The sequence below is a fragment of the Aethalodelphis obliquidens genome, unplaced genomic scaffold (assembly GCF_003676395.1).
Source record: "Aethalodelphis obliquidens isolate GAN/ISIS:26980383/991018 unplaced genomic scaffold, ASM367639v1 scaffold64, whole genome shotgun sequence".
Classification (NCBI taxonomy): domain Eukaryota; kingdom Metazoa; phylum Chordata; class Mammalia; order Artiodactyla; family Delphinidae; genus Aethalodelphis; species Aethalodelphis obliquidens.
Genome location: NW_020838008.1, coordinates 10,982,505 through 11,054,593, shown reverse-complemented (window position 1 = coordinate 11,054,593; position 72,089 = coordinate 10,982,505).

Genomic DNA, 72,089 nt, shown 5'->3' with positions numbered 1-72,089 from the left:
CTGCTATAAAGATGTTAGTAGGGAGAACAAAGCTTTATGACTATATAACAAAGGTATTTACCCCTTATGTAGTGACTGGAAGATTCTGATTATAATCAATTAACTTAAAGAGTCAGCAGACACTGAACCTACATGTAGTTAACTGATGGAGCAGTTAAAAGGAGCACAGTCCAGTCCCAAGTTGACACTCTCCTCATTTTAAAATGATGAGAAGTTGTTTTGGATGATGATTCATTTACTAATTTGCTGAATGACAGATATTTGAGCTGTGCATTGGTCACTGATGCTGGAGGAAATATATTCTTCCATGTTATTTTCTTTAATCTCAGAAATGTATCATGATTTTAATAATCCCGAGTATTTCTTTATGATACTAACAATAAGCCCCATTTTCCATCTCATCAGAAGCATCCAGGTTCACTGTAAACCCTTCAATCTCTCTGAGCTTCAGTTTTCTCATCTATAAATAGGAATAATTCTTAACTTGCAGAGATATTGTGAGCATTAGAAATAATGTGTACAAGACACCTCATACACTGCCTGTCACACAGTAAGTGCTCAGTTAAAGGTGTCCATCCAATTACTCCTGCTTTACTTTCTATATAAGCAGATGGCTATAATTTTGCACAAGTAGACACATGCTCTTTCATTATAACATCTTTCAAACTATTTAGTTCCTTTATCATAATAAACGAAGAGACTTATAAACGTCTAATGGAAAAAGCTCAAGACACTATCTTCATGCTAAGATGTTGTGACTTGTAAGTCTTTTGTGATGCGAACCCTATATAACACTTTTTTCAGCCCTCTCACCAGTTCCCTATCTGCAGCTAAACTTAGCTACTCGTACCTCTTCTACACATGATGTTTCCTCACGATACTGAAATGACATTTTCGTATTTTTCTGCCTGGCTAATTCCTCTGCAAGCATTATAGCCTCCATAAAGTCTTCTACTCTCCATTCCCACCCCATTCCCCTGGCTGAGTTTGGTACTTTTCTCCTGGGTTTCCACAACATTCCATGCTTACTTTGGCATGCTGAGTAACACACTGAATTGTTACAGATGGTTTTCTTAATTATTTCTCCCACTAGACAAGAAATCCTTAGTACTGGGATATGTGTTTCTAATCTAAATATTTTCAGAGTCCTATACAGTCCCTGGCTCATGGTTGGTGCTCCACTAATGTTAATTGTTGAATGAGCATGAGGTGGGGTAACAAATGTCAATCATTTCCTCTCTAGGGACTAGTGCTATCAACATGGTACCCACATTCTTAAGGATTCTTATCCTTAAGAATGTAACGATAAAAAACATACCCTTTGCTAGTAAAGGCTTTTGGTTCTGATATTGACAACATGATATACATTTTGGAATAAACAGAAGTCCCTCATAATGGTAAGTCTAAGTATCTCTAATAACTGATAAAAAATGATACTTATTAAGGGATTTATCTAAAATTTTCCCAAAACCATATATTCAACAAGTAACTAAAAGTCAAGCTAACAAAAAGTCAAACATAATAATATTTAATTTGGAGGCCCCAAACCATCTTCATTCAAGTTTTAAGGGACTACCTCCTGATTTAATATAAGGATTTTATTACCAAGTGAGTTAGTTCATAGCTACCCTATTTCTTTTCTTTTCTGATTTGTTAAACTTTAATCTTAGCTCCTTTGCTAAAATCTTTCTAGCCTAAGGAATTGTAATTTTTTATCTTGTTTTTTTTCCTTTGAAATCTGAAGAATTTTCAACATTTTGATTGTAATCATCTATAATGGAACCAAAATAAAGTCTTTACCAGTTAATAGGCCAAGAAAGGCATTTTGGGAACTTGAATTATGATAAAATATAAGCTGAAAATATTCAAAGTTGTAAACATAATGTGAATGTATAGTTAGGAAAATCCACTTGGTGATCTCAGGCTTGTAAATAACTCAGAATGATCTTTTCTTGGTTAAAAGCCAGTTTGCTAAATTCTATGACTATTTTTGGGAAAGTATGTATTTTAAAGGCCATGAAAAAAATCTAATCTTTTTCCTCTCTCTTTACTGAGATCTTTTCCCTTTTATAAAGCCTGTCCTGTTTCACCCACAAGAGATTTTTTTAGAAGCGATTTTCTGAAAGAAAGAGAAATTTTCTTCATGCATATCAAAGAACGTGCTCTTATTGTGATGATACCATGGTATATCATGGCAAAAGCAAAAACTTTCTGATTTTAATCTACAGTTTTACCATCCCTGTGATGTGACTCCTTTTCAGTGTATCTATTTACTTTGCTTACAGTGTATCTATTTACTTCCCCCTTTCTGGCTACAGCAAGTTCTAGTTGAGATCATTTAGATGTAGGTGGTGTTGGAATCACCAAGGATAAGCTGCAGTGCTTTCTGCATGATAAGCTGCAGTGCTTTCCGCATGACTTGTCCTCCTTTCCACATTGATTCTAGACACAGAAGTTAAGTGTCTCATGGTGGAAAGCATACTAGTCCAAGAGTCAAAACCACATGTTTCTGGTACTTCTTAGTTGTTCTTACCTTGTAAGTCTGTAAGGCTTCTACTGATTGTAGCACCATTATAAGGCAGAGGCCCCTTTTGTCTGAAGAGTTTTAAAAGGATTATAGTGGTCATGGTAGTTGATTTCCCCACAACATTCCTTCTCCAGATGATTAATCTAAGACAGTGGTTTTCAAATTTGGCTGTACATTAGAGTCACCTGGGAAATTTTTTAAACTCTGGGTGCCCTGGCTACACCCCAGACCAATTAAATCACAAACTCTAGGAGTTGGGTCCAGATACTCAATTTTTTTTTACATTTTCCCAGTGATTCCAGTGTGCAGTCAAGGCTGAGAACCTTTGATCTTGGGAATGCCATGACCTTTGTTAGTAACCAGTTTATGAATGAGCATGTGATCCAATTCTGGCCAACAAAGTGCAAAGCAAAGGCTGCAGGATAGCTTTGGGAAAAGATTTCCTTCCCCCAAATGAGACAAGAAATATAAAGCAACTTGTTAAAAGCATGACGTTGAAAACACCTCTCAGAGGCAGACAGAGCTGCCAAATCAGACAAAAGTGCAACTAAAACATGGAGCATGCCCAACCTCTAAGCTTCCAGTTACCCAAGATTATAAATTTTCTTATTGTATAAATAAAATTCACAGTTTTTCTGTTATTAGCAATTGAAACATTCTAAGCAACTTGCTCCAAATAGGAAATATTGATTTTACTCCTGGCTGCTATAACTCTAGGTCTGTGATTCTCAAGCCTGGCTACATGTTAGGATGAGTATCACTTTCAAAAAAAATGCAAAATCTTGAACCACACCCCAGACTTACTGAATCAGAATCTTTGGGGCAAAACTTAAGACTATATTTTTACAAAACTCACCAGAAGATTTAAACACGGCCAGGGCTATGTGAGAATAACTACTTTTATAATAAGGAGAGAAAATAAAAGAAAATAGAGTTATTACGTCATGCAAATTAGGATGATTAGAAAGAATTTAAAACATTATATAGTATGACTTTATCACCTCACAGGTGCAAATATTGAGGTCCAGAGAAGTGAAATTATTTGCTTCTAGAAAAACATCTGTTCCTTAATACAAGTACAAAAGTTATGTCTATATTTGCATTTTGGTCTTTCTGCAACTGAATGCTTCTTTTGTTCTGAATCACTGGATTGGGATGTGGGCTTATAGATTGTGGACATACTTCTTTAAACAAACCAGCTTGGAAACTACCTGAACTAAATACTAAAAGATATATCAATATATTGTTCAGCTAACATGTAACTTATACCAGAGACTTGTTTCATGCATTCTTGTGCTCGGAAATATTATGAGTTAATTCCATTGGCATTTCCTTGCCCTTTGCTCTGCTGAAGTTGAATGTGGTTGGAAACCAGAGGTCTAGGGGGAAAATTGCCAATAGTTGAAATAATATCTCCTGTCAGGTTTGTTTGATCTCTTTGTGTTTATTACCCTTTAGATTTGTCCTTGGATACTTTTCCCCTACATTAGGATTCTTTAGCTTTCTACTGAGACCATTTTAGATAATTGACGCCATATGAAAATTGGTGTTTAGGGTGAGGATTCTTATCTCACATACCAACTTCCATAGAAAGTCTTGTACGTTGTATCACCAGTGAGAAAAATCTGCCTCTATCTAGCCCAATACTGATATAATAATTATTATATTATAATAATGAATACAGTACCCCATTCTGAAGGGAGCTGGAAACAGAATGTCTTCATCAATTAGGTTCACATTTATAGGTAACTTGTACGTGGCTACTATAGTGTAAGTGGCAAAGTTCAGCATGTTGTTTCTGAGATGCAGTAATATATGCCTTCTCCACAGTCCATATAAAATTTGATGTTATCAGGGTGAAATTGTGGATCTCTGGACAGCCCTACTATTTATGGATTCTGTATCAGCTCAGAATCTGAAGGATGAGTATGTAGGGGTCTATGCTCTTCACACTTGGGTTATCTTGGAGTATGATGGATAGTGGTTTGGAGCTGTGGTCATGGAGGATTCATGCTCCTAATAAATATAATAATGTTTTTAAATATACAAATTTTAAAATATTAGTACTTTGTTTCTGTTCTCCTGTTTCCAAGATTTTATCTTTTTGCCCCCTCAGAGCTAATCTCAAGGAGATTTGAGATACTAAAAGTCAACACATTGGCCATAAAGTAGGAAAATAGAAACCAGAAAAGGAAGCCCATTCTGTTCCATCCCTTTAGGCACCTTGGAAACTTTATGTAAGAAGTGTTAGGGAAACTGAGAATGTTTGGAAAATACTCAAATGAATACAAATTTAAGGTATTTGTTAAAATACTATATTGGTACAGCAATATCTTTGCATTAGAGACAATATAACCTCTGTGATAGCAAGAGTTAAGCCTAAATTAGTGTTTTCCGAAGTATAGTCTGCAGAACAATAATTATGCACAATACAAAATAAAGTTACATGAAAAATTTTAAGTGAGTAGTCTGGGGAAATTGAGTTAAACAACACCTTTCAAAGTCTTTAATACTTACTATAGAGTGTGATCATCCAAAAATGAGGCTCTAATCTGCCACCTTTTCCAAACATATTTGAGCATGTGATCTTTTTTTTAATGAAGCATTTTGCAGGAGTAAAGCTGATCTGTATCCTTCTGTGGTATCTCAAGGACCACAATAAAGACTTCTCTGAGGTGAAGTGGAGTGGATTTCTGAAAACAGGAGAGAAGAACCAGAGGCTAAAGGCTGGAACTGCACAGTGTGACTATACCTGCAGATAAGGAGCATTACAATGGCTCACCTCACAGACTGGATACATGTGTACACCAGTAGCATGGGGCTGCTGCTCTACCATCCCTTGAGATTTATGGGTGCCACTCAGTTACAGAAAACGTTATCTACAAATTATTTTCAGAATTTGACTTAATTTTTTATTAAAATGCCTACTTTTGTTTAAACACACAACACCCTCCTCCCCACAAACACACAACACCCTCCTCCCCACAAACACACACTACTTAACACCTTCCCAACAGTAGTAATACTTCCAACTGGTATCCAACAATTGAGCTCATTTTGTTGCTGTTGTTGATGTCATGAATTCGTGAGCCAACTTTCCTATGAAGATCTGGCTCTCAACCACATTAACTACCGAATGCATAAGAGGATCAAAGTGAGGCACCTCTTTCTGACTCTGGCCTTCTCTTCCAGCATTAAATTGATAACCATCATTTATTGAGCTTTCAACTGTAAAGCACCTCTGCATTACCTCTTCTATTTTTTTAAACATCTTTATTGGAGTATAATTGCATTAAAATGGTATGTTACTTTCTGCTTTAAAACAAAGTGAATCAGCTATACATACACATATATACCCATATCTCCTCCCTCTTGCGTTTCCTTCCCGCCCTCCCTATCCGACCCCTTTAGGTGGTCACAAAGCACCAGCTGATCTCCCTGTACTATGCAGCTGCTTCCCCCTAGCTATCTATTTCACATTTGGTAGTGTATATTAGTACATGCCACTCTCTCACTTCATCCCAGCTTACCCTTCCCTCTCCCCACCTCCTCAAGTCCATTCTCTACAACTGTGTCATTATTCCTGTCCTGCCCCTAGGTTCTTCATAACCTTTTTTTTTTTTTTAGATTCCATATATATGTGTTAGCATATGGTATTTGTTTTTCTCTTTCTGACTTACTTTACTCTGTATGACAGACTCTAGGTCCATCCACCTCACTACAAATAACTCAATTTCGTTTCTCTTTATGGCTGAGTAATACCCCATTGTATATATGTGCCACATCTTCTTTATCCATTCATCTGCTGATGGACACTTAGGTTGCTTCCATGCCCTGGCTATTGTAATAGAGCTGCAATGAACATTGTGGTACATGACTCTTTTTGAATTAGGTTTTTTCAGGGTATATGCCCAGTAGTGGGATTGCTGGGTCATATGGTAGTTCTATTTTTAGTTTAAGGAACCTCCATACTATTCTCCATAGTGACTGTATCAATTTACATTCACATCAACACTGCAAGAGGGTTCCCTTTTCTCCACACCCTCTCCAACATTTATTGTTTGTAGATTTTTTGATGATGGCCATTTGGACTGGTGTGAGGTGATACCTCATTGCAGTCTTGATTTGCATTTCTCTAATGATTAGTGATGTTGAGCACTCTTTCATGTGTTTGTTGGCAATCTGTATATCTTCTTTGGAGAAAGGTCTATTTGGGTCTTCTGCCCATTTTTGGATGGGGTTGTTTTTTTTTCATATTGAGCTGCATGAGGGGCTTGTATATTTTGGAGATTAATCCTTTGTCAGTTGCTTCATTTGCAAATATTTTCTCCCATTCTGAGGGTTGTCTTTTCGTCTTCTTTATGGTTTCCTCTGCTGTGCAAAAGCTTTTAAGTTTCATTAGGTCCCATTTGTTTCTTTCTGTTTTTATTTCCATTACTCTGGGAGGTGAGTCAAAAAAGGATCTTGCTGTGATTTATGTCATAGAATGTTCTTACTATGTTTTCCTCTAAGAGCTTTATACTGTCTGGCCTTATATTTAGGTCTTTAATCCATTTTGAGTTTATTTTTCTGTATGGTGTTAGGAAGTGTTCTAATTTCATTCTTTTACATGTAGCTGTCCAGTTCCCCCAGCACCACTTATTGAAGAGGCTGTCTTTTCTCCACTCTATATTCTTGCCTCCTTTATCAAAAATAAGGTGACCATATGTGCATGGGTTTAATATCTGGGCTTTCTATCCTGTTCCATTGATCTATATTTCTGTTTTTGTGCCAATACCATACTGTCTTGATTACTGTAGCTTTGTAGTATAGTCTGAAGTCAGGGAGCCTGATTCCTCCAGCTCCGTTTTTCTTTCTCAAGATTGCTTTGGCTATTCGGGGTCTTTTGTGTCTCCAAACAAATTGTGAAATTTTTTGTTCTAGTTCTGTGAAAAATGCCATTGGTGGTTTGCTAGGGATTGCATTGAATCTGTAGATTGCTTTGGGTAGTATAGTTATTTTCACAATGTTGATTCTTCCAATCCAAGAACATGGTATATCTTTCCATATGTTTGTATCATCTTTAATTTCCTTCATCAGTGTCTTATTGTTTTCTGCATACAGGTCTTTTGTCTCCTTAGGCAGGTTTATTCCTAGGTATTTTATTCTTTTCGTTGCAATGGTAAATGGAGTGTTTCCTAAATTTCTCTTTCAGATTTTTCATCATTGGTGTATAGGAATGCAAGAGATTTCTGTGCATTAAATTTGTAACCTGCTACTTTACCAAATTCATTGATTAGCTCTAGTAGTTTTTTGGTAGTGCCTTTAGGATTCTCTATGTATAGTATCATGTCATCTGCAAACAGTGACAGCTTTACTTCTTCTTTTCTGATTTGGATTCCTCTTCTTTCTTTTTCTTCTCTGATTGCTGTGGCAAAAGCTTCCAAAACTATGTTGAATAAGAGTGGTGAGAGCGGGCAACCTTGTCTTGTTCCTGATCTTAGTGGAAATGGTTTCACTTTTTCACCATTGAGAATGATGTTGGCTGTGGGTTTCTCATATATGGCTTTTTTATGTTGAGGTACGCTCCCTCTATGCCTACGTTCTGGAGGGTTTTTATCACAAATTTTGTCAAAAGCTTTTTCTGTATCTATTGAGATTATCATATGGTTTTTCTCCTTCAATTTGTTAATATGGTGTATCACATTGATTGATTTGCATATATTGAAGAATCCTTGCATTCCTGGAATAAACCTCACTTGAGCATGGTGTATGATCCTTTTCATGTGCTGTTGGACTGTTTGCTAGTATTTTGTTGAGGATTTTTGCATCTATGTTCATCAGTGATATTGGCCTGTAGTTTTCTTTCTTTGTGACATTTTGTCTGGTTTTGGTATCAGGGTGATGGTGGCCTCGTAGAATGAATTTGGGAGCGTTCCTCCCTCTGCTATATTTTGGAAGAGTTTGAGAAGGATAGGTGTTAGTTCTTCTCTAAATGTTTGATAGAATTAGCCTGTGAAGCCATCTGGTCCTGGGCTTTTGTTTGTTGGAAGATTTTTTAATCACAGTCTCAATTTCAGTTCTTGTGACTGGTCTATTTCTATTTTCCTGGTTTGGTCTCAGAAGGTTGTACTTTTCTAAGAATTTGTCCATTTCTTCCAGGTTGTCCGTTTTATTGGCATATAGCTGCTTGTAGTAATCACTCATGATCCTTTGTATTTCTGCAGTGTCAGTTGTTACTTCTCCTTTTTCATTTCTATTTCTTTTGAGTCTTCTCCCTTTTTTTCTTGATGAGTCTGACTAATGGTTTATCAATTTTGTTTATCTTCTCAAAAAACCATCTTTTAGTTTTATTGATCTTTGCTATTGTTTTCTTCATTTCTCTTTCATTTATTTCTGATCTGATCTTTATGATTTCTTTCCTTCTGCTAACTTTGGGGGTTTTTTGTTCTTCTTTCTCTAGTTGCTTTAGGTGTAAGGTTAGGTTGTTTATTTGAGATGTTTCTTGTTTCTTGAGATAGTATTGTATTGCTATAAACTTCCCTCTTAGAACTGCTTTTGCTGCATCCCATTACCTCTTTTCTTTAAAACAACCTGTGGAAGTAGTCATTATTATCTTCATTTACAAGTGAGGAAACTGAATCTTGGACGGTTTAAGAAACTTGCTGAGATAACACAGCTACCTCCCAGTAAGTCTGTACTTCAATAAAGTTGAAGAAAGCGTATTGATGGCTTCAAAAGCTCAATAATAAGAAACAGTTACTCCCGATAATGTATTAATTTGTAAGTATCTAAGAAGTCAAAAATGGCAGCTATTTCTCCTTCTTTCTCTTTAGGTTTGGTAAAAATCCTTTGAAATCCTCTATTCTTTGCAACGGCCAATTACACCAAACTATCAAAATGATCAAATCCAAAGTGTGTGCGTGTGTCTGTGTGTGTGTGTCTGTGTGTGTGTGTGTATGTGTGTTAGGATGGATAAATGACAAAATATCTAAATTATTTTGGAATCAAAACCTTGCACTTATAAGCTGGTAAGCCAACCATGGGAAAAAATATATATAAAATTAATGCAATAATGGTGTTTATGTTTTTATTACCCCATAATTATAACATTCCTGTGATTGTTTTTCTTTTCCTGCTGGCCTATAAAATGTTGCTGCCTCAACTTGTTTTAAACATCTACATTTGTAGGATTAGGACCAGTGATGTTTTGCCAGTTTCCGTGAAAGAGAAGCCAGCTGTACCGAACCCACCTTCTTTGATAAAGTCTTTCATTAATTTGACACCCGGCACTCTCATCTGTATTCTTTTCAGTGGAATTGTCGTGGTCTTTGACTAACAATACACTCTCTGTCATGGGAAATATGTCATAAAATTGGTTATTGTGCTGATTATTATACTTTGCTGTTATAACTTACGTTAGTTATCCTCTTATTGTAAATAGTGATTTACTGCAAATTTAAGGTTCCTTATTTTTAGGCTTACATATTAAAATAAAACTTTCCACATGATCTTTTTCATTGCTATCACATTATTTATTCCAAAGGTACTTTTTATTTGTCCTTATTCATTTTGCACTATTTCAAATGCTACCAAAATTCACATTAAAGTATAGAGACATAATTAAGTCTAGGTTTGCCAAGGAGGATTAGTGGGTGGTTACTTTTCTTCTTTCCCACAGAAGGATTGATTATAGAATTCCTGTAAATGCCAATTTTTCAATGTGATCACATTTCTAGAAGTCCATTTTCTAGCAAGTTTTCAGGAATCACTCTCTTACATTAAGAGAGGTATGTATGCCTGCATAAGTAAAAAGTGTCCTACCTAAAAATTTTGGGTTCACATCTAGGAACAAGAAATTGTTACTAAAAACTGTATTACCTTGAACCACCCACTTCTGTTATCAAGTAAAACACTTTTAGAATAAATAAATATTTAACAGTATATCTATTTTTTTTCTGGCATGACCCCAATATTACTCATTATTTTAAATTAAATTATCTATTAAAACACTTTTAGCCTTTGCCTCAGAATTATTTTAATTATTTAAAAAATATGAAACATTAAAATTGTTAGTAGATATAGCCTGTTAAAGTTGGCCTCTGGGTTTGTCTGTTCTGCTTGGAAATGTTCCAGACCATTCTGACTTTGACCTTGTAATCCAGTATTTGCCAGTCAAAGCAGCATTGTATAAAGCATCCCATGTGTCTTCCTTGACCTACATCTCACCAGCTTTCCTATTCTCCCCTCAGTCTTCCCCTACCCGCAGGAGTGAAGGGCAATGACGGCAGTTCCATGATTTCTCCTTCGATTTTATAATAAAATGATTCTGGGGGAACAGGGCCAATGGACTAAATGTGGAGATGAGCACTGCTCTAGATCTGTACTGCTTATTTTTTGTCTATCTCAATGCATAGTCCACAGACAATTTATAGCTGAAAACACATGTCTGATGCTTGTTTAAAATGTGGATCCCTGGATCCCAACACAGACCTACTGAACTCAGGGAAATTCTCTGGAGTCTGCAATTTTAACAGGCTCCCCAGCTGTTTCTCATGCACAGTGAAGTTCAAGAACGGCTGTTCTAGATGGCCAGACACACTTCACTGCACATGCTGCAAAAAAAAGAGGTACACTGGAGACTTCTCTGAAGATGACAAAATGAGGAGTCCCTTGAATCTCTTCTAGAGAAATTTCCCTGAAATAGTTTTAAAGCTAACAAAAACCAAAAATATCCTGGGCAAGAGCAATAAACGCCAAAAGTAAGCACATACTAAGCTGTGACATTTTAATAAGTATTTTAACCTCAAAAAACATTTTTTACCTCTAAAATGGAATTACGATCACCTCCAGAAAGCACATAAAGAAGCTAGCATAGCACCTACTATATAGGCAGCACTTAAAAATTGTCCACACTTCTTCACTCTTTCCACTAAGATTTTTGTCAGCTTCTGCTCACCCGAAGCTAGGAGTGCAAGCTGAACATTTGCTGACATTATACCACTGAGGTCTGAGCCCCCTCCTTATGAGTCAATAGGGTTTGATATTGGTCCTAAACCCACAATTTTTGGGGCATTAGTTTCAGAGAACTTACACTTTTGTACTGATTGCTGGTGTTAACACAAATCTACTCTGCCTCCCATCTTTTTTTTTTTTTTTTTCTTTTTTCCCTTTTGCGGTACGCGGGCCTCTCACTGCTGTGGCCCCTCCCGTTGCAGAGCACAGGCTCCGGACGCACAGGCTCAGCGGCCATGGCTCACGGGCCCAGCCACCCCGTGGCATGTGGGATCCTCCCGGACCGGGGCACGAACCCGTGTCCCCTGCATCGGCAGGCGGACTCTCAACCACTGCGCCACCAGCGAAGCCCCCATCTATTTTTTATATCCACCCAGACCTCCCAGGAACTATGATTCAGGTACTCTTCGGATACCAACTATTACTGAGGCCTAGAAGCCCCTGCTGAGGCCTCTTGATCCCTTACATGTCAATGTCCACTAGCCTAAGACTCACACTCACTCCTCCACTGAGGCTCCATCCTGCTGACTCCTGTCTATAGAGAGATTCTCCTGTGGGTCCCAGTTCCCAGTTATTTCCCTGCTGGCCACAGGAACTCTCCCTCTCATCCCAGCATATGTCATAGCTTGGAAAGTACACCACCACTTTCTACAAGCCTCCATACGAAATGGTAAACAGTGAATATACACTATCCCTTGCCCTTTGGCCCCTCTCCCCAAGCTTGCTCCTCTACTTATGCACTGTCTTGCCTCCAGCTTTGATTCAGGTTCCTTTCATATTTATTTACATCACAGGCTAATCAAATGAAAATTAACACACACAAAAAAAGTGACAGCACAGAATGACAAAAGTTTAAACTGTGTGAAATCAACAAGCATCTAAAACAGGGGGAAAAAAATACCTATTACAACTTACTGTCGAAAGAGTTAAAGTCAGGTAATTTTCAGATTTCTTTTATGTAAACACCAATGCTGACAGAGTTGTCACAGAGTGATAATTATATCTCTCTCAAGGAAAAAATAAAAGTAAGACCCAGGAGTTTTATACCAAACCAAGCTGGGTATAAAGGGAAATAGGATATTATCTGATTTCTAACATTTCAGAAATATACCACTTGAGTGTTTTGTTTTGTTTTACTAAAAAGGTAAGCATAAAAAGAAATTCTGAATATTGAATAATATTTTCCCATTTCTAATAGATAGTCAGGGATATGTTCCCATAGGTAGCTAGAAAGGAGAAACAACAGCCACTTGAAAAGAAGTTTCTGCTTTTTGTTAGTCTTGGTGTCTTTTATTTCCCACATGTATGTTTCAGAAAAAGGTGATAAGTATGTCATCTAGTCGTATTTTGAATAAATGTTCAAATGATAACAGAGTTAAATGCTATTTCTTAGAGGAGTCTCATTGACTCCATGGTAGCTGAATATATTGGGTTGGCCAAAAAGTTCATTCGGGTTTTTTCCATAACATCTCATGGGAAAAATCCAACGAACTTGGCCAACCCATATAAAGCCAATCAATACACAGAAGTAGTTTTATTGCCAATTTCCTCATTAGAATTCACAGTCTGGAAGAGTCAGCTAAGAAATTTTCAGGTAAGAATTCTACTTTATAAATTAAGAAACTGAGCTTAGAGAAGTTATTAGTCTTTTTAAAAAATTTTTATTAGAGTATAGTTGATTTAAAATGTTGTGTTAATTTCTGCTGACAAGCAAAGTGAATCAGTTATACATATACATATATCTACTCTTTTTTAGATTCTTTTCCCATACACGTCATTACAGAGTGTTGAGAAGAATTCCCTGTGCCATACAGTAGCCCCTTATTAGTTACCTGTTTTATATATAGTAGTGTGTAGACGTCAATCCCAATCTCCCAGTTTATCCCTCCCCGTCCTTTCCCCTATGGTAACCATAAGTTTGTTTTCTACATCTGTGACTATATTTCTGTTTTGTAAATAAGTTCATTTGTACTCTTTTTTTTAGATTACACACATGATATCATATATTTGTCTTTCTCTGGCTGACTTACTTTGCTCAGTATGACAATCTCTAGGTCCATCCATGTTGTTGCAAATGACATTATTTCATTCTTTTTTATGGCTGAGTAATATTCCATTGTATATATGTACCACATTAAGAAGTTACTAGTCTTAAGTCACAATAATAGTGATGGAAGAAATGGGTTCAAACCCTGCCTTTATGACACCAGAGTTGGTGGCTTTGACTCCTTTGTTGTCACCCCCATATTGAATGGGGAACACAAATATGCCCTATGTCATGTGCACAAAATGAAATTAATTTGTGTGCAGAATCTTCTCGTGGAGCTCTTTTGCTACCCAACATGATCTTAATTGATGTTTGTTCTGATGATGTGGTGGATTCAAGGGTCTATTTTCATTTGAGCTGCTGAGAAGCATAAGGAGAAGGTGGGGATTTATAGCCCTTTACACACTGTATTGAAAGCATATGCTTATAAATTACAGACCTTCCCTGTTAGCCTGTGACCATTTAGAAGGCATGATCTTCCTTATTTCTTCATTAATGGAACCTTTAACTATGTATAACAAAGAATGGCTGATTTTGTAATAAACCTTAAGATAAGAGAGGCAAACCTGCCCATAGTATTTGTGAAGCCCCGGGGCAAAAATATAAATGAAAATTTCTAGTTCATGGCCTGCCCCCTTTTTTTCCCTCATGCTCCGCTCAGTCCTATACTAAGTTTCAAGGGCCCTCAAAACTTGTATGTGGACACTTTAACCTGTATGTCAAAGGTCTCTCTACATACACCCCATGAAAATAGACCTCAATTGGCTACTTCTCAGGCCTGGGATGTGTCCAATGACATCACGGTGCCCCTTTAGGAGGACCAGGTAGCATGCTCATGCAGCCCTAGAATAGGGTTTGTGTCCACACGGGACAGAGAACTTTGAAGACCTGTGTATCAGACCATGTCTAGAAGAGGGATTCATAGTGTCTGGTTGGGCCTAGCTTCCTTGATCCCCTTAACTCTTAGGACTCCGTGGGAAGGGACACACCACAGGAAGGCTTTAAAGTGTAGGATCTAAACATGCTACTGGATCTTGCTATGACCTACTTTACAGAATGAGGAAATGAAAACTCAGATACTTTATGTGCCTCATTCAGGCTTTAAAAACTAGTGAGAAGATCTGAAGCAATGACTTCTAATGTCAAATCCAAGACATTTTCCACTACACCAGCTGTACCATTGTGTTCCTATAGGGAACAGTAACAAATTATCCAGAATATTTAAAAGCAACAGATTCTCTCTTAGCTTTTCTCTGCAAGCAAGGCTGCGTTCTCCCTCTGGACATCATCAAAAGGTTCACATCAACTTTATAACCTCTGGGCCTCTGACCTCTAAAGCAGAGAATGGGGCTGATTGAGCGATAGTAAATTTGTAAGGGCTTCTGTCTCTTGTGGAGCAGGACTGTCAAAAGTGATGCTTGTTGTGTTGAAAGAAAATTGAAGTTTTGTAAGAGCTGTAACCAGAGACTTCTTCTTATCATAATATGTCACTCATCCCAGTTGGTTTCCAGTCAGGACGGGATTGTGGGAAATGAGCATTTTCTTTCTCAGCAATTGCAAAGACCAAACTGAACATCAAAGAGTTCTTACGACTAGCATCTCTGGGTTCTAATTAATTTCCCATTTAAAGATTAGCTTCATTTAGTTAGGTTCTATTGTAAACACAGAGAAGAATATGTTAAAATGTTAGGAAAGACTAATACTAGTACCAAGACTAGGTTTTCATGTTTTAATTCTCTTTGTGACAGAAACCTCTAAATTGAAGAGAATTACTTACTAATCTTTTATTATTATTACTATTTATTGAGTATGTACCAAAGTCAGCACTATATCAAGTACTTTACATTTTCTCCTTTAATCTGCACACAAATGGGAGATAATTTTTTTTATTTTTTAATAAGTGAAGAAAATGAGGCTCAAAAATTTTAAGTAAACTCATCCAAGGCTACTTAGCTAAGAGTGGTTAAATTGGGATTCAAAGCTAGGCCTGCTTTCCCTCCCTTAGTTGTTTGCCTTTTATTTTAAAAATCCATCTAATGGAGATAAAATTTTTGCTTTTACTTTATTCACCAATCTATTCCAGATTCTAGTTGATGGTTTCAATGCAAGGAAGAATGGATAATATTTACATTATTAACCCTATGAGAGAGATGGTATTTCTCATGTAATTTTATACTCCCACATGTGTATTCATGATGCTTTGGGAAGACAATGATTTTCTTTGATATCTGTCTTGACTATCCAAAAGAGAATAAGGATGCTAAAAGAATAAAGACAGAGTACTGGGCTTATATTTGAGAAATATGGGTTTAGACTTGTGAGCCTAATATATATGTTATATGTTGCTAAACACCATGTGATAAGTAAGCAACAACTCTTCAGGTGTATGTGTGGGTTGGTGCAGAACCTGGGCAGGTTTCTAGGTTTCCTTCTAAATATTCCTGGCTGTGTTATAAATCCCAGGAAGGTGACCTACATTTCTTGGTCATTTCTCATTCTGTTTTCAGCTCAGCCTGGTGGCTAGTTGGAAGCTCTCACAGAGACTGCTGGTCATTGGGGCTTCCCTGCCACGCAGACCCTCTGCCCTTCTGGAAGCAACCTCTCCCACTGGCTAAAGTAAGTCATTTTTCCCTTAGGGAACCAAATCCAAACACTAGACCTTCTCTCGAAGCCCGTAATTAAATCAGGCGGGCAGGTCAGCAGTGCCACTGGGTCAGGAAACAGAAGAAAAAGGAAGTGGAAGAAGTGGCATTTGTTTCTTGGCTGGCGCTGGTTCTTCTCAGAGGGAGGCTCTGGCAGCCACACAGTGGTGTCCCTGTGCCCAGAATATTCATGCTTGCTTGGGGGCTGCCAGCTGGCTCCGAAATGGTGCTTCCCAATCAAGGGCTTTCGTGCTCACTCAGCACTTAAGGCTGAAGCCCTTTCTGGTGGTCTGCTGCTGCCTGAAGATCTTTTTCTGAATTCACCACCTCAGATTATAACACAGTAGAGCTTCTCATACTCTAATGTGCATCACACTTGCTCGAGGGGCTTGTTAAACAAAGACTCCAGGACTCCCGCCCAAGGATTCTGGTTTAGTGGGGCCTGAGAATTTGTGTTTTTAACAAGTTCCCAGGTGATGCAGATGCTGCTTGTTTATGGCTACAAAAGGCTACAGGTGGTCAAGGGAGGAGAAATGAGTTGAGGTCAAGTGTCTAGAGACTATGAAAACAAGGTGTCTTAGAGAAGATGCAAAAGAACTCTGTGGTGCCTTAGACATAAAATCTGCCCCATAATTTGCTTTCAAAACATAGTTGAGGGCATTGTTTATATCAACAATTGAGTAACTAAGGAAAAACTGTCCCTTTTCTAATTACATAGCATGAAATGCATGAATATCAAGTGTACAGTTTGATGAATTTTGACGAATGCACACACCCATGTGATCTATAACCTTATAAGATATAGAACACTTCCATCTCCCCAGAAATTCCCCTCATGCCCCTTCCTAGTAAATCTCCTCCTACTCCTCCCCTCCAGGAAACCACTATTTTTATTTAGTTTAAAAAAGTAGTTTTCTTGTTCTAGAACTTCATATAAATAGAAGAATACAGTATATACTCTTTTGTGTCTTGTGTCTTTCGCTTTGCTCGGCATGTATTTGAGAGTCTTCATGCTACTGCATGTTTAACAGGTGCTCCTTTTCGTTACTGAGTAGTGTTCCAGTGTATTAATATCATACAATTTGTTTATTCAATTCTCCTATTGATGAATGTTTTGATTGATTGTAGTTTTGGGCTATTTGAGTAAAACTGATATGAATATTCTTGTCTAAGTTTTTCTGTAGATTAGAGGGTAGGTATATTTAATGAAAGTGGTTGTGTCATTTCACACACATAGAGAACTTCTAATCCTCTCCAACATTTCAAGTTGTCAGGTTTTAAAATTTCGGCCATTCTGCTGGGTATGTAATGGTATTTTTACCAAGTCCAAGCTCATACTGCTCACCACACAACAAGCCAAGAAATCGAGAGACGAGTTGTTGGGAGCATGGAATAGGGACTTTATTTGGAAAGCCAGCAGACAAAGAAGATGATGGACTAGTGTCCCAAAGAACCATCTTTCCTCAGTTAGAATTTAGGCTTCTTTTATCCTAAAAGGGGAGGGGGTAAAGTCCTGGTTCTGGCAGGACTCCAGAGGGGATGTGTTAATTTCTTCCTTCCTGCAGCCATTCACAGGTGGGCCTGGTCAGGATGTTTCCTGTGAGCTAAACAAAGGTTTTTAGCTTAACAGTCATTACCTGGGAGGCAGGGTTCCCAGAGATGGACCATTATGTATAATTTAAGCTTATAGGCAATATCCCTTTAGTGATTAACTTGTAATAGAATACAAAGGTTCTTCCCAATTACAGTATCCCATTGTGACTTATTTTTATTTATTTATTTATTTTTAACATCTTTATTGGAGTATAATTGCTTTACAATGGTGTGTTAGTTTCTGATATATAACAAAGTGAATCAGCTATACATATACATATATCCCCATATCTCCTCCCTCTTGCATCTCCCTCCCACCCTCCCCATCCCACCCCTCTAGGTGGTCACAAAGCACTGAGATGATCTCCCTGTGCTATGCGGCTGCTTCCTACTAGCTATCTATTTTACATTTGGTAGTGTATCTATGTCCATGCCACTCTCTCACTTTGTCCCAGCTTACCCTTCCCCCTCCCCATCTCCTCAAGTCCATTCTCTACGTGTGCACCTTTATTCCTGTCCTGCCCTTAGAACCTTTTTTTTTTTTTTTAGATTCCACATACATGTGTTAGCATAGGGTATTTGTTTTTCTCTTTCTGACTGACTTCACTCTGTATGACAGACTCTAGGACCATCCACCTCACTACAAATAACTCAATTTCGTTTCTTTTTATGGCTGAGTAATATTCCACTGTATATATGTGCCACATCTTCTTTATCCATTCATCTGTCGATGGACACTTAGGTTGTTTCCATGTCCTGGCTATTGTAAATAGTGCTGCAATGAACATTGTGGTACATGACTCTTTCTGAACTATGGTTTACTCAGGGTATATGCCCAGTAGTGAGATTGCTGGGTCATATGGTAGTTTCCCATTGTGATTTAAACTTACGTTTCCCTGATGACTAATGATGTTGAGCACTTTTTCTCGTATTTCATGGCCATTCGTATACTTTTCTCTTTCTTCAAGTTTTCTGCCCACTTTAAATATTTTCGACTGTTTCGCTTTTTATTATTGAGTTCATTATGTATTATGATTATAAATCTTCTGTTAGATATACATAATGCAAACATCTCTGCAACTGTGTGCTTTTCATCTTCTTAATGATGTCTTTTGATGAGCAGTTTATAATTTTGATAAACTCTATTTAATTTTTTTATAGGTAGTATTTTCTGTGTCCCTTGTAAGAAATCTTTAAGTCACAAAGATATTCCCAGATATTTTCTCTTTCTATAAGCTTTGTAGTTTTAGCTTATTTGATATCTTGCAAATGAATTTCAGTGTATGGTGCAACTTTGTAATTTTTAAATGATTTCCTTTTTGTCTTAGTTACCAGGGATATCAGAGTCTAATTTTAAAGTTATGGCCATTATGTTAACTTTTATGGCTATCACATTTGCATTCTTCTTTTCCTTACTGCTTGTTTTCTATTTTTATTTTTTCTTCTTATTGTATATTACTTTTATTTAAGAGGGGAAATATTTATCCTTATTATTAAATAAGTAGGATTTCCTTATTTATCCTAGTAGATAATTAGACTTAAAATTTGCTACTTCGAATTATCTTCTGTTGTAGAATATGAAGAACAGGTGGGACCCCAGGTGAAGGCATTAGAGCTCATCTCTGGATAATAACCACCCAACTGAATAAGAAAAATTTAATTTAATGAAATATCAGATTAATGCCTCCTGTAATCAGTGGGGGGTCCAAATGCAGTTCCTGATCCCTGTCAAAGAATTTCCCTGATTCTGTCTCACCTATGTTTGTTTTTTGTCCAAGTGCCTAGAATTCCACCTCAATATGCCACCAGTTGGGCTTCTACCTGTTCTTTTTGCTCAGGAAGATAAAGAAAGTTAAAAGGATGTGTTTTGTCTCACCATGCCTTATCTCAATATTAACACACCTGTGTTTGCAGTACAGTATGAGGAAGAATGAGAATATGAGTCAGATGACCTGACAATATATTTCCTCCTAGCAAACAAGATGTGTGTGCTGGCCCACCTGTCTTTACACTAGCCCTACCTTACTACAAATAATCAAACTCCATCACACAGAGCCTTGTATTTATATATTCATTTATTTACAACAATGTTTAGTATATCAATAAGATTTCTCACAGGCTTCAACATTATTAAGGCAGGCTATTTACTGTGCCAGATACCAATCCTGATAGCTTTATTGTCCAGCCAGCCTATCTCTCTTCCAAATAAAATTTAGTAGAATGCAACTGAGTAGAAGTGATGGTGTTAGAAAGATAATCTTAAATCTTTTATAATTTATAAGAAATTTAAAATAAGGAGAGAGACCTTCAAGATGGGTGCAGAGTAAAATGCACCTTCCTTCCCACAAATACATCAAAAATACATCTACATGTGGAACAACTCCTACAGAACATCTACTGAATGCTGGCAGAAGACCTCAGACTTCCCAAAAGGCAAGAAACTCCCCACGTACCTGGGTAGGGCAAAAGAAAAAACAGAGACAAAAGAATAGGGATGGGACATGCACCTCTGGGAGGGAGCTGTGAAGTAGGAAAAGTTTCCACACACTAGGAAGCCCCATCACTGGCAGAGATGGGGTGTGGGTGGAGGGGAAGCTTTGGAGCCATGGAGGAGAGCGCAGCAACAGGGGTGCAGAGGGCAAAGCAGAGAGATTCTTGCACAGAGGATCAGTGCTGACCAGCACTCACCAGCCCGAGAGGCTTGTCTGCTCACCCACCGGGGCAGGTGGGGGCTGGGAGCTGAGACTCGGGCTTCAGAGGTCAGATCCCAGGGAGAGGACAGGGGTTGGCTGCGTGAACACAGCCTGAAGGGGGCTAGTGCACCACAGCTAGCTGGAAGGGAGTCCGGGAAAAAGTCTGGACCTGCCCAAGAGGCAAGAGACCATTGTTTTGGGGTGCACAAGGAGAGGAGATTCCTTCCCCATCTGCCGACAGAAGGCAGAGCACTGCCTAAGTGAGCTCCAGAGATGGGTGCAAGCCACAGCTATCAGCTCAGACCACAGAGATGGTCTTGAAATGCTAAGGCTGCTGCCGCTGCCACCAAGAATACTGTGTGCAAGCACAGGTCACTAACCACAACCCCACCCACACCTCTGCCCCGCTGGGAGCCTGTGCATCCTGCCACTGCCAGGGTCCCGTGATCCAGGGACAACTTCCCCGGGAGAACACAGTGTTCCTCAGGCTGTTGCAACATCATGGTGGCCTATGCTGCTGCAGGCTCGCCCTGCATTCCAGTTATGACTACTGTACCCCTCCCTCCCCCCGGCCTGAGTGAGCAAGAGTGCCCTAATCAGCCGTGGCTTTAACCCCCTCCTGTCTGGGAAGGGAACAGATGCCAGAGGGTGACCTACACACAGAGGTGAGGCCAAAACCAAAGCTGAACCCCAGGGGCTGTGCGAACAAAGAAGAGAAGGGAAATTTCTCCATGCAGCCTCAGGAGCAGTGGATTAAATCCGCACAAGCAACTTGATGTACCCTGCATCTGTGGAATACCTGAATAGACAATGAACCATCCCAAAATTGAGGTGGTAGACTTTGGGAGCAAATGTAGCCTTGGGGTTTGCTGTCTGCCACTGATTTGTTTCTGATTTTTATGTTTATCTTAGTTTAGTTTTTAGCGCTTGTTATCATTGGTGCATTTGTTTATTGGTTTGGTTGCTCTCTTCCTTTTTTATTATTACTATTTTTTAATGTTAATTAATTTTTTTTTCTTTCTTTTCTTCTCCCTTTTTTTTTGAGCCATGTGGCTCACAGGGTCTTGGTGCTCCAGCCTGGTGTCAGGCCTGAGCTTCTGAGGTGGGAGAGCCAAGTTCAGGACACTGGACCACCAGAGACCTCCTGGCCCCACATAATATCAATCAGTGAGAGCTCTCCCAGAGATCTCCATCTCAGTGCTCAGACCCAGCACCACCCAATGGTGACCAAGCTCCAGTGCTGGACGCCCCATGCCAAACAACTAGTAACACAGGAAAACAACCCCACCCATCAGCAGAGAGGCTGCCTAAAATCACACTAAGTTCACAGACACCCCAAAACACACCACTGGATATGGCCCTGCCCACCAGAAAGGCAAGATCCAGCCCCACCCACCAGAACACAGGTACCAGTCCCCTCCACCAGGAAGCCTACACAAGCCACTGAACTAACCTCACCCACTGGTGGCAGACACAAAAAACAACGGGAACTACAAAACTGCAGCCTGCAAAAAAGGAGACCTCAAACACAGTAAGTTAAACAAAACGAGAAGACAAAAATGCAGCAGATGAAGGAACAAGGTAAAAACCCACCAGACCAAACAAATGAAGAGGAAATAGGCAGTCTACCTGAAAAAGAATTCAGAGTAATGATAGTAACGATGATCCAAAATCCTGGAAATAGAATGGAGAAAATACAAGAAACATTTAACAGGACCTAAAAGAAATAAACAGCAAACAAACAATGATGGACAACACAATAAATAAAATTAAATATTCTCTAGAAAAAGTCAATAGCAGAATAACTGGGCAGAAGAACGGATAAGTGACCTGGAAGATAAAATAGTGGCAATAACTACTGCAGAGCAGAATAACGAAAAAAAAATGAAAAGAATTGAGGACAATCTCAGAGACATCTGGGACATTAAACACACCAACATTTGAATTATAGGGGTCCCAGAAGAAGCAGAGAAAAACAAAGGGTCTGAGAAAATATTTGAAAAAATTATTGTTGAAAATGTCCCTAACATGGGAATGGAAATAGTCAAACAAGTCCAGGGAAGTGCAGAAAGTCCCATACAGGATAAATCCAAGGAAAAACACGCCAAGACACATATTAATCAAACTATCAGAAACTAAATACAAACAAAAAATATTAAAAGCAGCAAGGGAAAAATAACAAATAACATACAAAGGTATCCCCATAAGGTTAACAGCTGATCTTTCAGCAGGAACGCTGCAAGCCAGAAAGGAGTGGCAGGACATATTTAAAGTGCTGAAGGGGAAAAACCTACAACCAAGATTACTCTACCCAGCAAGGATCTCATTCAGATTCGATGGAGAAATTAAAAGCTTTACAGACAAGCAAAACCTGAGAGAATTCAGCACCACCAAACTAGCTTTACAACAAATGCTAAAGGAACTTCACTAGGCAGGAAACACAGAGAAGGAAAAGACCTACAATGACAAACCCAAAACAATTAAGAAACTGGTAATAGAAACATACATATTGATAATTACCTTAAATGTAAATGGATTAAATGCTCCAACCAAAACACATAGACTGGCTGAATGGATACAAAAAGAAGACCCATATATATGCTGTCTACATGAGACCCATTTCAGACCTAGGGACACATATAGACTGAAAGTGAGGGGATGGAAAAAGATATTCCATACAAATGGAAATCAAAAGAAAGCTGGAGTAGCAATTCTCATCTCAGACAAAATAGACTTTAAAAAAAAGACTATTACAAGAGACAAAGAAGGACACTACATAATGATCAAGGGATCAATCCAAGAAGAAGATATAACAATTGTAAATATTTATGCACCCAACATAGGAGCACCTCAATACATAAGGCAAATGCTAACAGCCATAAAAGGGGGAAATCAACAGTAACATAATCATAGTAGGGGACTTTAACACCCCACTTTCACCAATGGACAGATCATCCAAAATGAAAATAAATAAGGAAACACAAGTTTTAAATGACACATTAGACAAGATGGATTTAATTGATATTTTTAGGACATTCCATCGAAAAAAAACAGAATACACTTTCTCCTCAAGTGATCACGGAACATTCTCCAGGATAGATCATATCTTGGGTCACAAATCAAGCCTTGGTAAATTTAAGAAAATTGAAATCGTATTAAGTATCTTTTCCAATCACAATGCTATGAAACTAGAAATCAATTACAGAAAAAAACTGCAAAAAATACAAACACACAGAGGCTAAACAATATGCTACTAAATAACCAACAGATCACTGAAGAAATCAAAGAGGAAACCAAAAAATACTTAGAAACAAATGACAATGAAAACATGACGATGCAAAACCTATGGGATGCAGCAAAAGCAGTTCTAAGAGAGTTTATAGCAATACCATCCTACCTCAAGAAAGAAGAAACATCTCAAATAAACAACCTAATCTTACACCTAAAGCAATTAGAGAAAGAAGAAGAACAACAACAAAAAAAAACCCAGAGTTAGTAGAAGGAAAGAAATCATGAAGATCAGATCAGAAATAAATGAAAAAGAAATGAAGAAAACAATAGCAAAGATCAATAAAACTAAAAGCTGGTATTTTGAGAAGATAAACAAAATTGATAAACCATTAGCCAGACTTATCAAGAAAAAAAGGGAGAAGACTCAAATCAACAGAATTAGAAATGGAAAAGGAGAAGCAACAACTGACGCTGCAGAAATACAAAGGGTCATGAGAGATTACTACAAGCAACTATATGCCGATAAAACGGACAACCTGGAAGAAATGGACAAATTCTTGGAAAAACACAACCTTCCAAGACTGAACCAGGAAGAAATAGAAAATATAAACAGACCAACCACAAGGAATGAAATTGAAACTGTGACTAAAACTCTTCCAACAAACAAAACCCCAGGACCAGATGGCCTCACAGACGAATTCTACCAAACATTTAGAGAAGAGCTAACACCTATCCTTCTCAAACTCTTCCTAAATATAGCAGAGGGAGGAACACTCCAAATTCATTCTATGAGGCCGCCATCACCCTGATACCAAAACCAGACAAAGATGTCACAAAAAAAGAAAACTACAGGCCAGTATCTCTGTGAACATAGATGCAAAAATCTCAGCAAAATACTAGCAAACAGAATCCAACAGCACATTAAAAGGATCATACACCATGATTAAGTGGGGTTTACCCAGGAATGCAAGGATTCTTCAATATATGCAAATCAATCAATGTGATACACCATATTAACAAACTGAAGGATAAAAAACCATACGATAGGGGCTTCCCTGGTGGCGCAGTGGTTGAGAGTCTGTCTGCCGATGCAGGGGACATGGGTTCGTGCCCCGGTCCAGGAGGATCCCACATGCCACGGAGTGGCTGGGCCCGTGAGCCATGGCCGCTGAGCCTGTGCGTCCGGAGCCTGTGCTCTGCAACGGGAGAGGCCACAACAGTGAGAGGCCCACGTACCGCAAGAAAAAAACCCCAACAAACCATACGATAATCTCAATAGATGCAGAAAAAGCTTTGGACAAAATTCAACACCGATTTATGATAAAAACTCTCCAGAAAGTAGGCATAGAGGGAGCCTACCTCAACATAATAAAGGCCATATATGAGAAACCCACAGCCAACATCGTTCTCAATGGTGAAAAAGTGAAACCATTTCCACTAAGATCAGGAACAAGACAAGGTTGCCCACTCTCACCATTATTATTCAACATAGTTTTGGAAGTTTTAGCCACAGCAATCAGAGAAGAAAAAGAAAGAAAAGGAATCCAAATCGGAAAAGAAGAAGTAAAGCTGTCACTGTTTGCCGATGGCATGATACTATACATACAGAATCCTAAACATGCTACCAGAAAACTACTATAGCTAATCAATGAACCTGGTAAAGTTGCAGGATACAAAATTAATGCACAGAAATCTCTTGCATTCCTATACACTAATGATGAAAAATCTGAAAGAGAAATTAAGGAAAAACTCCCATTTACCACTGCAACAAAAAGAATAAAATACCTAGGAATAAACCTACCTAAGGCGACAAAGGACCTGTATGCAGAAAATTATAAAACACTAATGAAAGAAGTTAAAGATGATACAAACAGATGGAGAGATATACCATGTTCTTGGATTGGAAGAATCAACATTGTGAAGATGACTATATTACCCAAAGCAATCTACAGATTCAATGCAATCCCTATCAAACTACCAATGGCATTTTTCACAGAACTAGAACAAAAAATTTCACAATTTGTATGGAGACACAAAAGACCCCAAAGAGCCAAAGCAATCTTGAGGGAAAAAAACACGGAGCTGGAGGAATCAGGCTCCCTGACTTTAGACTATACTAGAAAGCTACAGTAATCAAGAAAGTGTGGTACTGGCCCAAAAACAGAAATACAGATCAATGGAACAGGACAGAAAGTCCAGAGATAAACCCACGCACTTATGGTTAACTTATCTTTGATAAAGGAGGCAAGAATATAAAAGGGAGAAAAGACAGCCTCTTCAATAAGTGGTGCTGGGGGAACTGGACAGCTACATGTAAAAGAATGAAATTAGAACACTTCCTAACACCATACACTAAAATAAACTCAAAATGGATTAAAGACCTAAATATAAGGCCAGAAACTATAAAACTCTTGGATGAAAACATAGGCAGAACACTCTATGACATAAATCACAGCAAGATCCTTTCTGACCCACTTCTTAGAGAAATGGAAATAAAAACAAAAATAAACAAATGGGACCTAATGAAATTTAAAACCTTTTTCACAGCAAAGGAAACCATAAAGAAGACAAAAAGACAACCCTCAGAATGGGAGAAAATATTTGCAAATGAAACAACTGACAAAGGATTAATCTCCAAAATATACAAGCACCTCATGCAGCTCAGTATCAAAAAAACAAACCACCCAATGCAAAAATGGGCAGAAGAACTGAACAGGCATTTCTCCAAGAACATATACAGATTGCCAACAAATACATGGAAGGATGCTGAACATCACTAATCATTAGAGAAATGAAAATCAAAACTACAATGAGGTATCGCCTCACACCAGTCAGAATGGCCATCATCAAAAATTCTACAAACAATAAATGCTGGAGAGGGTGTGGAGAAAAGGGTACCCTCTTGCACTGTTGGTGGGAATGTAAATTGATACAGCCACTAGGGAGAACAGTATGGAAGTTCCTTAGAAAAATAAAAATAGAACTACCATATGACCCAGCAATCCCACTACTGGGCATATACCCTGAGAAAACCGTATTTCAAAAAGAGTCATGTACCACATTGTTCATTGCAGCACTATTGATGTTAACCAGCATGTGGAAGCAACCGAGGTGTCCATCCACAGATGAATGGATAAAGAAGATGTGGCACATATATACAATGGAATATTACTCAGCCATAAAAAGAAACGAAATTGAGTTATTTGTAGTGAGATGGATGGACCTAGAGTCTGTCATACAGAGTGAAGTAAGTCAGAAAGAGGAAAATACTGTATGCTAACACATATATATAGAATCTAAAAAAAAATATGGTTCTGATGAACCTAGGGGCAGGACAGGAATTAAGATGCAGACGTAGAGAATGGACTTGAGGACATGGGGAGGGGGAAGGGTAAGCTTGGACGAAGTGAGAGAGTAGCATTGACATATATATACTATCAAATATAAAATAGATAGCTAGTGGGAAGCAGCTGCATAGCACAGGGAGATCAGCTCGGTGCTTTGTGACCACCTAATGGGGTGGGATAGGGAGGGTGGGAGGGAGACGCAGGAGGGAGGAGATATGGTGATATATGTATACGTATAGCTGATTCACTTTGTTATACAGCAGAAACTAACACAACATTGTAAAGCAATTATGCTCCAAAAAAGATGTTAAAAAAATAATAAAGTTAAATTACAAAAAGAGAAAAAAAAATAATAAGGTCTTTGGATACCTTTGCACTTCATTAGTAACGCATTTCTTGTCATAGACCTCACAGTCTACTGTGGCATATAGGATGTCTGGACTCTCCTTTGAGTTACTGACTTTGATTACTTGTTGAAAAACGCCTTTTTATTATATTTGGTCTTTCTGGTCTGCCATTTCTCCTATGCCTTCCTGTTTCTCTGAAAATTATTACTCATATGCATTGAACCTTTAAAAAAAAAGCCTCAGAGAAGGTTCACTGATTCTGAAGAAATAAATTTGGCACTAGTACTTGGAGAATAAGGAAGCATCATAAGAAAGAGTGACCTTGAATAGAATCCAGCATCTACCATCAAGAACAATTGATCTGCTGCTTTTTCTGGGCAATTTACTCTAAAGTGAGACAGAGAGAAAACTAATATGGTCGAAAGAGCCAGGAGATAGAGGGATTTCATTTCCAGAAGCTAGAGCTTTTTTGGGGACTCACCAGCAGTTGTGATAGAAATAGCACAACATAGAAGTCTGTTGTGCACAAGATCTCAAGCAGGTTTCTTTCACTAATTCACTTTACTTCCTTGAAAAGGGAAGAGGACTAAGAAGTACTATGTGTGTACTATTTATCAGACATTCGATACATAATTTTAATGAAAATCTCCAGGGTGTGCCTAGCAGTTAAGTATTCTCATCCCCACTCCACAAAGGAGAACACTAAGGCTCAGAAAGTTTAAGTAACTTGTCCAAGTTTACGTGGTTGCTAAGATACAGTTCAAGGCTGATTCCAAAACTCATGTCCTTGTACAAAACAATACTGGCTCCTTAATCTTCAGTCTGCTCATCTGTAAAGGGAAGGAGTGCTAGCAGATGCTTTCTGATGTCTTTCTGGTCTCTAGCACTCTGTCATTTTACAGGCATAGGGACATGAGGGCTGTAAGAGATATGAGTAATAGAAATACACAATGTGCTTTATCTTGTGACACAACTTTCCTTCTAACTTAATGTTATCTTCCTAAATTATAAGGGGAATGGATGTCCAAATCCAAAGTTGTAAGAAGATACTACTTCAGATTTAGATCCAAAACAGCAATACAAAGGCTGCATATTCTTTCTTTCCATACTTTGCCAAAAAGATCTTTAAAAATAAAAATATAGGGCTTCCCTGGTGGCGTAATGGTTGAGAGTCCGCCTGCCGATGCAGGGGACGCGGGTTCGTGCCCTGGTCCAGGAGGATCCCACATGCCGCGGAGCGGCTGGGCCCGTGAGCCACGGCCACTGGGCCTGCGCGTCCAGAGCCTGTGCTCCGCAACGGGAGAGGCCACAACAGTGAGAGGCCCACACACCGCCAAAAAAAAAAAAAAAAAGACAGTTTTAGTGTGAACTTCAGTACTAACTTAAACTTCAAAATTTTAATAACTGAACAGTATCATGGTTACACATCACTTTAAACAATGAACATTTGATATGTATAACTGATTCACTTTGTTATAAAGCAGAAACTAACCATCATTGTAAAGCAATTATACCCCAATAAAGATGTTAAAAAAAAATGAACATTTGTTTTATGCCTATGCATACATTTCAAATGCATGCTGCTGTTTTTCCTATTCAAATGTTTTCTAATCTTGTTATGTCTTGGATGTTTCCAACTTTTATAAGAATGTGAAAAAGAACCATTTTATCTTATCTACTAAATACAGAAGCTATATTCTATGGCTGTATGGGGGGCTGAAGAAGATTTCTTTATAACCATTACAACTTCTCCTGTGAGGTTTTGGACTTTGCTGTAGATGTTAACCTGATAGACACAAAGGCCACAAAGTATCCAGACTAACCTGGGTCCTGGATATCTGAAAGCCCACCCTGGCAGCATCCAGAGGATAGTGTGCTCCTTTAGATGGTTACCGTATTCATTGCTGGGAAACTAGTCAAGGCAGAGGATTCTCCATGGAGTACTCTGCAGCTGGAAAACCAATTCCAGCCCTGAAAGTAATGGTCTTCAAACTTCCTGTTTGTATACTCCCTCAAGGAATTTGAAAATCAATATAACTCCTTGCAAAACTTTAAGGTGACATCTAAAATTTGTCTAAAATGTAAATAATTACAAATTAAATAATTTCCAACTTATTTTAAATATTAACTTTTAAAAATAAAATTGTTATACAATTTTAAACTGCCTCCTAGAGAATATAAATACCAAAGTGATTTAATCCCCTATTATCATCCATCTAAAAGAATAGCAGTTCAAAAATAAGCTCTTATTTAACAATTGGAAATTTTAAATTTTCGTTTTATTTTTTTGAACTCGTTTCTCCATTTCCCTTCCTCATCAGGTTTTATTCTAATTTCATACAATCTTATTTATCTAACATAATTTTATTCTCTTTTTAAATAAGAAAGTAATATATTTATTTCCTTATTATGCTTAGTGCACTTGTCCCTGAAAGTGACAGTGTGAGTAAATCCTAGACAGAGAAGCAAGGGAAGAAGTTTTTCCCTAGTAGTGATGACAGTAAGGAAGGTGGTAAACACACAGGTGTAATGAGGCCAAGGCAGAGGCCAGCTATTTTCTCTAGCTGGTCCAGGCCTTGGTCTGCCCACCATTACATCTTCTAACAAGTACATTCTGTGGTGATGGTGATTGCTATTCCCACTCATCTTTCTGTCAGTCTTCACAGAAAAATCAATATAATTTTATTCTGGAAAGTCTCCATTAAGGACTATTATACTTCTTCACAGCAAAAATATAAGCCAAATTTACTTTTAAAATTTCTTAAGCTCTAAATGTTAAAAAAATTTCTCCTGAGTAATATTACAGTTATTAGTAGTAAACAGTTGAGAAAAAGAGTATATTACTGAGTTATGTTTAATATAATTGTGTTAAAATATTGATAAATATATATTAAGTTAAAAGTAATAATAAAAAGTAATATTTTAAAAATACCTCTTTTTGGGCTTCCCTGGTGGCGCAGTGGTTGGGAGTCTGCCTGCCGATGCAGGGGACACGGGTTCGTGCCCCAGTCCGGGAAGATCCCACATGCCGCGGAGCGGCTAGGCCCGTGAGCCATGGCCACTGAGCCTGCGCATCCGGAGCCTGTGCTCCGCAACGGGAGAGAGGCCACAACAGTGAGAGGCCCGTGTACGGCAAAAAAAAAAAAAAAAAAACAACCACCTCTTTTTGTATGTGTATCTCTCAATGAGATGGATCAGCCAGGATTTTTCCCCATGGATCTGAATATGAATATTACTTACTACTAGAATAAGATAGGGGTTTACTATTAATTCTATTCTTGTTTGTCATTTTAATTGAGCTTAGTGCTAAAATCCTTATTTGTAGATGGGGATGGAAGGCCTTTCATTATAGTTATGACACAATTCTTGGACTTTTAAACAGCTTTTATGTCAAAATTTATATATTGGTATATCATACGAAATTATTTTTAAAGATCTATCAGCTGAAAATTTATTTAACCCTCCTTCATTTCTGTGGAAAGCAAACAATTAGAGACTGTCTGTGATTTGTTACACAGACATGAGATCCTCCTCACCCTTTTACACCAGCACAGCCAGCATTTTCAGGTATCCCTGTGTTTGGTATCACTGCTAAAATGCTTTCACTCTAGGGCAATGCAATGGATGAAAAATACGTCTTTCTTTTGTAAGTCTGCCCCAGATCCACAGACTCTTTCTTAGGGAAGAATTCACAGGAAAGGTGTGGCTCTGAAAATATCCTTAGCGCTATCTATGTGCTTGGAAGGTCTCTGTAAACCCCTATATGAGTACTCTTTTTGAGGACCACTGTCTTGAAGCATCTGTGGTCCCTTGGTGGCCTAAGAGTTTTTAAAGGACAAATTAATAGGAAGATGGGCTGTTTTCATGGCTCTACTACAGATGACTTTTCTATAATATTTTAGTTAGTGACTTTTTACAGTCCTGCCTTGAGGTAACTAACCCAATGTCAGTGTAATATAGTAGGAAAGGACTGGATTTAAGAGTCCCAAAGCATGATTTCATCTATTACTCCTGCTTCTAATTGGCTGTGTGCCTCTAGAAAACATTGCCTTAATTCTCTGGGCCTTAGCTTTCTCATTTGAAGGCCGCACTAGAACAGTGTTTCCCAAAGATAATTGGCATAATTTTAGGTGGTATATGTGTAAACTTTGTTACACATTTCTTTTATTGTTTATAAGGAAAATCAGCATACTAAATCTATGATTCTTGAATATAGTTTTAAAAAGGCATCTAAAAGGGGGAATATTTAAGATTTTTTTAACATATAATCTACCAAAAAAACCATTAAATAACTAGATATGTAAAATCCATGAACGTGGTATGAGAATTAATTAAGTTTGAGAAACATAGAGTAGTTACAATTACTATGGTTCCACCAAATTCCAACATTGTATGATTTTATGAAAAAGAACTGGAAGAAAATAAAAAAGAAGCGAGGAAACATGGGAGAAGAGAGGGAGGGAGAGAGGAAGAACTTTAAGAAGGATATATATTTCCCAGTAGGCTTGTAAAGTGCCATAGTCATGGATATCAACCCACATCAGAAACTCCAAAAAGCAAGTTCAGGCAAATTATTCAGTTAAGCATTCATAGACAGATGTTTTAAAAGCAGAATAACAATTATGCAAGTCAGGCTTTCTTAACCCGCTGAGCATGAGCTAAAATCTTCACCATGTCTACACAGCCAAGTGATGTGGCAATTTGATGTAATTACCTGGGCAAGGCAGGCAAATAACACCACAAAACTTGGGGGACTGAGTTACATACATACATCATTGATCTTTACTGATCAAATTATCCAGGTAATCTGTTTACCTCTTTGTCACATGGCCTGTCTTACCACAGCCAATTCCAATGCTGGAATTTTAATTAAGACAGTTTACTGAGAATAAATGCCCTCCAAATAAGTGTGGGGTTTTCCAGATTAGTAAAGAAATTTAACTTTTTAAAAGTTAATCACTACACAGAGATAAAGAATACATTGAATTACTCTGTATTAATGTGAGCAATTTTCTAAGCCTTGTACATCTTGGGCGTAATGTGTAAATACATTCAGCTAGTGATATTAAGATATTTTTTTGCTTCATTTTTTACGTTATTATGGTCAATTTCCTTGAACTCTTTTAAGTAAGATATGAGTAAATTCTACCTTTGTTCTTCCTTCCTGTGTCCTAATCTTTCTTTTAGAATCAATAAAATGAAAACTGTTCACCCAAATAAAAATATTTTAATGTGCCTACAGAGACACAATACACTCACACATGCACACACAGGTACACATAAATAAACACCACCAAAGTTTCTTTTAGAAATGCCATAGTTACTACATACTAAAGATGGATCAGTCCAAAAAGTATGCAAAAAATGAATCTTGGTTATGCCTTCAGCTAATGCCTTGCTTGTCTTCCTGTCCTATATTCTAACAAAGAAAGAGAGATCACCCTATGTGGTACAGCCTTCAGTGTCTCTTGGATCTCAAGTGCCTTTTCTTTAAATAACCATAGTAACTTTATATTTGTGGCTTTACAAAGCACTTTCCATTTTCTCTATTTAATACAACAACCTTATGTGATAGTGACACCTAAAGAAAATCTGGTCAATTTCTCTGAGCATTTCCTTTTGCTAGGAAAGTTCAGGATATTAAGACAACAATACTAATAATAGTTGCCATTTATTGAAAACATTACTACTAGAGAGTTTTATGTATAAAAAATCTTTATTATTCCTCACAACATTGTAAAGAGATGTTTTATTTTATAGATTAGTAAGCGATGCTCTAAGAGTAACATGCCCTGAGGCATACAGATAGTAGTGGCAGAGTTGGGATTTGAACCTAAACCAATCTTTTTCTGAAGCCAGAAAAACTTTATTCTACTCCACACCACCCCCTTATTATTAATGATTACTGCTTAATGTTTGTTGAATGAAACCTAATTCTCAGACATGCTCTTTCCAGATGGGCTTTGATAGCAGATGTCCGTTTGAATCCCTTAGGTAGCTAGGATCAAGCGGAAAAAGGTTGGAAATTTTCCAATTGACTATGAGTAATAATGAGGCAATCTGGGTAATATATAAACCCATTCACACCAACTCTTCTCCAAATCCCCCGGAGCATTTTTATTTAGCAGGGCAACAAGAGAAGGCTAACTGGGTTCCTGAAAGGGAAGGTGGAGCAAGAGGAGCTTTGCTCTAACACGAGCAGGTCATTCTATCTCCAATATAATCCGGGAAGGGTCTGGTTTTAATAAGTGTCAGTCCTGAGACCACCCAACATTGATTGAGCCATACCACTATGGTAGATCTCTGTTCCCCTAAATACCCCAGAATGAAGGGAAGCTGACAATGTGAACACTCAATGGTGAAATATCTAAGGATAATTCTCCTTGAACACATGCAGGTTTGTCATACGCATTAATGTAAGTAACCATGTGCTATAGGTATTCTGAGTGAAGACCTGTTAAATTTATGTGCAAATTACCAAAGACTATGCTAAACAATAACAGCAGTAAGCCCACGTTCAGACAATGGAAAAAAGGAATGGGTTTATTGCCAAGAGGGAGTTAGATAATGCTTATAAGTCACACTGGGAAATACTTGCTCCATATTGCTCCATATTAATCCATAACATCCCTTTGTAGCAGAATATGGCATGTTTTATTCTTCCCTTTTTCCAAGTTAGGAAACGGGTTCAGGGAATAAATAAAATTTACTGAATACTAATGTGTCCCAGGCTCTAGGAAATAGCTCACATTATCTTATTTAACCCTGTCACAAGCTTAAGAGGAAAATTTCATTGTTACTCTATTACATAAGAAAGTTAAAGGTGGAGAAATAAATCACCAAAAGTCATGTGGCTGGTAAGTGGTCCACTGAGGTTCTAGCACAGGCCTGTCTGACTCCAAAACTCCGTTAGCACCGTGCTGTATTTATTTGATAAGAATTTAAGGGACTTGCCCAGAGTTCCCAATCTCAAACCCATGTCTGTTAATTCCGAAGTCCTTTATTTTTCCGTAACCACAGTCTCCTTAATATTGAATCTGGTAATGGATTTTACTAAAGGAAGAGTAGATTCTTCCTCTTGAAGCATCTCTGAAGTGAGGTTATTACTCTATGATGGCTTCCATCCAGATAAGAGGCATATCCACCAGAAATAAGTATTTTCTGAGCATCCATCTGCCCCACACTGTGATAAACACTGCTAAACTCACCAAAATGAACCTGACAGCTACTGGAATTTCTAGCAGCAAAATGCTTTTCTAAAACCAATGAAAATAAGTGCTCGTACCTTTTCAGTTCTCAGGTTTACTGTAAAGAGGAGTAGGGAAATCAGATGATTCCATTTCCCTTTGTACTGTTTGAGGAACAGAGGTGAAAGCCCAGCTTTTTGTTTTTGAATCATAACCCTTGGACAGTAGGTCAGGCAAACTGGTGGTCACCTTCAGATCCCAATCTGCAGAGCAACCCACCTCAGGAAGCCTCGTCATTCAGGGAGGTGAGGTGCCAGGTTCCACAAACCGGGACTTGCTGGGGGAAGGCCTCATCAGCCAAGAACAGCACAGCCAGCAAGCGGTAGTGGGAGGTGGAAGCAAGCTCAGGGCTGGCAAGAGGGAAGAGTGAGCCACCCCTTTATGTGGAGTGGTTATTCCAAACACAGCAAAAGCGAGCAAGCACTTCCTTCCCCTGACTACTCTGACTACTGTGCAACAGCCCCTTTGTGTAGGCTACTGAGTCACAGGACAGAAAGGCTTTAGAACCGAGGGAGAGGACATTGCTAGTATATAGTGTAATACGAGTTTTACCGAGATTAATTTGGTCTGGTAAAATTTCAGTCTGCCGTATAAAGAACTTATCTCTTTGTTTCTAAAACCCTTCCCCCACTGCTCCCTATTCTTATTCTTAGTGGTGATACCAATTGAGAGGTGTCCATATTTAGCAAGACCCTTCAGCGGAGTTAATCACTAAGTCAACTAATTTTAGTAAAAAGATTTGTGTGTGCTTTTGTGTGATCATCTTACTTATAGAATGAAAATGCCATAAAGAAAAGATTATTAAACCCATTGGTGGTTCCAGGAATGCCCGGTTGTTTCATAAGAACAGAAGATTCAAATGCTGGGTCATATTGGAGCTATCTGGTCCAGTCTGAATGGATCTAGCTTGACTGCAGAAAGCAGATGGAAAGCACTGCTATTCCCACTGGCTTCAACTTGGGGCCTGATTTTGTTGGTATTTCAGCATGCTTCCTGCTGCCTTTCTGTGCTCTTCTGGAAGCAGAGCCTAGAAGCCTGAAGACTACATTTCCTAGACCTCATGTGAGTTCTGGTTTAGGATCCTCCAATAAGAGACACTTGTATGAGATCTGGAAGGTGAAAGAGAAGCCACCATTATTGCTTTGGCAGTAGCCAGATGCAGAGTCTTTGGCTGACAGGGACTTGAGGTTTTGCCAGTGACTTCTGAGGGCCCTCCTGCAAATCATCCTCTTTGGCACCGCAGGCAGCTGATATAACCAAAGGAGGTTCCTTACAACTCCTGTACTTTCTGATTTCCTGAATTTAATGGTAGTTCCTCTGATTTTTCTTGCCTTCCAATGTTTTGTAATTCCCTAAATTAAATTCCATCTTGGTTGAAATACCTAGAGATTGCTGTTTTCTTGACCAAACCCTGCCTGGTACCTACTTCAAAAGGGCAAAGAATGTATCCAAACAATTTGCTTTCCACAACTTATTAAGGGTCTATTTCCATCTAGCTATTCATCTTTTTTGAGTTTTTTATATTTTCATTGCTTACTTCTTGTGGCAATGAACTACAAAATGTACTACCCAGGCATAAAGTGTATTTCATATATTTGCTCCTATTAAAAACTATTCCAAACTCCAGGGCATCTCTGGTATATTAATTAAATGTATATTCATCTACCTTATGTCCTTTATCTCATTATGGTTATTGATCATATTTAGGTTGAAGTATTTTGGTTGTTTAGCCTGTTCTTAGATCAGAGGATATCATTTTTTAACCTGAATTTCAACTTTTAAATTTAGTTGTCCTTCTCTGAACATTTTCTGAACAAAAAGTAGAAGGACAGAAAGATAGAACTGAGCTGAGTTCTTAACAACAGCAACCAAAATTGTGAAATATGTAAGCTGACTAAAGAGGTGAGATAAGACTTTGAGATAAACTATCTCTGTGAATTAACTTCCTTCATAAAGATCAGTCTTAATCTTTGCTCCTGCCTTACTCTTTTACATTTATTTTATTTTCATTTCCCAACCTCCAAAGGAACTATACTTATTTTAGATACTACTTACTTGAAGTTCAATACTGTAGGTAATAGATTTATTCTGAGTAGCTTAAACTCTAAACTTTGTCATTCGATAAGCATCGAATCAAAATGGAGTGAATAAAATAATGAATTTGACATTGTTGGGTATGCTTTACTTTTGCATGAAGGACACTATACTAACAGCAATGCTCTGTGAAGACTGTGGATGATGTTGTTTGATTACCTGACTTTCTTACAAAGTAAGAGTTTAGGTGTTCACTGCCCAAACTCTATCATGTCTACTTCCTTTGGGCTGTACCATGAGACTTTCAGGGTAAATCAGCAGGCACAAATTGGAAGCCCAGACCACAGACCAAAAACAGTCTAGAGATTTAGTCATTCACTCATTCAAAAAATATTTATCAAGTTTCTCCTATCTGCCAGATTCTGTTGTAGGAACTGGGAATACAGCCATGAGTAAGATAAACCAAAATCTCTGCCTTCAAGAAGTTTACATTCCACTGCCAGTATCCTTGTCCCTGCAGTGAGCCACAGCCGCCCCCCACCTCTGCAGGAGACCCTCCAACACTAGCAGGATCTTAGAGATAGCTTCATCCACCAGAGGGCAGACAGCAAAAGCAAGAAGAACTACAATCCTGCAGCCCATGGAATGAAAACCACATTCACAGAAAGACAGACAAAATGAAGAGGCAGAGGACTATGTACCAGTTGAAGGAACAAGATAAAACCCCAGAAAATGAGTCCCTCCCATCAGGAAGCTTGCAGAAGCCTCGTAGATAGCCTCACCTGCCAGAGGGCAGACAGCAGAAGCAAGAAGAACTACAATTCTGAAGCCTATGGAACGAAAATCACATTCACAGAAAGATAAACAAAATGAAAAGGCAGAGGACTATGTACCAGATGAGGGAACAAGATAAAACCCCAGAAAACCAACTAAATGAAGTGGAGATAGGCAACCTTCCAGAAAAAGAATTCAGAATGATAGTGAAGATGATCCAGGACCTCGGAAAAAGAATGGAGGCAAAGATCGAGAAGATGCAAGAAATGTTTAACAAAGACCTAGAAGAATTAAAGAACAAACAAACAGAGATGCAAAATACAATAACTGAAATGAAACATATACTAGAAGGAATCCATAGCAGAATAGTTGAGGCAGAAGAACAGATAAGTGACCTAGGAAGACAGAATGGAGGAATTCACTGCCATGGAACAGAATAAAGAAAAAGGAATGAAAAGAAATGAAGACAGCCTAAGAGACCTCTGGGACAATACTAAACACAAAAACATTCACATTATAGGACCCAAGAAAGTATTTGAAGAGATTATAGTCAAAATCTTCTCTAACATGGGAAAGGAAATAGCCACCCAAGTCAGGAAGTGCAGAGAGTCCAAGGCAGGATAAACCCAAGGAGAAACACACTGAGACACATACAAATCATATTGACAAAAATTAAAGACAAAGAAAAATTATTGAAAGCAACAAGGGAAACATGACAAATAATATACAAGGGAACTCCCATAAGGTTAACACCTGATTTCTCAGCAGAAACTCTACAAGCCAGAAGGGAGTGGTATGATATATTTAAAGTGATGAGAGGGAAGAACCTACAACCAAGATTATTCTACCCAGCAAGGACCTAATTCAGATTCGATGGAGAAATCAAAAGCTTTAGAGACAAGCAAAAGCTAAGAGAATTCAGCACCACGAAACCAGCTCTACAACAAATGCGAAAGGAACTTCTCTAAGTGGGAAACACAAGAGAAGAAAAGGACCTACAAAAACAAACCCATAACAATTAAGAAAATGGTAATAGGAACATACATATCTATAATTACCTTAAATGTAGATGGATTAAATGGTCCAACCAAAAGACACAGGCTTGCTGGATGGATACAAAAATAAGACTCATCTATATGCTGTCTACAAGGGACCCACTTCAGACCTAGGGGCACATACAGACTGAAAGTGAAGGGATGGAAAAAGAGATTCCATGCAAATGGAAATCAAAAGAAAGCTGGAGTAGCAATACTCATATCAGATAAAATAGACTTTAAAGTATGCTACAAGAGTCAAGGGAGGACACTACATAACGATCAAGGGATCAATCCAGGAAGAAGATATACCAATTATAAATATATATTCACCCAACATAGGAGCACCTCAATAAAACATAGGAGCACCTCAATACATAGCAAATGCTAACAGCTATAAAAGAGGAAACTGAGATAACACAATAATAGTGGGGGACTTTAACACCTCACTTACACCAATGGACAGATCAACCAGACAGCAAATTAATGAGGAAACAAAAGCTTTAAATGACACAATATACCAGATAAGATTTAATTGATATTTATGGGACATTCCATCGAAAACAGCAGAATACACTTTTTTCTCAAGTGCACATGGAACATTCCCCAGGATAGATCACATCTTGGGTCACAAAAGAAAATTGAAATCATATCAAGCCTTTTCCGACCACAGTGCTATGAGATTAAAAATAAATCACAGGGAGGGCTTCCCTGGTGGCGCAGTGGTTCATGCCCCGGTCCAGGAAGATACCACGTGCCACGGAGAGGCTAGGCCCGTGAGCCATGGCCGCTGAGCCTGCACGTCCAGAGCCTGTGCTCCGCAACGGGAGAGGCCACAAAAGTGAGAGGCCCACGTACTGCAAAATAAATAAATAACAGGGAAAAAAACGTAAAAAACACAAACACATAGAGGTTAAACAATACGTTACTAAATAACCAAGAGATAACTGAAGAAACCAAGGAGGAAATCAAAAACTACCTAGAGACAAATGACAACGAAAACATGATGCTCAAAACCTATGAGATGCAGCAAAGGCAGTTCTAAGAGGGAAGTTTATAGCAATACAAACCTACCTCAAGAAACAAGAAAACTCTCAAATAAACAATCTAACCTTACACCTAAAGGAACTAGAGAAAGAAGAACAAACAAAACCCAATGTTAGGGGAGGACCTTCAAGATGGCGGAGGAGTAAGACATGGATATCACCTTCCTCCCCACAAATACATCAAAAATACATCTACATGTGGAACAACTCCTACAGAACACATACTGAATGCTGGCAGAAGACCTCAGACTTCCCAAATGGCAAGAAACTCCCCACGTACCTGGGTAGGGCAAAGGAAAAAAGGAAAACCAGAGACAAAAGAATAGGGATGGGACCTGCACCTCTGGAAGGGAGCTGGGAAGGAAGAAAAGTTTCCACACACTAGGAAGCCCCATCACTGGTGGAAATGGGGGGTGGGCAGGGGGGAAGCTTCAGAGCAATGGAGGAGAGCGCAACAACAGGAGTGCAGAGGGCAAACTGGAGAGATTCACACACAGAGGATCAGTGCCAACCAGCACTCACCAGCCTGAGAGGCTTGTCTCCCCATCTGCTGGGGTGGGTGGGGGATGGGAGCTGAGGCTCCAGCTTTGGAGTTCAGATCTCAGGGTGAGAAAGGAGGCTGGCTGCGTAACACAGCTTGAAGGGGGCTAGTGCGCCACAGCTACCCAGGAAGGAGTACAGGAAAAAGTGTGGAACTGCCTGAGAGGCAAGAGACCATTGTTTTGGTGTGCACAAGGAGAGGAGATTCAGAACGCTGCCTAAACGAGCTTCAGAGATGGGTGCAAGTTGCGGCTATCAGTGCAGACAGCGGAGATGGGAATGAAACGCTAAGGTTGTTGCTGCAGCCGCCAAGAAGCCTGTGTGCAAGCACAGGTCACTATCCACACCTCCCCTCCTGAGAGCCTGTGCACCCCGCCACTGCCAGGGTCCTGTGATCCAGGGACAACTTCCCCAGGAGAACACACGGCATGCCTCAGGCTGTTGCAAAGTCATGGTGGCCTCTGCTGCCGCAGGCTCGCCCCACATTCCATAACCCTCCGTCTCCTTGGCCTGAGTGAGCCAGAGCTCCGTAATCAGCCACTCCTTTAACCGCCTCCTGGCTGGGCGAAGAACAGACGCCAGAGGGTAACCTACATACAGAGGCGGGGCCAAATCCAAAGCTGAACTACAGGAGCGGTGCAAACAAAGAAGAGAAAGGGAAATTTCTCCCAGCAGCCTCCGGAGCAACGGATTAAACCACCACAGCCAACTTAATGTACCCTGGATCTATGGAATACCTGAATAGACAATGAATCATCCCAAAATTGAGGCAGTGGACTTTGGGAGCAATAGTAGACTTGGGGTTTGCTGTCTGCAACTGACTAGTTTCTGATTTTTATGTTTATCTTAGTGTAGTTTTCAGCGCTTGTTATAATTGGTGGATTTGTTTATTGGTTTGGTTGCTCTCTACTTTTTTTAAATTACTTTAAATTACTAATATTCTTTTTTTACTTTTTATTGTAATAACTTTTTATTTATTTATTTTTCTTTCTTTCTTCTCCTTTTTTTTCTGAGTTGCATGGCTGACAGGGTCTTGGAGCTCCAGGAAGGTGTCAGGCCTGACCCTCTGAGGTGGAGGATGCGAGTTCAGGACATTACACCATCAGAGACCTCCCGGCCACATGTAGTATCAATAGGTGAGAGATCTCTGTCTCAATGCTAAGACCCAGCTCCACACAATGACCAGCAAGCTCCAGTGCTGCACATCCCACGCCAAACAACTAGTAGGACAGGATCACAAACCCACCCATCAGCAGAGAGGCTGCCTAAAATATTAATAAGTTCTCAGACACCCCAAAACACACCACCAGACGCAGTCCTGCCCACTAGAAAGACAAGATCCAGCCCCATCCACCAGAACACAGGCACCAGTCCCCTTCACCAGGAAGCCTACACAACCCACTGAACCAAACTTACCCCCTAGGGGCAGACACCAAAAACAACAGGAACCACAAACTTGCACCTGGAGAAACAGAGACCCCAAATACAGTAAGATAAGCAAAAAGAGAAGAGAGACAAATATGCAGCAGATGAAGGAGCAAAGTAAAAACCGTCCAGAACAAACAAATGAAGAGAAAATAGGCAGTCTACTGGAAAAAGAGTAATGATAGTAAAGATGATCCAAAATCTTAGAAATGAAATGGAGAAAATATAAGAAGTGTTTAACAAGGACCTAGAAGAACTAAAGAGCAAACAAACAATGATGAATAACACAATAAATGAAATTAAAAATTCTCTAGAAGGAATCTATAGCAGAATAACTGAGGCACAAGAATGGATAAGTGACCTGGAAGATAATATGGAAATAACTACCACAGAGCAGAATAAAGAAAAAAAACAATTGAGGACAGTCTCAGAGACCTCTGGGAAAATATTAAACACACCAACATTCGAATTACAGTGGTCTCAGAAGAAGAAAAGAAAAAGAAATGGACTGAGAAAATATTTGAAGAGATTATAGTTGAAAACTTCCCTAACATGGGAAAGGAAATAGTCACTCAAGTCCGGGAAGAACAAAGAGTCCAATACAGGATAAATCCAAGGAGAAACACGCCAAGACACATATATATTTTTGTGTGTGTGTGTGGTACACAGGCCTCTCACTGTTGTGGCCTCTCCCGTTGAGGAGCGCAGTCTCCAGACACGCAGGCTCAACGGCCATGGCTCATGGGCCTAGCCGCTCCGCGGCATGTGGGATCTTCCCAGACCAGGGCACGATCCCGTGTCCCCTGCATCAGCAGGTGGACTCTCAACCACTGCGCCACCAGGGAAGCCCCAAGACACATATTAATCAAACTATCGAAAATTAAATACAGAGAAAAAATATTAAAAGCAGAAGGGAAAAGCAACAAATAACATACAAGGGAATCTCCATAAGGTTAACAGCTGATCTTTTAGCAAGAACTCTGCAAGCCAGAAGGGAGTGGCAGGACATAAAGGGATGAAAGGGAAAAATCTACAACCAAGATTACTCTACCCAGCAAAGATCTCATTCAGATTCGAAGGAGAAATTAAAACCTATACAGACAAGCAAAAGCTAAGACAATTGAACAACACCAAATCAGCTTAACATCAAATGCTGAAGGAACTTCTCTAGGCAGGAAACACAAGAGAAGGAAAAGACCTACAATAACAAACCCAAAGCAATTAAGAAAATGGTAAAAGGAAATACATATCAAAAACTACCTTAATGTAAATGGATTAAATGATCCAACAAGAAGACGTAGACCGGCTGACTGGATACAATAACAAGACCCATATATATGCTGTCTACAAGAGACCCACCTCTGACCTAGGGACACATACAGACTGAAAGTGAGAGGAAGGAAAAAGATATTCCATGCAAATGGAAATCAAGAGAAAGCTGGAGTAGCAATTCTCACCTCAGACAAAATAAACTTTAAAATAAAGACTATTACCAGAGACAAAGAAGGACACTCCATAAATTGGTGGGTGCACCAATTTACAGTCCCACAAACAGTGCACAAGGGTTCCCTTTTCTCCACATCCTTGCCAACACTTATTTGTTGTCTTTTTGATAATTGCGTTTCTGACAAGTGTGAGGTGATACCTCATTGTGGTTTTGATTTGCATTTCTCTGATGATTCATGATGTAGAGCATATTTTCATGTATCTGTTGGCTATTTGTATTACCTTGTTTGGAAAAATGTCTCTTCAAGTCCTCTGCCCATTTTATTGTTTGTTTTTATACCCAGAGTTCTACTTTTTTGACAGATAACATTGAAGAACAGAGTTTAGCTGTGTTTCCATGTGCATTTGTATGGTGGAGGTGAGCAAGAAGAGAAGGGAGAAAGGGTACTGTCCATTGTCAAGTCAAAATGAAGAATGCTGGCTCTTTATTTATTTATTTATTTACAGTTTACTAACATCTTTATTGGAGTATAATTGCTTTACAATGGTGTGTTAGTTTCTGCTTTATAACAAAGTGAATTAGTTATACATATACATATGTTCCCATATCTCTTCCCTCTTGCGTCTCCCTCCCTCCCACCCCTCTAGGTGGTCACAAACCACTGAGCTGATCTCCCTGTGCTATGTGGCTGCTTCCCACTGGCTATCTATTTTACGTTTGGTAGTGTATATGTGTCCATGCCACTGTCTCATTTGGTCACAGCTTACCCTTCCCCCTCCCCATATCCTCAAGTCCATTCTCTAGTAGGTCTGTGTATTTATTTCCATCTTGCCCCAGGTTCTTCATGACCTTTTGTTTTTTCTTAGATTCCATATATATATATTAGCATACGGTATTTTTTTTTCTCTTTCTGACTTACTTCACTCTGTATGACAGACTCTAGGTCCATCCACCGCACTACAAATAACTCAATTTCGTTTCTTTTTATGGCTGAGTAATACTCCATTGTACATATGTGCCACATCTTCTTTATCCATTCATCTGCTGATGGACACTTAGGTTGCTTCCATGTCCTGGCTATAGTAAATAGAGCTGCAATGAACATTTTGGTACATGACTCTTTTCGAATTATGGTTTTCTCAGGGTATATGCCCAGTAGTGGGATTGCTGGGTCGTATGGTAGTTCTATTTGTAGTTTTTTAAGGAACCTCCATACTGTTCTCCCTAGTGACTGTATCAATTTACATTCCCACCAACAGTGCAAGTGTTCCATTTTCTCCACACCCTCTCCAGCATTTATTGTTTCTAGATTTTTTGATGATGGCCATTCTGACCGGTGTGAGATGATATCTCATTGTAGTTTTGTTTTTGTTTTGTTTTTTTGCGGTACGCGGGCCTCTCACTGTTGTGGCCTCTCCCGTTGCGGAGCACAGGCTCCGGACGCGCAGGCTCAGCAGCCATGGCTCACGGGCCCAGCCGTTCCGCGGCATGTGGGATCTTCCCGGACCGGGGCACGAACCCGTGTCCCCTGCATTGGCAGGCGGACTCTCAACCACTGCGTCACCAGGGAAGCCCTCTCATTGTAGTTTTGATTTGCATTCCTCTAATGACTAATGATGCTGAGCATTCTTTCATGTGTTTGTTGGCAGTCTGTATATCTTCTTTGGAGAAATGTCTATTTAGGTCTTCTGCCCATTGTTGGACTGGGTTGTTTGTTTTTTGATATTGAGCTGCATGAGCTGCTTGTAAATTTTGGAGATTAATCCTTTGTCAGTTGCTTCATTTGCAAATGTTTTCTCCCATTCTGAGGGTTGTCTTTTGGTCTTGTTTATGGTTTCCTTTGCTGTGCAAAAGCTTTGAAGTTTCATTAGGTCCCATTTGTTTATTTTTGTTTTTATTTCCATTTCTCTAGGAGGTGGGTCAAAAAGGATCTTGCTGTGATTTATGTCATAGAGTGTTCTGCCTATGTTTTCCTCTAAGAGTTTGATAGTGTCTGGCCTTACATTTAGGTCTTTAACCCATTTTGAGTTTATTTTTGTGTATGGTGTGTGGTATGCTTGCCCTCTGTTAATTACCAATACCCAGGAATTGATCTGGACTGTTTGGGAAATCTACAAGGCTTAAAAATTATCAAATGTTCTCTATGTGGATGGTTTTCTCTCATTTACCCATGGGCTTATGACTTAGAAGCTATTATATTTTTATCTTCCTAATTCTGCTAGCCAAAAGTTAGGGTTGAGTCAGCCAAATGCTTCCAAAATGAGTTACAGAATGTACACTTACTCATGAGAAACGCCATTGTATACAACAGACTTGTTCTGGGGCAGTACCAACTTGTGCCTGGGACATCTAGGTATTCAGTGTTTATTTTTTTAATTAAAAGAACATGAGTAAGAATGATATTTATAGCTAACCTGTGCCTTAATAAGTCTGCACTGAAGAATGATCATTTAAATGACAGTTTAGAAAGTTTAAGTTAAATACTTCAGAGTAAATCTAACCCCCAAACATTTTAAGGTGAAAAAGAGACATGACTGTTTACTTTCTTTAAAATGATTCAGGAAGATAACTGAATCAATCCTATAGGTTCAGCTCTGATACTTCTCCCCTTAAGTGAGGGAAATGCTTACAAGAGCAAGAACTTCATCCTAAAGTAGGTCTAATGGGCGTCTGTGGCTTGCTTAGAAAGGGCTCTGACAGCAAGCAAACAGAAAAAGCCTCCACAGTGTAAAACACTAAAATGACAGAATCTCATTGAGTCATGGATAAAAGTAAAGGTAACTGCAGCTATGACTACAGTGAAAGTAAGGTAGAGAACTAAATATTTAGCGAATTTATACACTGTAAATTGTTCATTTGAAAAATGCAGGACACATTTGTTAAAATTCAGTATTCACTATGATGATGTCCTGGGTTGGATTTTGAGGCTCAGAGACAAATATTTTTGTGCTGGAAGTTTATTAGAGATATCCTTGGGAGTAATACCTGTAAGAAAGTAAAGGAAGCAGGATTGGGAAGAGGAAGAAGTTTATCTTTGATTCAGTAGCAACAAAGGCCACATCTGGTCCTGCAGGGAGCTCTGGGGTTGGGATGACCCTTCAGAGTTGCTCTAAGTTGAGGGAAGCAGTCCCCTTGGCAAAGGTATTTCTGAAGAAAGGACTCACCTGTGAGCTTTCACAAGCCAACGTGGCAGCTGGGGCAAGGAACACCTCAGCCATGAAAAGGGAATGTGGGTGGTGCACTTCAGCTCTTGCTACAGTTAATGTACTTGCTTCCCTCAAAGACAGGGGAAGCCGTGGCATTGGAAACGGTGAATGACACACAGACTTCCCTGACTTACACTGCACAGGGAGTATCACAGGAAGAAGTGTGGTACAGTGTGTCATTTGGATGAAGAAAACCTAGGATCAAATTGCACTGGGCAATTTATTAGCTGAGAGCAGGGTCAGCTACAAATTTACAGGACCTGGTACAAAACGTAAGTGCAGAGTCCCTTGTTCAAAAGGCAGGAACGTAGGCCATTAAAGCAACTAAAATATAAAGCTTTTTTTTTTCCTTTGGCAGTCTCTCAACTTCTTATGGTGTTTTTATTTGCTATTTAATGTTGTCATTTTTAATGTCATGATTGTCATTTTCATTATTACTGATTGATTATATTTTTACATGGAAAAGTTTAGGTGTTGAAGAGAAAAAGACATACCTCTTCTAATTAGGTAAGAGAAAAATAGAAGAGAATGGGTATCAATGCACATGTATGTGGATTACAAATTAAAATCCCTACCCCATTTTCCTTACCAATACGTAGATTTGTAAATAAGAAATCAATATGTTTAAGAACTCTAAAAAATACAGAACTATCTATTACTATAAAATTGCATTAAAATGGAATCCATCTAAAATTCCATATATACAGTTGACCCTTGAACAATACAGGTTTGAACTGCATGGGTCCACTTACAGGTGAATTTTTTTTCGAAAGAAAATACTACAGTATTACATGATCTGTGGTTGGTTGAATCCATGGATGCAGAACCACAGACATGGAGGAACCACAGATACAGAGGAACTGTGTATATGAAGGGCCGACTATAAGTTATGCTTGGAAGATAAGCCACCTTGGCTAGTTTCGAAAACCTATGGGGCTTAAGACCGAGAGCACCAGAGGGCTACAGGAAACCAAGGCTCTGCTCCAGACAGAAAATCAATGAAGAAAAAGTGGTCTCAAATGACGCAATAGACCAGATGAACTTAACAGAAATCTATAGAACATTCCATCCAAAAATAGCAGAATACACATTCTTTTCGAGTGCACATGAAACATTTTCCAGGACAGATGACATGCTAGGCCACAAAACAAGTGGCCTAAATAAACTTAAGAAGACTGAAACCATATCAAGCATCTTTTCTGACCACAACAGTGTGAAATTAGGAAACAATTACAGGAAGAAAACAGGAAAAAAAAAACCATAAAAACATGGAAAATGAACAACGTGCTACCAAAAAAACCAATGAGTCAATGAAGGAATCAAAGAGGAAATCAAAAAATACCTTGAGATGAATGAAAATAGCAACACAACTTTCCAGAATCTATGTGACTCAGCAAAAAGAGTTCTAAGAGGGAAGTTTATAGTGATACAGTCCTATATCAAGAAAGAAGAAAAATCCCCCCCAAAAAATCTTAATAAATAAAATCTTAAATAAATCTTAAATCTTCCAAAGTTAGTGGAAGGAAGGAAACAATAAAAATCAGAGCAAAAATAAATGAAATATAGATTTAAAAAGCAATAAAAAAGATCAACAAAACTAAGAGTATGTTTTTGAAAACATAAACCACATTGATAAAACTTGGGCAAGACTCATCAAGTAAAAAAGACAGAGGGCCCAAATAAAAAAAATTAGAAATGAAAGAGAAGTTACAACTGATATCACAGAAATACAGTCATAAGAGACTACCATAAATAGTTATATGCCAACATATTGAACTATCTTGAAGAAATGAATAAATTCCTGGAAACATATAATCTTCTAAGACTGAATCAGGAATAAATAGAAGATCTGAATAGACCTATTACTATTAATGAAATTGAATCAGTAATCAAAAAACTCCCAGCAAACAAAAGTCCAGAACCAGACAGCTTCACAGGAAAATTCTATTAAGCACTTAAAGAGGAGTTAACATCTGTCCTTTTCAAACCATTTCCAAAAACTGAAGAGGAAGGAACACTTCTGAATTCATTCTATGAGGCCAGCACTACCCTGATATCAAAACCAGACAAAATACTACAAAAAAGAAAAATTAAAGGCTAATACCCCTGATGAATATAGATGCAAAAATCCTCAATAAAATATTAGCAAGCCAAATTCAACAATACATTAAAAACATCATACATCGGGGCTTCCCGGGTGGCGCAGTGGTTGAGAGTCCGCCTGCCGATGCAAGGGACACGGGTTCGTGCCCTGGTCCGGGAAGATCCCACATGCCGCGGAGCGGCTGGGCGCGTGAGCCATGGCTGCTGAGCCTGCCGTCCAGAGCCTGTGCTCTGCAACGAGAGAGGCCACAACAGTGAGAGGCCCGCGTACCGTAAAAAAAAAAAAAAAAAAAAAAAAAATCATACATCATGGTCAAGTGGGATTTATTCCAGGGATACAATATCTGCAAATCAATCAGTGTAATACACCACATTAACAAAACAAAGGATAAAGATCACAGGGTGATCCCAATAGATGCAGAAAAAGCATTTGATAAAATTCAACATCCATTCATAATAAAAACTCTCAACAAAATGAGTACAGGGGGAACATGATAAAGGCCATTTATGACAAACCCACAGCTAACATCACACTCAATGGTGAAAAGTTGAAAGCTTTTCCTCTAAGATTAGGAACAAGACAAGGATGCCCACTCTTGCCACTTCTATTTAACATAGTATTAGAAGTCCTAGCCAAAGAAATCAGATAAGAAAAAGAAATAAGAGGAATCCAAATTGGAAGGGAGGAGGTAAAACTGTCACTATTTGCAGATAATATGATAATATATATAGAAAACCCTAAAGGATCATCCCCCAAACTATTAGAACTAATAAATTCAGTAAAGTTGCAGGATAGGATACAAAGTTAATATACAGAAATCTGTTGCACTTCTATACATTAATAATGAACTATTAAAAAGAGAAATCAAGAAAACAACCCCATTTACAATTGAATCAAAAAGAATAAAATACCTAGGAATAAATTTAAGGAGGTAAAAGATCTGTACTCTGAAAACTGTAAGACACTGATGAAAGAAATTGAAGATGATATCACAAAATGGACAGATATTCTGTATTCAAGAATTGGAAGAATTAATATTGTTAAAATGTCCATTCTACCCAAAGCAACTTACATATTCAATGTAATACCTATCAAAATACCAAGGGCATTTTTCACAAATAACCCTAAAATTTGTATGGAAACACAATTGACCCCAAATGGCCAAAGCAATCTTGAGAAAGAAGAATGGAGCTGGAGATATCACGCTCCCTGGCTTCAAACTATACTACAAAGCTATAATAATCAAAACAGTACGGTGCTGGCACAAAAACAGATCAATGGAACAGAACAGACAGCCCAGAAATAAAACCATGAACAAAAGTCTATTAATCTATGACAAAGGAGGCAAGAATATACAATGGGGAAAATACAGTCTCTTCGATAAGCAGTGCTGGGAAAACTGGACAGCTACATGTAAAAGAATGAAATTAGAACATTTCTCACACCATATACAGATATAACCTCAAAATGGATGAAAGACCTAAATGTAAGACCGAAAACCATAAAACTCCTAGAAGAAAACACTGGCAGAAGACTCTTTGACATAAGTTATAGTAATATTTTTTGGATCTGTCTTCTCAGGCAAAGGAAACAAAAGCAAAAAATAAACAAATGGGACCTAATTAACCTTAAACTCTTTTGCACAGCAAAGGAGACCATCAACAAAATTAAAAGACAACCTAGTGAATGGGAGAAAATATTTGCAAATGCTATGTACCATGAGGGTTAATATCCAAAATTTAATAAACAGCTTATACAACTCAATTTAAAAAAAAATTAAAAAAACAGGCAAAAGACCTGAATAGGCGTTTTTCCAAATAAGACATACAGATGGCCAATAGGCACGTGAAAAGATGCTCAACAACACCAATCATCAGGGAAATGCAAATCAAAACCACAATGAGATATCACCTCACACCTGTCAGAATGGCTATCATCAAAGACCAAATGTTAGGGAGGATGTGGAGAAAAGGGAACCCTAGTACACCTTTGGTGAGAATGTAGCACGGTGCAGCCTCTATGGAAAGCAATATGGAGGTTCCTCAAAAAACTGTAAATAGAACTACCATATGATCCAGCAAATTCCACTGCTTGGTATATATATGCACTAATTCAAAGAGATACATGCACCCCAATGTTCATCGAAACATTATTTGCAGTAGCCAAGATATGAAAGCAGCCTAAGTGCCCATGGAGAGATGAAAGGATAAAAAGATGTGATATTGTGAGATATATCTATCTATCTATCTATCTATCTATATCTATCTATCTATATATATATATAAAATGGAATATTGTTCATCCCCCCAAAAAGGAATAAAATCTTGCCAATAGCAACAACATGGATCGACTTGGAGGATATTATGCTTAGTGAAATAAGTCAGACAGAGAAAGAAAATACTTTGTTTTCATTTACATGTGGAATCTAAAAATCTAAACGAATGAACAAATATAACAAGAGAGAAACAGCCTCACAGATACTGAGAACAAACCAGTGGTTACAAGAGGAGAAGGGGTGGGGGGGAGAGCAAAATAGGTGAAGGGGATTAAGAGGGATAAACTACTAGTTGTAACATAAATAAGTCACAAGGATGTAATGTACAGCAGAGGGAATACAGTCAGTACAGCTATTTCATAATAATCTTGAATGATGTGTAATCTATAAAAATATTGAATCACTATGTTGTACACCTGAAACTAATATAATACTGGAAGTCAACTATACTTCAATAAATTTTTTAAAACGTTTACTAAAATTGTCACTTCTTCTGATTATCTTAAATTGATACTTAGAAAGTACTGTGATCACCCAATATAGTTATCACACAAGATTACTCTTCAACTGGATTTTTCAAATCAATGAAAATAGCTCCTACGCATTAGATATAAAAAATAATCATAGCTTAGTGATTAGCCTGCAGTTTTCAATTTCAATTTGGTCTAAGTAATTCTAGTAATAATAATAACAATGAATTTTCCTAATAAACATAAATGTCAATTTTTTAAAATTTCCCTGGGAAAAATGCTCAGGTTTATTGTATTCCCCTACACGTATAAGTTCCATGAATATGCTGGTATGCTACACTAGACAGAAATGATTCTAATGACTTGGTACAAAATAATATACTAATATTCTATATAAATAATATACTAACAATAACTATTACATATAGATATAATAGATAAATTAGTCTTTGCTTTACAAAGGAACTTGCTACTGGATTTCCAATATGTTCCACTAGGTATAATTTTATATCTCTTTGAAGTTATAAAGTTCTTTAAGATCTGATTAAAAGCTCTAGAATTCTCTTTCCATGAAAAAAACCACATTTACACATAGATCATATTTGGGATATACTCTTATGAACACATGGACTATGAAGTTTTTTCATGAATCCCAAGTTAAAAAGCACTCCCCTAGTATATTTAGAAAGTAGCTTAATTGTCAGAAATTCAGTTTCCAAATCACTTTTCAGGGACATGAACAACATAAAACAATCTGGCCAGCTAGGTCTAATTAAACAAAACAAAACAAAACATAATTATGGAAGAGAAGAGACATCTTGGTGCCTAAAAAAGGCCTTTTAATAGATTTCTTACATGTTGGAGGCTGGAGAGGAATCCATGTATCCCTCTGGTTTCACAGGACAGCCTGTTGCTAGGGTTTGCCTTGGAAAATCATCCTCAACTCACTCCTACCTCCACCCTTCCTTTACCTGGGATAACATTTTGATTAAACAACAACCAGGTGATAAATATCTTTTGGTTGTACCCTTTTCCTATTTATTCATACTGTGAAAATCTTTAGCAGATGTGATTTGCTTGGGTGTTTCTTTCTCTCCAGAATACTTTTGCTTTTTGGATTCTATGATTTAGTAATAACCTTGTATCATGTATTAAAAATCAATTATTTATGCATTCATTTAACAAATACTCATTGAGCTCCTACTATATGCTTAGCACATGCAATGGGGGATCCAATGAGTAAAATCACAGTCTCATAAGGCTGACAGTCTAGTCAGAGAGATAAACTATAATCAAAGAGAATAGCATAAGTGCTATGCAGGAAAGGTACAAAGAGCTACAAAAGGATATAACTGCAATACTGGACAGGTCAGGAGGTCAGGAAAGGAACTGAACGTGCTGAAATTTAAAGAAAGAATGAGAGTTAACCAGGTGAGTAAGAGTAGAAAAGCACTCCTGTGCAAAGACCCATGTCCTCTTCTGTGCCTGGACTTGCTCTTGCTTTACTCAATTTGGTCTGTGCTTGGATGTTTGTATCTTGCTCAAATAGTCTGTGCAAAGGCCCTGTGGCTAGAGCAAACTAATTGGAGGTGTAGGTATAATTCATATTCCTCTTGCAACTACATACTTTTTTCACTCAGAGACTCAGGGACTCAAGGTGTCCCAAAGACTGAAAGTTTTCCTCTCCTTCTGCATCTAGAGGTAGTTTGGCTGGAAAGAGGAGCTTTGGATCTGAGCATGAAAAGAGATGGCTATTACCAGCTGTGTACTTCTAGGCAAATCACACAATCATTCCCTTCTCGGGTCTTGGTGTCTTCACTAGGATAATCCATATAGGAACATTTTAGCAAATATCTTTATCAGTTAGCTGTAAAGAAGACATATAAAGTGTAGTGGATGTAGGTAGTGGTGGTAATTTCACTAGTGTTGGTGGTATTCTTTTCTAAAACTCCATCCTGCTCAATGTTTTCCATAAAGTGATTAAATGGCAGCCACAGAGCTTCTGCTATGTGGCAAGGGCTAGGAGTGGGGAGGAGGTTTTTAACTTTAAGGCAAGATATATGAGTCTATACAAAAAGCGTTCATTTTTTGGGCTTCCAAATAGAACAAAGCCATTGCCTTGTGTGTGCTGGGGGAGGGAGTGTGGTCTTTAAGTTCAGGTAAAAGAGCTACAGCTAGGAATTTGCAGAGCATTTTAAAGAAAAGCAAAACCTACTGAAAAAAAATCATGCAGAAAACAATCACGACGTACTTTAAACAAATTTAATTCTTAGGCCAAGGTTTGAGCAAGACACATATTTGAGCACAGATGAAATTGAGTAAGGCAAGAGCAAGTTAGGACACAGAAGAGGATTCTCGCTGGACCAACGCAGCATCTCTTCCCCTACACTGACCTGTAAAGATTACCCTGAGTGCCAAGGAGTGAAGAGTCACCCCAGCTTATGTTCTTAGCGTGCAGAACATATACAGAGAGTAAACTTTGCCTTGGTCTCATTTCAAAAGAGGGTTTCAGACATTCCCAGCAAGTCCTTTTTTTGCCTTTATAAACTCATGAGTAAACAAATTCTTACAAAAAGATCCCTCTGCTTGGTAAATCCTTCCTGACTATTGTCTAAAACTAGGGTGCCAAGACTGAACACACTCAGTTAATTCTGTCACTCAACTGAATTCTGTCTTGATTTCTGTCTGGGAACCTATGTGTTACCTTATATTACATCTCGTTAAATCCTCATGTTCTCAACCAAACTTCCAGAGTAAGTTACGTATTTAAAGCCAAAGCAAATCAGAACAATTTTGACTGAGCCAACTTCTCCCAACGTTTACTGATACATTGCTTTCTAACCCATACACAGCATTGTCTCACTCACTAATGGGGTGAATGTGAACTCAACCCAGTGGTCTATGTTAAGCTGTTTCACCTTCCAGCTGAACAATGCTCCCCTTTAAGAAGTATCAGAGAATCAAAACTGCTAGATGAGACCTGACTCAACTTGTTTCTCTGTTGTAGCATAAGATTAAAGCATTTTTTCACCTGCTTCCCCCAACCTCCACCCTTTCTTAATCCTCTATCCGGCTGATTCATAACAGCTGTTAAATAACTAGACATTTAGGTAAAGGCAAACTGAACCTGTAAATCAATGTGTGTGATATAATAACCAACTCTTTCCGGCACAGCTTGATCGTACTGTCTTGGTTTGCTTTTTTTATGCTGATTTCAGCTGCAGCATCTGCGTGAAGGAGTTTAACACAATTGTAAATACTAATCTCCAGGCTGCTAATGTCATTATGGAAATGGGTATAAATAAATGAAACTCACAGTACATTCCTAGACATGTGATGGGAAATTTTGAAGACATATTTTTCCTCCAAGATGTTTCAGTCCTCCTGAGTGGAATATTTGTTAGGATCGTCTTGCTTGTAAACTACAGAAGCCAACATCAGAGCTAGTTTCAGCAGAGCAGGTAAATTACAATGGTACAGAATGTCTCATCAACCCAGTTGCAGGGATGTAGTGGGGCCTCAGAAGGGTACTGACACCAGAACCTGGAAAGCCATAAAGATTTTCTTTCCATTTCATCTCTTTTAGTCCAACTGTTCATTCTTTTTGCTCTGCATTGACTAGCTTCCTCTGTGTGGCAGACATTGGCTGGTTGTTTGGCAAATCTATTTTCCTTCTCTTCTAGGGACACATCTAGACCACACTTCCCATTAGGTATAGCCACCTACTCAATTCTGGCCTTCATTTTGAAGCCTGGCCCATAAGAAGCTCCTGTACAATTCTCTTGTCTCTCTCTCTCTCCCCATCTGCTGGCAGAATGAATGAAGACCTTAGAGGAAGGTCAGAGCCACAGGATAAAAGGATCTCAAGCCCCGAATAACTGCATGCCACTCCCTCCTCCTATTAACCCCTCCCCCCAACTACCATGGACTGGATGTGACTGAGAAGCAAAGTTCTATCCTGTTAAATTCTATAGCATTCTGTTAAGCTGTTGAGATTTGGGGATTTATCTTTTAAAGCAGCTAGTATCACTCAAAGTCTCCTTTCCTGTTTTGTAAAATTCCCAACCTGCAGTTTCAGAGCATATATTTTACAAAACCAGCCCCCCAAATAAGGAAAAAGTCTTCTCTCCATTGGTTTTAATTCCACATTTTCAGGAATCAGACTGATTGAACCAATGGGTCAATTCCAACCCTTGATACAATCAACTTTAATGAGGGAGGTAGGGACTTCCTTGGTGGTGCATTGGTTAAGAATCCACCTGCTAATGCAGGGGACACGGGTTCGAGCCCTGGTCTGGGAAGCTCTCACATGCCACAGAGCAACTAAGCCTGTGCGCCACAACTACTGAGCCCACGCACCACAACTACTGAAGCCTGTGCGCCTATAGAGCCCGTGCTCCACAACAAGAGAAGCCACTGCAATGAGAAGCCCGCACACTGCAACGAAGAGTAACCCCCACTCGCCACAACTAGACAAAGCCCGCGTGCAGCAATGACCCAACGCAGCCAAAAAAATAATTAATTAATTTTTTTAAAAAAGAATTTATGTTTAAAAAAAAATGAGGGAGGTGGGGTTGTCATGTGCAAAATGGCCACTAGAGGGTTCACCATGTGAAGAGAATAAAACCAAGACAGATCTGAGTTCCTCTTCCAGCTCTGCTGCTAACTTGTTGGATAGTGTTAACCAACACACTTAACTGTTTTGGGCATCAGTACCCACATATCAGAATGAGAGATTAAGATTGTCATCTCCAAGGTCTTCTGCAACTTTAATATAACCCGTAAAGCTTCCTATTATGCCTAGAAAACAACTCAACTCTTACACAATGAAATGAGAGTTTCCTTGAATTTTTTTGTGCTTACCATAGAGATGCCCCAAATATCACAGGACCTTTTTGCTTTTCCCAGACACCCTGTTTGGTGCCCTAATATCATGAGAATGCACAAAGGTACCATTCTGAAAGTTACTTCTATCAATACATTGTTTGTGGAATACACTAATGGCTTTTTCTGCTGATCTTTCTTAAGGTTTTCATAGTTTCTGGGATTACAGTGTATTGATTAAAAGCACAGATGCCAAAGTCTGATTGCCTGGATTCAGATCCCAATTCCACCATTTACTAACTTTGTAATAGCTACCATACAGAGTTACTGTAAGGATTTTTTAAAATTCACATTTATATGGCTCTAGTACAAAATGAATGCTTAATAAATATTTGCTGAAAAAATGAACTTATCCCCTTCTTTTGCAATTGTTTAAGTATCTGTCTACACCACTAGCCTTTAAGCACCTAAAAGTCAGACACCCAGTTTCACTGAACTTCCTGTCATTCAGACCCTAGCCTAGGGTCTAGCATGTAATATCTGTTTAATAAACATTTTTAAATGAATAAATGGTATTACATGGAATATTTAGTCTTACAAAAATACAAATGGTATGTATTTCTCTCATATTAAGGTCCTTCAATTAATTACTACTTATTAAGGATATCTCCTCTTTTGCCAGAGGTGCATTCCTTTATGAATAGTCTAAGGTATGACATTCTTCTATCCCAGGGTTTCTAGTATGTGGCTATTGATTAGAATTTCTTGGGAGTCTGGGGAGCTCTTTAAATATACTGATGACTGGGTCCCACCCAGATGTACTGAATTGAAATACTGGGGGTAGATCCTAGGCATCAAGCTATTTTTAATGCTCCCCAGGGAGCAGCCAGGGTTGAGAACCTCTATTCTGGCCTATCTGTTCATGTTGCAGCCATTTATTAAGTATATGTGTTTTTCATTTTTATAACTTAGATTTTTCAGGCCTCTACTTGTTCAGCATGGTCTGTTAGGCACTAATATTAATCAGATTTATCCAGAGAAACAGAATCAACAGGAGATGTATGTGAGACATTGATTTATCTTAAAGAATTAGCTCATGTGATTGTGGAGACCCAGCAAGTCCAAAATCTGCAGGGTAGGCTGCAGGCTAGAGACCCAGGGAAGAGTTGCAGTTTGAGTCCAAAGGCAGTCTGCTGGCAGAACTCCTTTTTCTTCCCAGGAGATCAGTCTTTTTCAATTAAGCCTTTCAACTGATTGGACGAGTCCCAACCACATTTTGGAGGGTAATCTGCTTTCTCAAAGTCTACTGATTTAAATATTAATCTCATCTAAAAAATAGCATCTTAAGGAAACATCCAAAATAGTGTTTGACTAAATCTCTGAGTGTCATGCCCTAGCCAAGTTGACACATAAAATTATCATGGGCACTTAGGACCTCAATTTTTGCCATTTCTTCTACTTATTTAAAGCAATATCCAGTGACTCCATAGTGCTCCAACAGGGATTGCTTTACAATAATCAATTTCCTTACTGTGGAGATTATGACTGCTGCTCTAGAAGAAGCAGGAAAAGCAAACCTGAAGTGGAAGGGTTAAAAGTCTAACTCAGGGAGAAATTAAAAACTTTACAGACAAGGAAAAGCTGAGACAGTTCAGCACCACCAAACCAGCTTTACAACAAATGCTAAAGGAACTTCTCTAGGCAAGAAACACAAGAGAAGGAAAAGACCTACAATAACAAACCCAAAACAATTAAGAAAATGGAAATAGAAACATACATATCAATAATTACCTTAAATGTAAATGGATTAAATGCTCCCACCAAAAGACATAGACTAGCTGAATGGATACAAAAACAAGACCAATATATATGCTGTCTACAAGAGACCCACTTCAGACCTAGGGACACATACAGACTGAAAGTGAGGGGATGGAAAAAGATATTCTATACAAATGGAAATCAAAAGAAAGATGGAGTAGCAATTCTCATATCAGACAAAATAGACTTTAAAATAAAGACTGTTACAAGAGACAAAGAAGGACACTACATAATGATCAAGGGATCGATCCAAGAAGATATAACAATTGTAAATATTTAAGCACCCAACATAGGAGCACCTCAATACATAAGGCAAATGCTAACAGCCATAAAAGAGGAAATCAACAGTGACACATTCATAGTAGGGGACACTAACATCCCACTTTCACCAATGGACAGATCATCCAAAATGAAAATAAATAAGGAAACACAAGCTTTAAATGATACATTAGACAAGATGGACTTCATTGATATTTATAGGACATTCCATCCAAAAACAACAGAAAACACATTTTTCTCAAGTGCTCATGGAACATTCTCCAGGATAGATCATATCTTGGGTCACAAATCAATCCTTGGTAAATTTAAGAAAACTGAAATAGTATCAAGTATCTTTTCTGACCACAAGGCTATGAGACTATATATCAATTACAGGACAATATCTGTAAAAAATATAAACACATGGAGACTAAACAATACACTACTTAATAACCAAGAGATCACTGAAGAAATCAAAGAGGAAATCAAAAAATACCTAGAAACAAATGACAATGGGGACACGATGACCCAAAACCTATGGGATGCAGCAAAAGCAGTTCTAAGAGGGAAGTCTATAGCAATACAATCCTACCTTAAGAAACAGGAAACATCTCGAATAAACAACCTAACCTTGCACCTAAAGCAATTAGAGAAAGAAGAACAAAAACCCCCAAAGTTAGCAGAAGGAAAGAAATCATAAAGATCAGATCAGAAATAAATGAAAAAGAAATGAAGGAAACGATAGCAAAGATCAATAAAACTAAAAGCTGGTTCTTTGAGAAGATAAACAACATTGATAAACCATTAGCCAGACTCATCAAGAAAAAAAGGGAGAAGACTCAAATCAATAGAATTAGAAATGAAAAAGGAGAAGTAACAACTGACACTGCAGAAACACAAAAGATCACGAGAGGTTACTACAAGCAACTCTATGCCAATAAAATGGACAACCTGGAAGAAATGGACAAATTCTTAGAAATGCACAACCTGCCAAGACTGAATCAGGAAGAAATAGAAAATATGAACAGACCAATCACAAGCACTGAAATTGAAACTGTGATTAAAAATCTTCCAACAAACAAAAGCCCAGGACCAGATGGCTTCACAGGCGAATTCTATCAAACATTTAGAGAAGAGGTAACATCTATCCTTCTCAAACTCTTCCAAAATATAGCAGAGGGAGGAACACTCCCAAATTCATTCTACGAGGCCACCATCACCCTGATACCAAAACCAGACAAAGGTGTCACAAAGAAAGAAAACTACAGGCCAATATCACTGATGAACATAGATGCAAAAATCCTCAACAAAATACTAACAAACAGAATCCAACAGCACATTAAAAGGATCATAAGCCATGATCAAGTGGGGTTTATCCCAGGAATGCAAGGATTCTTCAATATATGCAAATCAATAACTGTGATACACCATAATAACAAATTGAAGGAGAAAAACCATATGATCATCTCAATAGATGCAGAAAAAGCTTTTGACAAAATTCAATACCCATTTATGATAAAAAACCCTGCAGAAAGTAGGCATAGAGGGAACTTTCCTCAACATAATAAAGGCCATATATGAGAAACCCACAGCCAACATCGTCCTCAGTGGTGAAAAACTGAAACCATTTCCACTAAGATCAGGAACAAGACAAGGTTGCCCACTCTCACCACTCTTATTCAACACAGTTTTGGAAGTTTTAGCCACAGCAATCAGAGAAGAAAAGGAAATAAAAGGAATCCAAATTGGAAAAGAAGTAAAGCTGTCACTGTTTGCAGATGACATGATACTATACATAGAGAATCCTAAAGATGCTACCAGAAAACTACTAGAGCTAATCAATGAATCTGGTAAAGTAGCAGGATACAAAATTAATGCACAGAAATCTCTTGCATTCCTATACACTAATGATGAAAAATCTGAAAGTGAAATTAAGAAAACACTCCCATTTACCACTGCAACAAAAAGAATAAAATATCTAGGAATAAACCTACCTAAGCAGACAAAAGACCTGTATGCAGAAAATTATAAGACACTGATGAAAGAAATTAAAGATGATACAAATAGATGGAGAGATATACCATGTTCTTGGATTGGAAGAATCAACATTGTGAATAACTCTACTACCCAAAGCAATCTACAGATTCAATGGAATCCTTATCAAACTACCAATGGCATTTTTCACAGAACTATAACAAAAAATTTCACAATTTGTATGGAAACACGAAAGACCCCGAATAGCCAAAGCAATCTTGAGAACGAAAAATGGAGCTGGAGGAATCAGGCTCCCTGACTTCAGACTATACTACAAAGCTACAGTAATCAAGACAGTATGGTACTGGCACAAAAACACAAATATAGATCAATGGAACAGGATAGAAAGCCCAGAGATAAACCCACGCACATATGGACACCTTATCTTTGATAAAAGAGGCAGGAATGTAAAGTGGAGAAAGGAAAGCCTCTTCAGTAAGAGGTGCTGGGAAAACTGGACAGGTACATGTAAAAGTATTAGATTAGAACACTCCCTAACACCATATACAAAAATAAGCTCAAAATGGATTAAAGACCTAAATGTAAGGCCAGAAACTATCAAACTCTTAGAGGAAAACATAGGCAGAACACTCTATGACATAAATCACAGCAAGATCCTTTTTGACCCACCTCCTAGAGAAATGGAAATGAAAACAAAGTAAAGAAATGGGACCTAATGAAACTTCAAAGTTTTTGCACAGCAAAGGGAACCATAAACAAGGCCAAAAGACAGCCCTCAGAATGAGAGAAAATATTTTCAAATGAAGCAACTGACAAAGGATTAACCTCCAAAATTTACAAGCAGCTCATGTAGCTCAATAACAAAAAAACAAACTACCCAATCCAAAAATGGGCAGAAGACCTAAATAGACATTTCTCCAAAGAAGATATACAGATTTCCAACAAACACATGAAAGAATGCTCAACATCATTAATCATTAGAGAACTACAAATCAAAACTACAATGAGATATCATCTCACACCAGTCAGAATGGCCATCATCAAAAAATCTAGAAACAATAAATGCTGGAGAGGCTGTGGAGAAAAGGGAACACTCTTGCACTGCTGGTGGGAATGTGAATTGGTACAACCACTAGGGAGAACAGTATGGAGGTTCCTTAAAAAACTACAAATAGAACTACCATATGACCCAGCAATCCCACTACTGGGCATATACCCTGAGAAAACCATAATTCAAAAAGAGTCATGTACCAAAATGTTCATTGCAGCTCTATTTACAATAGCCCGGAGATGGAAGCAACCTAAGTGTCCATCATCGGATGAATGGATAAAGAAGATGTGGCACATATATACAATGGAATATTACTCAGCCATAAAAAGAAACGAAATTGAGTTATTTGTAGTGAGATGGATGGACCTAGAGTCTGTCATACAGAGTGAAGTAAGTCAGAAAGAGAAAAGACAAATACCGTATGCTAACACATATATATGGCATCTAAGAAAAAAAAATGTCATGAAGAACCTAGGGGTAAGACTGGAATAAAGACACAGACCTACTACAGCATGAACTTGGGGATATGGGGCGGAAGGGTAAGCTGTGACAAAGTGAGACAGTGGCATGGACATATATACACTACCAAACGTAAAATAGCTAGCTAGTGGGAAGCAGCCGCGTAGCACAGGGAGATCAGCCCGGTGGTTTGTGACCACCTAGAGGGGTGGGATAGGGAGGGTGGGAGGGAGGGAGACGCAGGAGGGAAGAGATATGGGAACATATGTATATGTATAACTGATTCACTTTGTTATAAAGCAGAAACTAACACACCATTGTAAAGCAATTATACTCCAATAAAGATGTTAAAAAAAAAAAAAAAGTCTAACTCAAAAGCCCAGCTCTCCACGACCAGGGGAGGATTCTACATCAGCTGTCTTTGTCACCAGAGCTCTCTTGTTTCACATTTGTCTCCTTGTGAATGTCTCTCAGAAAACTGAGCTACTATGTCTATCAAATGAATATACACATTCATCTGCTCTTATGGGAATTACATCCAGGAAATCTAGATTAATCTCAGATGAAAACTGCCAGTGTAACCAACAGATTCTCTGCTGAAAATAGCCGCAATAACTATATCAACACATAATTGTCCTTTTCAAAAATTTGATTCCAAAATCTGAACCTAATCAGAGTTCCTCAGTAAAGGCTTAAAGGGTGTTTTCCTTGCTTGGATAAATGAAAATCCACTTTAGAATAAAGACTCCTTTACAATTTTACCTGTGATTCCAAAATTGAAATTATTTTGGAAAAGTACAATTGTTAAGCAGTGGCTTTTTCATCTAGACTGTAGATTGAGTTGTCAGAATGTCAGAGGATCCAGATCTCTAGAATTATTGGAAATGTGCCTGACTTATTTGACCCCAAGCGTTTTAAGAGACTTTGTATAAAAAGTCTGCAAAACATGTTTTGTAGCCAACATTGCTTTCACACCAAAAACTCAAATTGGAATAGTTTTAGAATGAATTAGAGTTTTAAAATAGTCCATAATTTCTAGTTAATCCCTCATGTTTGTTAAACAATTTTTACATCTTTTGTATAAAGTATCTGTATCACTGATTAAATTGGATGATTTATAGATTGGTTAGTCCCATGAAATTTTAAGTGAATCTTTGAATAATAATTTCTGTTATGTTAAATCATGCATCATTTAGCTTTATAATTAAGCTTAATTACCAATAATATATTATTAATAATCCCACTAATTAAAATAATAATTACTGGCTTCAAAATTAGTAATACTATCCCAATCTATCCCAACAGCTTTTATTGCTAAAGGGGCAGGCAGTGCCTAGTCCAAACTAAAAGGATTACTCTTTTTCTGACTGATTAAAAATATACTCAAAATATTGAATCATAACCCTTTTTCACAAAATGAAAGTTTTGCATGGCCTGTCTTAGTTCAAAGTGAATTAAAATTAGGCATGTTTTGAAAGTCATCATTAGATTTGGGGGCAAGTTGACAGATTAGGAAACTACTGATTCCTCGGAGGAGTACTGCAAGCTATGTGGTTGGAAATATAAAATTACTTACATCAGGTGTTCTCACACTACCTTAGAGTCGTAGATTTACATGGTGGTGGAATATAGCATAATATCTCAAGCAATGTGTCAAGATCACTGTGAGATACATGGCAAATAATTTGTTATTATGACAGGAACCAAAAAAACAAAGCTATATGATTTGTGAAATTCTACCCTCCCTTCCTCCTCTGCCCCCATTTCTAAAGAGAAAGATTTCTTGCTCCCTGAATCAGCTTTTGGAACATCTGCCTTTTGTTGTACAGAATGCAGGTAAAGGAGGGACTTGAAAATTAACTGAAGCAAGAGAAGCAAAGTTGATCTATATGATAAAGAGCTGAGACAGAAAGCAGAGGGGAGAGGTATAAAAGGTTAACCAGACTGGGTTTGCGAGAGTTTTCAAGGGCAATAGGAAAGGAAAGATAATTAGGAATATCTGGAGATGTTTTTGGAAAAATTGAAAGTAACAGAGATGAGGAAAAAGGATTTATTTTAAGCATATTTCCTGTGGTTCATAAATGTCAACTCTTTTGGCATTTTAAAGAGAAGTGAAGAAGTTAAGTTGCTTCTCAATTATTTTGAATGCCAGACTGATGTTTCTCTGAAAAACTCCATGCAGAAAAGGAGCCACAGGGAGGCTCAACTTTATTTAGGTTACATTACTAACAATAATAGTTTACATACTTTTAACAAACTGAAGTAACATTACTTTTATTCAGTTGCATGTTTCATGAGCGGGGAGAAAGAGGTAAACTTAAAACTCTCTTGCCGGAAACAACATAGCCCATAGTGACCAGCTGGTATTAATGTACCATTATTCGATGTGGCAGTTTCAGTATACTGGAGAGCTTATAAATTGTAATTTTTTAAAATGTTACACTTATATTGTTTATCTTACTGATGGAGGTTTCACACAGCTGATGTCAGAGTCAGAATTAGATCTCAAACTAAAAACAAATTCAGTATAATGCACCACGCTATGGACAGTTTTTTAAAAATTCAACAAAAACTTAGTTCCATTAACACTTCCTTATCTTTTTATTCACCAGATATGCAGATATGTTAAAGGAAAATAATTTTCATAGTAGACAACTATTTTTATTGGCCTATTAAGTTACCATCAATCTTTCTTATGTTAAACAATAACATTATTTGATTAAATATTAGTATTTTTATTCCTTGATATTTAAAAAGTACTCCAACAACCAGTAGCACAGGTATCTCCTGAGAGCTTTTAGAAATGCAGAATCTAAGACTCTGCTCCAGAGGTACTGAATTGGAATCTGCATTTCACTTGATCTCCAGGTGATTTGTAATTATATTAGAGTTTGAGAAGCATTGTTCTAATTCATAGATGTTCTTCAAGTGTAATCAGTGACTACCTGTATCAGAATCACCCAGGATGTTTATAAAATATGCATTTCTGGATCCTATCTGAGATCTAGTGGGGCCTTTGAAAATAAATTCTTAATAATATTCTGTGTGATTGTGATGCACATTAAAGCTTGAGGAAAAAAGTACTGTGCATTTTCGTGTATCAATATTTTGACCCATCTGCTACTCTATTTATATTCAGCTCTAAACCTATAGCTACATGACTATTGGGTTTGCTGTACTTCTTGGGTTTGCTGTACTTCCTTGGTGCTTATTGGTACCCCATCCTTTCTGAGCCATCCAAGGCATAAGCTCATTACACTTAGAAACTCTTTCTGGCCTAGTCTTATTGGCCTTTCCCATATCTCTATTCAACTACTGGGGAAAAAGAGAGTTCTCTAAATCTTGAGGGTAAAAGTCCTTCCCAAAAGAATCACCTGGGAGACCATCTGTAGCTGATTCCTGAGGGTCTTTTACAGGAAGACATTTTTTTACTTCCAAAATATATTTTAAATTCATAATGTAGTACTAAATGCTTTCAACTTAGTTTAAGGGAAAGGGCAATGCAAGAGAAACTACAATACCTGCTTCTAGCGCCTTCTCTGCTACCTATTAGCTATTGGCCTTAGGCAGATTATATAATCTGAGCCTCCTTGCCTCACCTGTGAAATGAGGATAATGATACCTGCCTGAAGGTTGGGCACTGCTCCAGACTGTCCCTTGAGATCCCTTCCAACTCTGAGATCCATGATTCCATTATTCCGTCAAGTCAGCATACATCACAGTAATCACCATTTTGTGTTTCTACACTCTTGGATTCTTTCATCAGTTTTCCTCTCCAATCTGTCATCTCCTTGAAGTCACCTAGGTATAACTCTCCCTTACAACTATTTTAGTAGAAACAAATTTAGAACATTCTTATCAGAGAAATTTACTTTCACCATAAGCTTAAAATATGCCTTTATTTAAGATAATTAACCTGGCACAGTTAAAACACCATGTCTGTTAATTACGTACTCAAGTGGGTGTGGATAACAAGCCATACTTGAGAAATTTAATAGTTGTCACTTAATTTAACTACTCACTGAGCTCATCTAAAATACATGAGAACAAAATAGTAAGGTGGAGCCTCTAAGGTTTCACGTGCAGTAGGAACAACTCAGCAAACACATTAATGAATACAAAATCTGTAAAATTCAATGAGCCCCTGGAACATACAAACTGAACAGATAATTCAAATTCCTGCCCATTAAAAATTACTTAATCTCACCTACATTTTCTGAGTTTAATAGGGCTAAATAAAACTCCATATTCAGAACCTCTAACATTTTCCCAAGTAGAGTAGAAGGACAAGGTGCTTGTTGAGCTACAATGTGACTTGTATAAGTGACCACTTCTACTTTGAAGAATTCTTGTTAAACATTTCCTGAATGCTGCACTTAAGCAGCTGTCATGGTGCTCTACTTATAAAAGACTTTGTTATACTGTTTCCTGTTATAGTTGTATCTTGATTTATAGACATATGGCTATATGATGTATTCATTAAGAGCGGAAGCATTGAAATCAGACAGACCTGGATTTGAATCCTGGCTGACTTACCGGTTATGTAACATTGGGCAAATACTGAGTATCTTGTTTTCTCACCTGCAATGATGTTAATAATACCTTCCTTCAGAGGATATTGAGGATTGAAGGAAATAAATTTACTTAAAAAATAGATTTATACAATCATGCATTTGCTCATTCATTTTGTCAACAAATGTTTACTATGTGCCTTCTACATGTCTTCTAGATTTCAGGAATGATATATTCCTGATATTTAGCAGAAAACTAGCCAGACAAGCCACTACCTTCAATGAGATGATATTGTAGTTGCCTGTAACAAACCCTGTCTCATAGTAATCATTGAACAGTTGATGATGATGATGACTGTTTTTATTATTAAAGGCATATTACTTTAATCCAAAATTAAATGTTAAACCCAAAATACCATTAAACATTTAAAGTGCACAGCAATAAATAGGTACATTGCTCATTGTTGACATCTCCCATACACATGTGCAGTTTTTCCAAACTCAGTTCCTATGTGAAGGGGCTAAATCCCTGAGGTACAGACAAGCAGACCTGAAATTGCATCAAAAGGAAGAATTTTAAATGAGCTTTAAAATTCAAGTAATACTGAAATTGCCCAGAAGAGCAGTATAGGGTGATGCTTCAGAGCATAAACTCTATAGCCATTTTATTATGTTTGAATCCCAACTCTGACGCTCGCTAACTTAATGACTTTCGATAAGTTACTTAATCTATCTCTGCTTCAGTTTTCTCATATGTAATATAGCAATAATAATTGTTGCTACCTCAAATAGTTGCTATGGATAGTAAATGAGTAAATCCATGTAAATCCTTTACAATAGTGCCTGGCACAACGTAAGGACAAAACAAGTGTTAAACAATGTTATTATTATTATTATTTTATTATTATTGCCACAAAGCACTTATCATTGGCATATGGAGAGAAATGTGTATGAGGAAACTAAAATGAACTTCCCCTGGATGGTATAGGGGAAATAATTCAAAACCCTGTGCCTATATCTATGTTTGGTCACCATCTGCTGTATTTTCCAAATTGTTAATTTGAATATTAATATGTGTTACATGAGGAAAAAAAAGACTTCTAGATGATGTTAATACGAGTTACATGAAGAAAAAATGAGTTTCATAATCCATAAATTTAAGAAGGGTTAGACAGCTTTCAAAGTTAGACAGCTTTCTTACTGCAGGACTTCTCAGAGCACTTAATATGCTAATATGCAAGATCATTTCCAAAAGAAGAATACAGTATTTCCCAAAATTATTTTATCAAAGTTTTGAAGATATAGTGTTAAAGGAAATAAAGTTTGGGAAACAACGATATAGATGGGAGGGAGATTTATTCTGGAAGGTACATAAGATATCATCCTCAATTTACTCAACTGTTAAAAAAAAAAGTAATTTAAAACTGGTCAGAAGGAAATAGGTAAAGGGGAACGGTCAGTGGTGTACTGAAGCAAGTTCATACTGCCTTATGAGAGTCAACGTTAAATTTTCAGGAATTTTGAGAGACAGTTTTTAAACAGAGCCACTATTTTTTTCAGCTTTACTGAGGTATAATTGACGAGACCACAAGATATTTAAAGTGTACAATGTAATGATCTGATACACATATACACTGTGAAATGATTCCCCCCATTAAGTTAATAAACACAGCCATCAGCTCACATATTTACCTTTTTTTTTTTTTTTTTTGGTGAGAAGATTTAAGTTCTATTCTCTTATATAATTTCTCTCTTGTATAATTTCAATTTTACACAACTACAGTCACCATGTTTTACTTTAGATCCTGAGACCTTATTCATCTCATAACTGAAAGTTTGTACCCTTTTACCATGGTCTTCCTATTTCCTCCACCCCTCAGCCACTGGCAATAACTTTTCTACTCTAAACAGAGCCATTATTAAAAAATAAACTATATAAACTTACAATTAAATATGTACAATTGAAAATGAACATCATACATATTCAAAAGTAATCAGTTCCTAAATATTTTACTGCATTTTTTTTATTATCTATGCTCTTGAGGTTATTTACATCTATTGTATCGTATAGTAGAAATACTATATAGTGGTGCAGTATCCCACATCTCTTTCCCACTCTGTTTGGTGACTTCATCTTGGTAGCTTGAAATCAGCCTTGATGAGAGTATTTATACCATGGAATTGTACAAATGCTATGGATCAGAGCTTGATTTATTGTTCTGTAGATTTTCTAGACTTAAGGATGCAATGGAGAAAATGTTAATAATGCAGATTAAACTTAAAAGCGTGTCAGGTCTGTAGTAGTTACATTGTAAATAACACAAAAAAATTAAGGAAATCGTCTTTCAGTATTCAATGAATTGGGAGATTAGGTTTGACATAAATACACTGCCATGTATAAAGTAGATAGCTAGTGGGAACATGCTGTATGGCACAACGGAGCTCAGCTCGGTGCTCTGTGATGACCTAGATTGGTGGGATGGGGGGATGGGGAGGCCCAAGAGGGAGGGGATATACGTATACATATAGCTGATTCACTTCACTGTACAGCAGAAACTAACACAACATTGTAAAGCAATTATACTCCAAAAAAATAAAAAACAAACTATTATCTGATTCAGCAATGAAGTCACCAAAATCATTTATGGACTAATGCGTGAGATTCCAACATACATTGTCATTGCTTCACTTTCATCTTGTCTATTGGCATAAATGAATTGGCCTTGTTTTGTTAATGTGGTGCAAATGTTGATTAATTTGCAGATATTGAATTGTTTGTAGTTTTCTCTTATGATTGTTCATATCTCCGTGATAAGAAGCCATATTTTGGATTCAATAATAGGAACCCACAAGGGGGGCCTATAGATTAAAATATAAACTTGTAAATCTAACTTAGAGTATTCATTCTGGAGTGAACTGAGAGACTGTCTGATCCACTGCAGATATTGACTAGCTTCACATTATACTTCCATTATGTGCTGTTGTTTTATCTTCAGGAAGATTAATGGACATCAGCAGTTTATTATGCTCTTTTCTTTTGCTTCTGTCTAAAATCTTTATTTATAAAGGAGATGGAAAGAAATCTAACTAAATATTTCATAGAGAGGGCACGTTAAATTGTCTTTAGCCATATTTGTCTACCTTAACTTTGGGCTTTGGACAGAGAGCTATCAGCTCATTTTGGAGTTGAAATTTAAGGACAATTAACACTGGGTAAAAGTCTGCATATTTACATAGCTTCAAACCTTTTTTACACTAGCTGAAATAATTTACAACATTCTTTTCATCTCTTACCATCCCCTCCAATCGAGAACTCATTTGCTCACTTCTCCCTTACCCAGATATCTCATGGACTTACATCAATGCTTAGGTTTCAGACACCACAGGGGACGTCACAAAATTTGAGCCCACAACAATTATTCTAACACACAGTTTTATTGATGACTAATTTAACTATGGGAAAATCTGTCACTTGTCTTCCTCCATCTTCCCACCCACCTACCAGCAACACTTGCACATTCTCCTGTGTTAGTGATGTCTCGTGCATTTTCGCCACTGATAATCTTCCCATGAAATATGTAGCAATGCTTCTCCTAACATTTCCCCCAACTTTCACTTTTATTCTAATATAATATGCTGAGATAAAATGTTTGCATTCTCTGAACAGGTTCCACAGCCTGTACCTAGACTCTTACATTTATAGGAAATTAAAGTTGATGTTAGAGACCACCTGGTCTGTTGTTTTCAAAAGTGTATTACACAGGTTATTATTAGGCATTGGCAGAAAAGGGATTGCTTTACTGCAGGAATTATGAGAGCTTTTAATGTGCTAATAGAGTTGTGATATTTTTAGAAGGTTAAGGAACATGGCATTTTCCAAATGCATGTGCTCGTAGAAACGTTTTTCTTGGAACATGCTTTAGAATCTGAGTTCCATGGAATATGACTTGAATTAATTCCATCCTTATACTACAGAAGGGGAAAATAGGATCTATAGAGAAGGAGCAACTTGCCCAGAATCCCTCAGATATATATGGTAGAATGAAGATTTATATGGTAGACTAGCACCCTTGAGTTCTTTTTCTTATACTCAAGTTTTCAATATCTTTGTGTGGGTCCAGCCACACCCTTTCTTGGTTCTCCTAATAATCAACAGACCATATATAGCTAGTAAATCAGATATGGGTGAGACTCGAGGTAAGAGCCATTCTGAGGCAAAATTCCGCTCCAGCTGTGAACTCGTGAGATCAGACAAGTTGTGTGCTTCCAAAACACAGCGGTAGAACAGGAATAGGATAGATATCCCCATTCCAAAGTGGGAAATAGTAAAGAAGGAAGGGGTGATGGGTCCCAAGTAAGTTCAAAACCCAGCCAGGCAAACTTCATGAGATCTTAAGGCAGGAGAACAATCCTCTTTGGCTCAATGCTCTGTTCTCCCGGGCAACTGGGGCAGATGGCCCACTTTCCAGACCCACTGGGGTGCTGGTCTTGCCCCCAAAGCTCTGCTGGGCAGGGGTCGGCCCCACAGCTCTGAGAGGCCCCACTTAGGGCAGAGGTTTTCTGGCCTGTTGAAAGCAAGGTGATGACCTCCCTTTTTGAAAACAAAGAGGCAACCCTGATGATTTCTGAGTCACTTTAGGGGTCAGTCTTCCCTCGTCTTCAAGAATAGCACATGTTTGCAGCCAAACAGCTCTACGGTCCTGTCCTATAAAATCCTAGGAATCTGACACCCTTCCTTAATTCCTTCCCATCTCTTTTCCTCTTCAGTTCAAACTGGCAATTTTCCTGCTGGGGTAGCTGATTAAGTTCAGGGTTCATACCTACCTCTCTTATCATACCATCATCTCTTATGCTTGGCCACGCCCTGAGTGTTCCCTTATGAATATACTTTCTCTTTTTTTGCAATATGGATAGGCTGAGAATTTTCTAAGTCTCAAAGTTCTAGTTCCTTTTTGCTTAATAATTCTGTCTTCAAGTCATGTCTCTCTACCCAAATTTTACTACAAGCAGTCAGGTGGAGCCAAGTCACACCTTCAACACTTTGCTTAGAAATCACTTCCAAAAAGCACTAGAACACGAACACAACTCAGCCAAGTTCTTTGCCACTTTATAACAAAGATCTCCTTTCCTCCATTTTCCAATAACATGTCTGAAGCCTCATCAGAAAGGCCTTCACCATTCATTTTTCTGCCAAAATTCTGTTCATGATTACTTGGGTAGTCTCTAAGAGGACTGAGGCTTTGTCTACAACTCTCCTTTTTTCTTTCTGAGCTCTCACCAGAATAGCCCTTAATGGTCCACTCACAGCAATGTAGGCTTTTCCTCGCCTCTACCCACTTACCCAGTTCCAAAAGCACTTCCGCATTTTAGGTATTTGTTACAGCAGCACCCCAACTTCTTGGTACTAATTGCTGTCTTAGTTCAGGCTGCTATAACAAAATACCATACAACGGGTGGCTTATTAACAAAAGATATTTATTTCTCACAGTCCTTGAGGCTGAAAGTCCAAGATCATGGTATCAGCACAGACAGGTTCTGGTGAGAGCGTTCTTCCAGGTTGCAGACTACTGACTTCTTGTCATATCCTTATATGGTGGATAACAGAGAGAGAGAGAAAGGAAGCAAGCTCTCTCACTTGCTTCATCCATGAAGTGCACATATCTTTTAGATCATATTTTTCAATTTTTGTTTGGGAAAATCAACAGACTATAGACATAAGATACAAGAAATTTAGCAATAACAAAAGATTTTCAACACATTTCATCGTGTACCTACAATATACCAGGCATTATACTAGGCCCTGGGGCTGAAACCACAAACCATACACAATCCTTGGCATCGGGGAATTTACTGTCTCATGAGGTACACCCACTAGTGAATAGGCAACAATGCAGTATAAGTATAGGGTGATGCAAAAGTACAGATGAAGGAAAACTAATCCAGATTTAAAAAGGAGGAGTACAAGGAATATCTCACAGAGGAAGTGATATTCAAGACCCCTAAAAGATGAGTAGGTGAAGGTGTAAAGGGTTCAGCAAAGGGGTTCTAAACTAAAAGAACATCTTCAAAGCCCTGAGATTAAAGAGAACTTGACATGTTTGAGAAACTGATAGCATCTGAAGTACAAAGGGTAAGAGATGAGGCTAGAAT